The sequence below is a fragment of the Gadus macrocephalus genome, chromosome 13 (genome assembly GCF_031168955.1).
Source record: "Gadus macrocephalus chromosome 13, ASM3116895v1".
Lineage (NCBI taxonomy): Eukaryota > Metazoa > Chordata > Actinopteri > Gadiformes > Gadidae > Gadus > Gadus macrocephalus.
Genome location: NC_082394.1, coordinates 9,886,872 through 9,956,129, shown reverse-complemented (window position 1 = coordinate 9,956,129; position 69,258 = coordinate 9,886,872). Strand labels below are relative to the sequence as shown.

The window sequence follows — 69,258 nt, the reverse complement described above, 5'->3', positions numbered from 1 at the left end:
ATAACTAAGACCTCAAGGCAAAAACACTCCGACTTTTCTTTAGCTTTTTCTACGTCGCGGGTGGATAAAGTGAGTGTTGTCTCCCAGCCGGGGTTCACTTCAGTTTTTCAAGCGCTTTTCCATGAAGCCATCCAATGATTTTCATCTACACTATAGTTTTGGGGGTTGAACTCATCCCTTAATAACACACTTGTAACGTTCGCTATGCCCTTCTGTCCATCAAGCTAAATTAACTCATCATATTCGTGCAACTCAACCTCAGTATTACGGTTCCATCCACAGAAGCTAAATATATATACCACTTCAACGGGCTCCACAGATTTAGCAGTGTCTGCTAGCAATTAGCTTGTAGGTCTTGTGCGACGCCTTTGTTTTGCTTGCTGGCCTCTCAGGGAGATAATGAAGCATAATGGCTGAGTGACGTGATAATTGCCAAGGTGTATAGTGGCGCAGCAAACTGATGCAATTAGCCCTCTTTTGACATCAATGCTCTCATTAAATGATGTCATTGAAAGGTGATGCACCACATACACACAAATGTGCATATGTAACCAGACACGCACGCACACACACACACACACACACACACCCGCCATTTGTTGGTTGTGCGTTTGTACACACACACACAAACGCACACACACGTACATATGTAACCGCCAATGAGTGGCTGTGCTTTATATACACTCACCACACACACACAAACACACACATGCACATACTCAGACACATATTCTTTCGCTTGGATGAAAAGGCATTCATTGTATAGGAGTTCATGTAAAAGTCTCTAATTTGTTTGTTTGAGAATGACTACTACTGGCTATTTAAAGATTAAAAGATCAAATGAACCAGGATCATTTCATTTAATAACATTTAATATCAGATATTTTTGTTTTCATATATTTGCTGTTAAAAAAGATGGAGATCTGCCTTTGCTTTACTATTCATATATATCAATCATAACCATTGCAAAGAGAAACTGGAATATTCAGTCTCTGTTTTCACTTACATACTACTTAGGACAGAGTTAACAAGGTGCCTTTGCAAAGCGTACTCTAGTATTCCTTTATTAAGTGTTAAAGGCCACAGGTTTTTCAGTCACCAATTAAATCTGCTATAAAAATGTGTCAAGCAAATAGCCTGTTACATTTTCATTGATAGGGCGGTATGACCACAAGGCCAGTATAGATTTATCTTGAATTTAATAACAAAACGTCACAAAGGTCTCCTCACCCTTCGCTAAGCAACTACTCACAAGTAGCACTCTTGTGCTCTTACTGGCTACTTCCTACGGACCCAGACACCAAACTTTCTCTCTCTCTCTCTCTCTCTCTATCTCTATCTCTCTCACTGTCTCTCGCTCGCCCTCGCTCACTTTCTCGCTCGCTCTCACTCTCTCTCGCTCTCTTTCTCTCTGTCTCCTTAACTTTCTTTACATCTACACACACACACACACACACACACGCATGCATGCTTGTGCGCAACCACACAGACACGACACACACATACACACTTACAATTTTTGTTTGAACCTTATCCCTCACCATCACTATTATTGGCCCCGCCAAAACTCAGACATCTTCAACAGCACACAGGCAAAAGGTCATAGCCGTAAATAAACATGCAAATTTGTAGGGTTGACTTTTGCAATTAGTGAGTGCGAGGGGAAATATATTGCTCAGAAGCACTTTAATAGGCCACTCCTAGGCAGTGACACTGTCTGTGCAAAGCATCCCAACAACAATGCATAGCTCAAAGACGGATCCAGGAAAAATTCATGAAGCTCGTAGATATTTCACCCAATTCAGAGCCCGACTCCTCAAAGTGTCCAGTGGGCGTCGTAAAAACCCACAGGCAATTAAAATTGGTTATTTCTCACCCCGGCACCGAGATTCTGTAGCAATTAATCTGCCCAATTTGATTATGAACTGCACAAATTAAACAATAAAGAGCTGTCTAATGAGGGATTAATTATGGGTAGCGGGTGTGCAGGGGGGGGAACGGGGGCGGAGGGGGGCCATACGTCAGTGTCTGTTGCAGACAGCGATGGGCCATAAGGAAGACAAAGAGACCCCCGGCCCATGTGGTCGGGGGCTGATAGGGGCCCCTCATCACAGATCAGCAGACCCACGCAGGCCTGTGGGTCCCCATAAACGGCCGGGGCCCATAATTGAAAGTGCCAAAATCAATAGTGCTGACAGGCCTTAATTAAATTAAATATGTCTCTCCCCCAGGATGAGGGGAGGCCGGGGGGAACGGGCTGTGGGAGAGAGTTAGAGAGGCTATGCGCACACACCCCCACACACACACACACACACACACACACACACACCCACACACACACACACACACACACACACACACACACACACACACACACACACACACACACACACACACACACACACACACACACACACCTCCCGCTGCCTGAGGGATCTCAGGGCCTGGTGGAGCTGGGCTGTGGTGACTAGTGGAAGTGCAAGTTCTGTGTTTTCGGTTTGGCTCGGTTCACGCGTGGGACAGTCCGTGTAAAGGATTGCTGTTGTGTATGAATAAGTGTATAGTTTACTTTAATACTTTGCTTTTATTCAAATAGTCTTCCTCCGTCCATACTCTGATTTCTTATGATAAGTAGTCTTAATACATCTTTAGTATACCTTTTAATATCCACTTCACTCTAATTTGTGTGGGTATTTTATTGTAGCTACTGATGTATCGCTTGAGAGGTCATGATATCATTATAAGGCTATGAATTAAAAAAAACGACTTAAACGGAAGAGATGCTTTCAAAGACAAAAAAGTGTGAGGTTGGTCAAATTTGTCTGTGTAACATCATGACAGACGAAACACACCCAACCTGGCAACCATCCCCAGTGGCCTCAAAGTCCCCAGAGTTGTGGCAGTAAGTAAATCACTATTCACAAGCTCCGCCGCGGAACACCCGGTGTGGTCGACTTCACTAAATGTGTCCTTTTACACCACAGGGACATTTGATATGCAAGATCTCCTCTGATGGCACACCACATGACTGCCTGCAGAATCTGATACCTCATAAAACATTGAAGTCAGCAAATTGTTCCTCATTTGGAGGACACTGAACACTTGTTTGGCTTCAGAAAAAAATCTGTGTATACATCTTGTTGTTGGTTCGTACCCCCCACAATCGGGCTCTGGTAGCATCGTGTTCTACCCCTTCCAGAATATGCACGCTAGAGATAAAATTGTAGATTATGTATAAACAGTACAACTGAAATGTGTGTTAGACAAGTCCGACTCTGATACAAATTGCAAAATGCATTGGTGTTCACTCGTCCTTCATGAACAATCTAAAGCTCACATTCACTCGCTGCTCCCATTCATCCAACTTTCTGATATCCATTTTTATGTTCCTAACTCTCCTATGTTTCATATATTTTACAATCAACACAGTTCGGCTCTTATGAAGCGTTTCGGTTATTCACAGTGTTCTGATTACAGATTCACAGAGAGGGCAGCAAGGGGGGGGGGGGGGGGCAGGGGACAGCAACCTCTTCTGCGTGGATGAACCAACCTCTGTGTGTGTGTGTTTGTGTGTGTGTGTGTGTGTGTGTGTGTGTGTGTGTGTGTGTGTGTGTGTGTGTGTGTGTCTGTGTGTGTGTGTGTGTGTGTGTGTGTGTGTGTGTGGTGTGTGTGTGTGTGTGTGTGTGTGTGTGTGTGTGTGTGTGTGTGTGTGTGTGTCTGGCCTTCCCTCTATTAGACATCCAGAGGATCTGCAGTGTCTTAAAGCTGATCCTGCTGCCCACGGAGGGAGACAGAGAGAGAGAGAGAGGGGAGAGAGAGGGGGGAGAGAGGGGGGGAGAGAGGGAGGGACATCACCTGTAGCGAGAACCCACTCCTCATCATTTTAGGCTTTTGCCCACATTTAAAGGATTAAGTGGCTGGAGTCAGTGAGGGGTCACTGGCTGAAGAGGGAGAGTTTCCCCCTGGGTGGGGTGTATCGGAACAGTGGGAAGGGGAGAGGGGGGAGATGGCCATGGGAGCTATGAAGAGAGAGAGAGAGAGAGAGAGAGAGAGAGAGAGAGAGAGAGAGAGAGAGAGAGAGAGAGAGAGAGAGAGAGAGAGAGAGAGAGAGAGAGAGAGAGAGAGAGAGAGAGAGAGAGAGAGAGAGAGAGAGAGAGAGAGAGAGAGAGAGAGAGAGAGAGAGAGAGAGAGAGGCCCAGTCCACTGTGGATAAACCGGGGATGCAGACTGTTGAGTCTTGTGAGATTAGGATGGAGCCAAGGTTGCCCGGCTGCGATCAGCGTTGCAGGGCACATGGATGTGACTCCATGTCTGTAGCACCTCCTTCCACCCCACCACCCAACCCGTTCCCTTCCCTCCCGCTCTGGCCCACTGTTATTACTGGTCTGCTTTTCCCCTGGTCAGATCAGAAGAGGACGGGACCAGCCCAAAATGATGGACTTAACGTCTTTGTTTCGGGGTGCTTATGTACATGGTGTCACTGGAAGGGCAGAGCGAAATGAAATGGAAGCTTTATCTCCGCAGCAAAACAGAGCCCTGGAATGGATTCATATGATTGCACTTGCAGATTGAATAATTACACAAGGTTTTTAAGAGATTACATCGGTTTTCTAATTTGCAACAATTAGATGAAAATGAGGCCATTCTTTTGTGTCCTTGAGCGATTTAATATTTGAAGGAGAAGGGAATATATTTACTGCAATAGAATTGTGCCCTATACTATCAATGTGTATTTTGTGGTTCTTTGTACAATTTTTTAAGGTTTGTCAATAAAGTTTGAAATGGCACTGACGGAGTGGCAGTTACAATTATAATGAAGACCATTTTATATATTATATTTATAATATTTATTGCAATATTACAGCATTAATTATCAGCAGTGTGTCTAAATTATAAATAGCCAAGTATTTAGCATACACAGCGCACAAAGATTGCGCACTGTAGATTCTATATATGGTCTACCAACAAAAAATATGATAAAATAACATTGAATTCTACACCACAAATAATAATAAAAATAAGAAGAGGGATAATAATAGTAATAATGATGATGATGATAATAATGAATAATAATTAATGTTGTATTTTGAGTCTCAGTGTATCAGAAGACAAACAATTTCCCCGTTAGGCCTATTTACAATTTGTCTTAATCGCTCGCCAAAAGCTCTATAGATCACAGCTTAATTAGCCGCTTTATTATTTTAACAATAACGTTTTCAATTTCCACCCGATTATTAATTGAAAATCACTTGTCAAAGATATAGTTCTATGGCTTGTTATACGCTTATTAAGCATTTCTTTTTTCATCTATTTTTTTTTCTAATCAACAAGCACACACGAGACTTTAAAAATGGCTGTGAATGGACGAGTGATGTGAATAAATTAAATGATTTGTCATTTGCTAATCAATCTATTGAGATAACCTATAAGCCTATCATATTAGCCGAGCCAGTGATTTGCAAATAATGTTCGAGATGATTCCTGTTCAATGTCGCGAAAGTAATAAAGTGGTGATAATTCAATTTCACAGCAATACCTCGGGTGGTAATTGAGATGTCTTTGATTGAAAGACGGCATGTTATAAATTTTAAAAGCTGCAATTTTATCTCGCGATAGCAGAGGACGGCGCGCCGGTCGTTAAACGATCACGCGTCGGATTCTGCCGCTCACGCGACGACATTATTTTGAGTTTCAAGTCATTCAGAGGTCAGGCGAGGAACACGATACAATCGACTCATGTGTAGGTTTCTATCTCCCTGTGCTTCCCGAAGTTCGCGGGTTTCTGTGTAGCCTACTGGAGAATTATGCAGGCCTATAAAAATGTGTGTGTGCGTGTGTGTGTCCGAATTTTTTTAACAAACCAAACAACCGCAAATGTTATTATTATTATTATTAATATCATTATTAATATTAGCTTTAATTTAATTATTATTATTAATAATAATAACAACAACAATAATAATAATACGTATTGTTTTCGTATTATTATACGTTTTATAATATAAGGCCTATCATTTGCCTTTTTTTATAACGATGCAAATGTATTGGTCTACGTATATATTATATTATATTATATTATATTATGTTATGTTATGTTATATTATATTATATTATATTATATTATATTATATTTTATTATATTATATTATATTTTCCTTGAGATTAAAGTGCTTTGTTGCATCCATTGAGGCACGGGACAATTAGGTTATTCATATTTCCCAAAACACTCAAATACATGCATTCCCCTAGGCTACACTAAACCCAAAGGTTCCCCTATCACATGACCTACATGCGAATGGAAGACGTTCCTACATTATGAGCGTTTCCTGATATTTGGAAGGCGACCCCACGTAAATATTGATCTTAAAGACGCATTTGGCGAACACTGACCCCCCGCTATGGTGACCACCGAACAGAAAAGCCCTTTCTGTACCGCAAGAGGGTTCTGCCATCACCGTGGGATGCATTTATCCTCTACTGTCAACGGTTTAAAGGTGAGGGAATAATGATACAATTTAACCGTATCTATACGGTGCCATTCGGCAGCGCCAGTATAGATCTGGTTAAAAAATATAATATTTCGAGTAACTCAAAACGTATAGGCTAAGAAAACCATTCACATATCTGTAGATTCATCATCGATTACAGACAAGCAATTAGGAAGCCTAATATTTGTGTTTCGCTGGCTTCGTTTCTATTTTTCATGTTGACTATTCTTGGATTTCTTCCTGTCTTTATTTGTGTATTTATTCAAGTAGCCTAATCTATTGCTGCTCAAATCTGTTCGAGCCTTTACATTAGACATAAAATAATTAAAACTCATTCAATCATTAAATGTAGACATGGAGCCTATTATTATAATAGCATAGGCCTTCAGTTAATTATTGTCCTCATCATCAACAACATCATTATCATTTCAATTGTTTTATTTTTTAATTAATAAACGCTATAGGTTAATAGGCCTTTGACTACTTTCTTTAGAGGTCTACATTTTGACTTTTGCACAGTCTCGACTGACCCTACACCTGCTAAAGGGGTCGACCTGGAGTGTAAATGGGTTTGGAGGCTTAAACGAGGCTTTGTTCCTTACCGCCAGTAAAGTGGCCCGCTCCCACTGATTGCGCTAATTGGAACAGGATATTATCTATAATTATGGAGATCTTGGGGTGGGGTCTCCAGTCGACTTTCTTTCATCTCTCGTGAAGAACATCATAACACCGGCCCATAATGATTCCAAACCCATTGTTAGACATTAGACATAGACATTGCTGTCTATAAAGTTTCATAAACTTCAACAATTTTAAAGGTTAACTTAAGAACAAATTCAAACTATGAATTCGCTTAACCTCCAAAAACTTTGTTGTGATTCGAGAATAGGCCTTCTAGTCTAAAACCCAACCAAGATGTAGTAGGTACTACTCACATAGCTGTCATTGTCCCCAGACGAAAGTCATTTACTTTCACCAAGTGCAAATATTTTGCCTGAAATGCCTTTTGACATCCACCGAGTCTTTTATGTCTTTTAAGTCCAAATTGACAGACCTCGCATGAAAAGGGTTAAGACAATTTTCAGAGGGGGCAACAATGGTCCTTTGTCTGGGTTCCCTGCCTCTTGACTCGAAATCAAAGGTAGTTTATAAAGTTAAACAAAGCCCCGACGAGGCTTACAGTGGTTTTGTATCTCTACTCAACCCTCATTTGTTGCCTGAGGATTTAAATGAAACGGTATGGTAATCGTCTTCTCCACGGCACATCAGTCTTCTGAAAGGCCAGTGTTTGGGATGCTAATTGCCATCTACCATTGTTTTGCAGCACTACCACTACCCCTCTGTTCACAAGGCAAATAAACTCGAGTATACTCGATTCTCGGCAGGACGCATTTATATGGGAAGTTACAGTCACGAGCCTCTTATTCTGACTTCCCGATAACAAAAAAAAAAAAAAAAAGTTTCAATATCGATGATATGTGATGTTGAAGAAGTGATACGGTGGTCGGAGCCGACATGTTAATGTGTTTCACGTGGTCCCTATTTATGTTTACACGGACCGATTCGGACGAGTTTGTGGTGCAGAATGAGCAGGCCCGCAGAGCCCCACGGAGCGCGGCTCCACTTCAAACGGACGTGGGGAGCGCTCGAGACGCCGCGCACTTCAAAGGTGCGGCGCGGTGAGACGCGCACTGCTCATTCCAGGTTATGGGCTTAAATGTTTCCAAACATGCACAATTGTAACAAAAAAAAACGGATACGAAGGGAAATGCTTCATAATGCAAAATGCACGTTCTTATGTCCGCTAGGGAAAACTAAAGTTTGGCATCGATACTTTGACATTTACCTAGTAGGCCTTGTAACGTGAATGCATTCACGACATTAATACATTTTCTAATATGGCTCATAGTGCGTGATTTATGCCAAAGTTTGACCAAGTCTCTGGAAGGGATTTCTAAAAGAATACAAGTCACGATGGGACTCTCTTAAAAAACAGCTAGTGGGAAGAGTTGACCTTTTCTTATGAGTAGCCTTCTTTTACACACTTAGCCTACTTCTATGGTACTCATTTGAATAGTTGGAAATGCCATGCGATCGGCTGAGAAAGCTAATTTTTCAAGCTGAATGGCCTAATGTCCCAGGGCTAAGGCGAGCAGGGAGGAGGCGGGCAGCGTCCTCGATGCGGGTTAAAGTATTCAATAGTCTGCCTAGAGTCGAGCGCTTTGATCCCGCCGCTGCTGGCGCCTAAAAACAACATAACTTGTCTGCCTATTAAGGAGACTGATGAATCGTGACAGATTGTTTATGCCTAACAATTAGCGACGGAGCCGCTTCCCTGAGAACTGACACCGCAAAAAGTGGTTTTACTTTTTTGTAAATGTTGATGAGGCCTAAAGTAGTTAGATTGAAAAATAACATTTAATGACACAAAAAGTAATTCGGTTCATGTCATTTGTGTTTCAACTTAGATAAGGTTTTTGACAAATTATTCGTGTGATATGGAGATACAAGTATTTTCTTACACAATGAGAGGGCCGATCTTCTTTAATGGGCAAAACGTCTGCAAATAATTGCACCGGTTTAAGTAGGCAGGTAAACCGTCCTCCTCGCTTCAATCTCTAGTTGGCTACACACTACGCCCTCCTCCTCATACGTCGACTTTTTACTTCCAGGGTTGTAGTCAAAGGGTAAATATCCCCATGATCCCTCCCCAAGCCCGATAATTACCCCTAAATGACTACGAAGGCTTGTGTGTTTCAATCTGATTAGAGCCCCGCAGCCATCAATAAGCAGCGCTCTACAAGAGGCCCGTCACGTTAGGGACTTAACTGTTGCGCAATACTCCACCAAGCCACCATCCCGGACGTTTCAGCGCGTAAACCAAACGACTTTACGCATACAATTTTAACCGATACATATTAAAATGGCAATTGCACATTCAATCTCCGCCGGTGATAATATATGTCCCCACAGTTATTCAGTATAGTGTTGCAATTCCGATCTGACTGTTTGTTTTTGTGGGATTACAACTCTTTTATAGTCCTACAACTGACCCCCCCAAAAACCCGACGGCCTATGTTTATCTTTGAACAGAGCGACTTTATGGTTGACTTTGCCACTCGCATCGCCTTGGAGTTTGTTTCTGGGGGTGAAACACGGCCAGCCCATCTCGTCCCTGATTGGCCAACGCGTCCCCAGCGCCTGCCTTAAAGCAGTGCACTTCACTTTACCCTCATAAAAACATGAGGATACCATAAGAACACATACACCGAAGCAAACTTTTTGCCATTTATTTCCACTCCCAAGTTTTGCGCACAACCGATATCGGTCGGACCTGTATGGCCCCATCTGCCGCCATGTCCACTCTAACAGTTGGTTTGAAGACCGAAGACGTCCCCTCGCGCTCTCTCCTCGTCAGCCGGAGCGACATGCAGCAGACGAGCCTCAGTCCACCGGAGGAGACGGTGAAGCCCAAAGTGGCCATTCTCCCCTTCAGCGTCGAGGCGCTGATGGCTGACAGAAAACCCAGTCGGGATTTGTCATCCCACGACCACTCGTCCGTCGCCGGGACGTCCCACGCGCTGGGCGTACGGATGGGCTCCCTCTCCAATTTGGATAGTTCGGTTTCTTCTCTTTCCATGGGCTCCTCGTTTTCTGTGGGCGACATCATGAACATGCAGGACGACGTGCAGATTAAACCCGAGAGTCCGGACAGCAAGGACAGGAATTCCTGGTTACAGAATCCTCGTTTTTCTCCCACGCCTCCACGTAAGTTCCCGTTTTATTTCACCTCCCGACTACTACTTATAAGCCTATACATGTTGCGTTGTTTCTCGATGTTCAGTGAAGTCACTGTGCTCTCAATGCAGCCTATTTCCTCCTGCATTTAATGCTATTGCCCTCTTGTATAAAAATATGCCAATGCCTCAAGCTGCGCCTCCCGTCTTACACGCTGCGAATCTGACAAACATCCGCTCTTTTTTTTCACAGGACGGCTGAGTCCTCCTGCCTGTCCCCTGAGGAAGCACAAAACCAACCGAAAGCCCCGGACCCCGTTCACCACGTCCCAACTCCTGGCCCTGGAGAGGAAGTTCCGCCAGAAGCAATACCTCTCCATCGCCGAGCGCGCAGAGTTCTCCAGCTCCCTCAACCTGACAGAGACACAAGTGAAAATATGGTTCCAGAACAGACGGGCGAAAGCCAAGCGGCTCCAGGAGGCGGAATTGGAAAAACTGAAAATGGCAGCCAAGCCTATGCTTCCTCCAGCTTTCGGAATTTCCTTTCCTCTCGGTGCGCACGTCCCGGGGTCTTACGGTGGCTCCCATCCGTTCCATAGGCACTCTCTGCCTGTGTCACCCGTAGGACTGTACGCTGCTCACGTCGGATACAGTATGTACCATCTCGCTTGAGCGGGGACCACGGACCATATCGCGCTGTCCGGCTGACCTCATGGGCACCACCGGGCCCCATCAGCAGAAGCATGGGTGTAAGGGCTGTAGGCGCTTGCACCGTGACTGCTGTAGGGCCTACATGTTCATGATGACCTGATAGTAAAATGTTGAACAACAGGACAGCATCCACAGAGTGTGTGTCAAAGATAGCCCCCCTGTCTTGACAATTCGTGGCGGGCTTGGACTTCGGCCAGATTTAAAGGGCTATACAAACAATGGGCGATGGTGGCGAACAGTGTGTGTCGTTTTGCACCTACAAAATAACAATCCCCAGGTAGGTTGGGCTCTGACTCTGGGTTGGTGACACACCCCAACCCCGTTCACGTTGCGTTCATAGACATGATGATGCACACATATAGTGGGTCACTAACTGTCATCAAATGCTCTTTTTTTGCTAAATTAGAGAACCACAGCATTGTATAACAGCACTGTCTGTTTGTCGGAATGATTCCCTTCGAAAGGGATTTGTGTACTGTAAAATATGTATATTTGAAGAATACCCTCATTTATATTATGACTATATTTGTGACATAAATTAACAATAAATTGTTTATTCTTTTCATGAAGCAGTTGTTCGTCTTGACTGGCACAATTCGTTAATCTAATCAGGTAAATAGAATGTTTAGGCGTAGGCCTACTATTTATTTAAGTAGGCCTACTTCTTGCGTGCAAATAAAATCTAAATTGCTTCCAAAAACTATTAAAAAAAAAAATAATCAACCAACCAAACCAGCAAACAAACCATATGCAGACAATACCACAACAATCTAATACCTCACTTTAAAGGCTGTATACCTGTTTATTATGGGGGTGAATTATAGGCTACATATTTGTTCGGATTTAACAAAATAACAAATAGGCCTAAACCAGATTATACTAGAACTGAGCTTTAATTATGAGAATGTCGTATCGTGGGTATAGGTCTACACACACAAACACACAGTTAGACGCAGGTATACGAAACACCTTAAGGAAGCAAGAGCCTCCTAATTGAAGGCATTAAAGCAATATAAGATTAATATTGTATCATGTGACCTATTTGGCCGGGCGATGAAATACTCACACTGTTATTTGTATCGGCACAGGCTACTTTGCGCTATGTGTGTTTGATGGGGAAGTCTAAAAACCTGTCAAATGTCATTGGACTGAGTTAAAAAGGTTGGGGGACTACTTATTTCTGAGGCTGTCTGTAGGCCTACCCATAGCTTTGAAATCACTAACTCTGATTTTGCTGGCGCCAGCAGAATTTATTAGGGGGCGGTGATGACCAATATCGACAACTTCAAACTGGTTTAGAAGCAGTCTTTTAGAAGTAAAATACCACTTGTACATTTTAAGGGGCGAGTGTCATTATCGTGTAGATTTATCGTAATACTATACCAGGTGTCACCACGGCAAAGTATAGCCATCACAAATCCAGTGGACATTCTTGAATACACATGTACGGAAGAGGTGAACACTTGTAATAAATAGCCTCAAATATCTAAATTGCTGCAAATAGCCTCCTAAACAAAATGAGAGATTATGAGGAAATTATAGGCTACCCTGTGACCCCTTTAAAGGCTTTCCTTTGACGTCTCTTCTATTCAAGCAGGGGTTGAATTGGAGTAAAATAATTGCTATAATGAGCAAAGGCAATCTGCCGTAGACGCACGCCGGCTCCAGTGAGGCTATAGCCCAGGGCAAGGCGGGACTTTTATCATTCCTAAAACGAAGCAGCTAGATCCAAGGCCCCGAACGTACAGTGGGTGGTACCTCTCGCCGAGTTTGGATCAGTGATTGGCGGGTAACACTTGAGATACCGCCCAATGTACGTTCGGACCCTTGGATCATACTATCATTCCTCAAATGTCAACTGGGGACGGAGGCGTGCAGCAGTTTGTCTCCCGTGTCAGTCTCACAGTACGCGGTAACTGTTGTTCCTATACATAGGCTATGCGATGGACAAATGCGTGCAGAATATCGTTGGACATAATTGGGTAGACTATTGTATCCAATTGTATACTATTGTAGGCTATTGTATAGACTTCAGTAGACATTGGCCTATTGTATACCCTGGCTACCATACAATATCTTGCACGCGAATACACAGAATATATAGGCCTAGATATAGTCCAGATATCCAACGTTAGTATATTGCCTATATATTATTCTACAATATCATTGCGTCTTGGATTTTATATTCGACTCAGCCCTGCATTGGGCGGTAGGCCTAGATGGTTGATTGTAAAGCTAAACAAAAGAAGCGCAAACAAAAATAGGTATCAAATTGATCCAAAATAACCAATGAAGACAAATAGGCCACCGAGGATGATCCCTCTGTTTAAATACGACAGCAAGTGGATACAAAAAAGTGAAAGTTAATCCTTCGCTTATTTTTAAGTCTGCTCCTTTGGTTCCTCTATTTTGCCCGGGGCCAAACTGAAAACAAACCCCACTTGTTTATGTCATTTAAAAGATCACACGGGTTCGTTGACTCAAGAGAAACACAATTTTGTTTGTCACCATCTGGCGCCAGAGGAAAAGCACGTGTTATTGGTGTAACCACGGCCAGTCGCTCTGGGGGCAGGTGGTGATGGATTGTATAGTTTTAACAAAAGTTGATCCGATCTTTATGATGTGTTATAGAGAAGGATTTAGGTCTAGGTCTAAACAATTAATCTGGTCGTTTTTCCAGGCCTCAGCGGACTACTAATTCAGTTAATCTGATAGAAATCAGATATTATAGACCATTTCACCTTTTTACCGAATACACAATGCATATGTAGGCTATTATAATGATATAGGCCTACATAGTCCGATTGATAGTAGGCCTATTAAATATCTGCAGATCGAAAAAAAAGGCTAATCATTGAAAAAGACTACTGAATGTTGGTGCTGTGCTAAAAAGTAAAATAGATGAATAGCCTAGATGTCCTCATGCCCTTTGGATGTCCTTTGGATTTCTTAAACCAAATTACAACTCTGTGTCCCTTCTTCACGCCAGCTCCGAAATAACAGCGGTCACATCATTCCAAGGTCTATGAAGTCTTTTTTTTCCCCCCAAATCCAACACTGCCCTCTCCCGGTGAAAGTGTGTTGCATAGTTTTAAGGCCCTTTAACCAAACTAACTTTATCATTTAGGATACGGAACTTTTTAACTTAACGTTTTTTTCTTGAAATATATTTAAGATATCTAACATAATTCAAATAAAATATTAAATAGGCTAAGGATCAAACATTTCTTATTCATCAGGTTATGATTATAACACTAATCAAAATAAAAGTTTTCAACATGATATAATGTCCTTTAGGCCTAAACAGAGCAATACTGGACATCATATTTTATATAGGCCTATGAATGTACCGTATGCAAGTCAAGCTATCTTTTATTTATCCTGTAAAACGAATACAACAAGAACAACATCAATAATAGGCCTAATAGTATTTTTTTACATTGACACTATAGCTGTTACTTCAATATTAAAGCTTGTATTTATATATTTATTATATTTATTATTATTATAAGGCCTTTAATTCTCATGGGGTTATTATTATTATTATTATTATTATTATTATTATTATTATTATTATTATTATTATTATTATTATTAATAATAATAATAATATTAGTATTAGTATTAGTAGTAGTAGTATTAGTTGTAGTAGGCCTACTTATAGCAGAGTATTTGGCAGTAGTAGACTAGTAGAAGTAGGCTATTTGTTTTGAAGGGCACAGAACAATCTGCTAGAAAATAATTGATCAAAGTAGGCCTATGTAGGCCTATAGGATCTATCACAATTGTAGGCCATATCAAAAAAGCTTTTGGCAAGATAAGATAGGCCTACGGGGATTTAACCTTTCAGCGTAACATTTACGCTTGCCTAATTAAATTAGTCCTATAGTTTAATCGACGTATAGGCCTTTAGTCATGAAGTGAAATTAGCGGGCTATTGCCCCTTTGAAGGGCAACATTTGAACCTCCCTGAAATCTATTGTGAATTCCTTACTCCGTCAGATTATACCACAAATATTATAATGAATCCTCATCGCCGTTACGATTGGGGGAAAAACGGTCCTTCAACATTAGAGTCATGAAGTTCCACCAGAGGCCGGATGTATCGCTGTCGACCTGTTAAAGGATGTTTTGATTTTAGAGAGGTCTCTCAACATTGTCAGGGAAACGCGGTTCTGTCAATCATTTTCAGTTAGGCTATACTTCAAACCAAAGCCCAATAATTACGATTTCATAGCTTAATTTGTTGTCAACTGTTCCTGACATCTTTTTTTATTTAAATTTTCAGTTTATTACGGCGATGTACTGCATTATGATGATTTGCATAATTAGAACCCTAATGGACACAAATAAATCAAAACATAGAATGTACTCCTTCTCAATATATTTTCAATCAGGTGAGAAAAAGTCTTTACCAAAGTTTGGTAAAGACTTTGCATCGTTTTTATTAATTGATTATTTAATTACTAAATGTGTAATAATGAAACTATTTAGTTTCAAACTAAATCGCAAATGATTGTTCCCACCTGCTCAGGTCGATGGATGGACGATTGATCCTCGCTGTAGTTTCTCTTTTATGCCAGCAGATGTCATCGGAGGGACAGCAAAGTATTTTCCAAAGTGTTGTAACCCCTTTTCTTTTACCAGCCTCCGTCTTAGTGCTCTGGTGCTGCTACGATTTACAGTCTCAATATAATGTATTTAGATAACATCAGTCAAACCATAACTAACCCGGTCATCAACCTCCCAAATAAATTACTCTAGTTGCAGCAATCTTAGTATCTATTTATTTGCTAACTGAATTACTGTAACATAATCTGTGAAAAGCCAACCAAATTGTTTTGACACGTGTCGCCGACTAAGGCATTACGTACTGTAGACATACACAATGCTGGTTAGGCGTATAGCCTATCATAGGAAGGAGAGGGCCAGTCAATTCAATGATGAACTGAACTGAATCAAATGAACTGAATCAGTGCATTTGACCAACAAAAACAAAAGTCTCAATATTTCATAAATGTGGTTTGTGTGTGTGTGTGTGTGTGTGTGTGTGTGTGTGTGTGTGTGTGTGTGTGTGTGTGTGTGTGTGTGTGTGTGTGTGTGTGTGTGTATGTGTGTGTGCGTGTGCGTGTGTGAGGTCCTTGTCCCAATGTTTCTTCTATTAAGCAGTAAACTAAATCTTGTGTTCAATTAACCAATCCGTGCATGTTATTGCAAATTTTACTATCACTTGATAATCTGAACATTCAGGATCACACCTTCTGAGATTGTATCCCAGTATAGGTTAATAATCTAGTATCTGACTGACTTTAGCTCAAATCTTCACTTTCTTTCCATGCATATTTGTTCGTACTAATCATTTAACTGGAGGCCGGGATCTGTAAACGCGTAGTTGAACAGCGAACACAACTCGGCCAGCACTTGAAACAAGTAACTTTAAAAGTGTCTATTAAGGTTTTTAATCAACATTGTGTAGACTGACAACTGTAGAAATAGTTATTAATATCCCCCTCTGAAACATTGCTCCACTTACAGGATTGGCTTCTTTTTGTTAGAATAACTGTAACCAAACAGGTAACAAGGCGTTACTCTGCCTCTTGTAGATATTGGCTTGCTGTAGGCTCCATGGTGTCTCTCACCAGAAGGTCTGCAAAAGCATCAGGACTCTCGGATCCCAGTCTTACCCCCTACCTAATGGGGCTTGTGTTATTGGTAAGGTGGGAAACCCATGGTATAGCATGTTACATTCCATCAAGGAGAGCCGAACTTTCCACAGGAAATTAGCTGAATGCCAGTCATTCCGTTGAAAAGCTTGAAATAATAAACCTTAAGGAAAGGTTTGTGAGCATGGTGTGTTTCGGCTTACCAAGTTGGGCTGATCAAAGGGTCAGTCCATCAATGAGGAAATATGCAAGAACACCCATTATGGGGTAACTATGATGGGAACTGTCAAGCATTTTAGAGGGTAACAATGTAGTGTAAAAGAAGACTTTACTCTCAGTTTGTGTTTATGTTTGAATTGAACTTTTATATGTTTGTCTCTCGCTCTCTCTCTCTTTATCTGATCTTATACCCAACAGTAAAGCGATTGATTGACTGCTACTTTTTAAAAACGTCCCTCTGGAAAGAAGCAACCCACTTGCTCACTGTAATCTTTGCATTTTTTTTATTTACAAAACAAATACATTTCATATCTTGTACCCATAGTACATTACATTGTATATTGTAAACAATCTATCCTTAACAAGTTACTTGGTATCACGTTGTTACAAATCAAGAAGGGTATGTGACTTTTCAAAAAGTGGAGCCTATGCCCCACTATGGTGCAATGCTGTAGGTGTATGAAAGCACAGATAAAAGCAGGAGGACTCTACCAGTCTATCGGTCCCTTTGTCCCAGCTTCAACACCTCCAAGAGGGTAAAATGTGTGTTGTGACGATAGGCTACATGTTGACAGAATATGTGCAGGCCCAATGCATTCTCCATGAGGGGGCTGCTCAGCGCTCTTCCACCAGGAGCTGCAGCCGGTCCTCCCCGTAGCTTTGTGTGATGTGTCCAGTATCTATGGCCTCACAGTCATCCGAGAAAAACACCAGGTCCTGCAAATGGACAGTGGAGAAATTGTGGATGAAGTCCACTTGCAAAGTAGACCATTGTCCAATATAAGGTAAGGTGATCAATAAGGTTGTCTTACCCGATAACAAATCCTGCTGATGATGGAGTACAGGTTCTCCAGTTTGCGTTTGAGAAGGACGATCCGGGGGCGCTCTTTGCATTGCTGATCTGGGTGGTTTAACACCACATAGAGGATATCCCGGAGCTTTGCTGTGATGCAGGCATTCTGGAGTGATAGGGAAACAACTGATGTATGTATTCTATATACAGAATAACTAACAACTAAAAAAATGGCGCACTTCATTTTAGTAAAAGGATAGCTTCGAGGGGGACTTAAATCCCCCCTGTTGGGTAGCCTACAACAGAGAAGGCACTTTGATAAACAAGTTGATTTAAGTAAAAAGTCGAGGATATATATACATATTTTGTGGTAGTGTTAGGTCTATTCGTTTTCTTTTCGCAATAAGTTCAGTAATAACTTTCAGCTACACGATTACCAGTAATGTTATGAACCATTAATCTGGTCCGAACTGGACCGATTCCATCACGTCACGTCAAGGTGTAACACACAACTCACGTGAATATCAATGAAGATCGTTGGCAAAACTTCCGCACAGGCTTTCTGAAATCAAACACAGGGATTGCGATGAAAGATGGGTTTACGACACGAAGACAGCCAGCTGTGTAGTTCGAGGAGGCCAAAATTAATCGTCTTACCGTGCGATGATAGGTATGGATCTTATTCAGCAAAGACATGGTTTCTTTGCCCAAACCCAGCGCTCTGGAATAGCAGGTTGGTGGCGCACCATCAGACCACCACACACAGCTGAGGAAACACACCAGGGTGGCAAGTCCAAGCTTCATTGTGTTGCTCTGTCCAGACGAAATGTTACTGGGGTCTGGGAGCCCTGAAAGTATGTGGAGCTGGTTGTTCTGTGGCGTTTTTAAGACAGGGGGTGGGGGTAGGCTACACTGACGTCGAGACTGTTGAGCAAAACAGTTTGGCATTTTTGAAGTCACCTTACCATGGACTGAGCATTGCAAAATCTTTTGTTCTTATTTGACAGTTTGAAAGAGCCTGGCTACACATATAATACACATTCTCCTTCTTGATATAATTCAGGGAACTATTCCAAAGATGGGAGGCGATGGCGACCACGTTCCTTACGACTTTGTGGACTATAGTTGTCAGTCACTGGATTTAAACAGAGGAGGAGCATGTTCACGAACAGCAATCGTTTTGTACATAAATGCAAGTGTAGTTAAGAGCTGCCAACTCTCACGCATTGGGCGTGAAAATAGGACGTCCTCTCTGTGCCTCCATGCCCTGTTAATAGGGCCAACTGTTCTTGGAGAATTACCTACCGAATGTGGAATTCCATTCCTTTCTGTTCATTGCAAATGCATAATGCAACGATTTATTTTATTTGTTTGAATTTGGCTTCTGTTATCAGATCAGCAAACTGTTATAGTTTTTACTAATCATTTATGAATTAAAATAGCTGGAAACTGTTTTTTTTATTTCAAAATAACTGCGAGTCACCGCGTTTTGCCAAATTATGAATTGCTCATACCCAACACAAGTAAACTCACTAATCTTTCGTGGACCTTGCAGCCATGCTTGTGTGGTTTAATTAATGAAACAGCTGCCTTATAACGAGACAATACAACTTAATAACAATTTAATATTTATATATAATATAAAATATACATTTTAAGTAAAAACAAAAAGTATTTTCAAAACCTTTTGACAAACAGCATGAATGTCATCAGGGCATGAGGGCATTACGTCATTGAATCGTAAACACCTGACATGTGGTGACATATCTGTCTCAGGGTTGGACGGTAGGAGCCACAGAGCCCTTCTTCAGGTTCAGGAAATTCCTCTTCTTCTTTCTTCTGGGAAAATCCACGGCGTCATATGACTCGGGTGGAGCACGAAACACAAACAGCCTTTCCCCGGTGGAGGGGGTGGGACTGGGGGGGTCGTGGGTGGCGTTGATGGGTGGAGGAGGGGAGCTGCACAGGGCTTCCGACTCTGGGCCTGCTGCTTGTGTAGAAAGTGGAGGCTGCTGTGACGGTGTGTTTTCAGCCACAGACGATTGGTCCAGAGCAGCCACCTCCGGGCGGTTCTCCTCCACCAGCATTGGTGGAAGGTGTTTAGAGGCTCTGGGTTGTGCCGGGGGATTGAACAGTTTTCCCCAGATTTCTTGCCTTTTTACTTGAAGTCTAGGGAAACGTAATAAGAAAGGATTATTGCGTTTGTATAAATATTGAAAAATTTACGTTAATATTTCACTTTGTGGCCACCTTTATCCAAAGTACATTGAGTGAATACATGCTTATCATGGATGGTTAAAAGAGTTTGAAATAAATAGGAGATACTCAGAAGATGTTTGTAATTTGCACCTACCGGCCTCCGACCAGATGGAGATTTGTCCCCTCAGCACACCTCATAGCTTCCCTTAATTTGACCAGAAGACTTCGGTCTGGTTCCCTGGGAGACCTGGAAGGAATTAGGAATGAGTCAATCTGGTAAGTGTATGTGAAAACCTAAAAAGATGCTAGAATGTCAGTGTCGAAACGCTGACTGGATCTTTGAAACACAATGAAAGCCAAAAAAGCTCCAAACAAAACATGTTGCGTGTGAGTGAACAAAAATACACTCATAATAATCATTCAGCGGCTTTAGATAACTACAAAAACCTATTTAAAGAGTTTAGAACAATATATTTAAAGCTTATCTTCGATCTGTGAAGAATAAATGAATAGCTGTTGGTTGATGATTGGCTAGTTTACATTTTATGATAAAGATGATTGATATATTTGGGTAAAATGTCCACATCACAGCTGTTACTGATTTGGAATCCATCTGGCATTCTTTTTTGTTATTTTATCCAACAACTGCATAGAATCCTATTCAGGAAAAAGCATTTCCCTACACATCGATAAAAAAAAAATATATTACAAGAGTAATGTCAATTTAATCACCGGCTGAGTCAAAACAGTCTCAAGACTTCTGTCTCTATTTGAGGTCCATACTCTATGAGACCAAGTAGAACAGAATCAATGAGCCATATGCCCACAGAACTGGCTTATTTTTCCAATTAGGTGAGGTTATTTGTTTTGTTGTTTTTTTGGCTGGACAGTTCTGTTCGGTGGGGCCCAACTCTGTCGTGCATTATTCATCCACAGCGTCATCCAGAGTGCGGGCCAGGCTGTGACGGGAAGTGTTCCACAGGCCCGGCCAAGAAGTCAGGAGCGGAGAGATGAAAACGGGACCAACATGTGTGAAATACTTTGTGGTTGGGGAAGGGACAGTTGTGGGAAGCAAATATCCGATTGAGTTAACAGATTGCTGAGGTGACACTGTCCAGCAAGATCACCTGGGCAGGACATTGTTGTAGTAAACATATGCCTTCAATACCTCTATTTTTAAACATTGTTTTCTTTCTAAAATATCTGATGTGGAAATTCCCAGGTGCTTTTCTCAAGACCCTGGGGATTTTCTCAAAGGAAGACCAGTTGAATGTTTTAGATTTAAAATCTGGGAAGTATATTTCCCAGAAAGAAAACATGGCACAGTTGGTGAAAACAATCGGATTCTTAGGTGTCCTAGGCACCTCTAAGATCAACCATTGTAATAACAAACTGTCAAAGTTATCTTTTGAGGCAATATTGCACACTTTCCTATTTTATATTCAAAAGAAATTCATACTGGTGGGATTGCGGTGAAAGAGGACCCCAATCCCAACTATGTATAGTTCTTATTTGTCGTTCTCTTTTGCTGACCGAAGTTGTCAAACATATGTTCAAAGTTGCAAAATGCCTCTTTGGAGTTAGGCTTGGAATGCCAGGATGTTTCAGAAGAGTGCATTATAACGTACTATGTCCGCAAAACACAGTCACACCACAGTGATAAACCTGTGAGCCGGGGCAGTTGTGCAAGACAACACTACTGATGTGCAAATAAGAGTTTGGGCCACGGCCATCCTCACAATGTGATAATAGTGCATAGCAATAAATATACCTATCCCTGTCAATACCTTGACAGGGAACCAAATGATTCACCTGGTTGCTATTTGACCATCAAATCTAATCTTGGCAGTTGAACAATTGTTCAACTTGGAAGAAGATGCGATATTCTGTTGCTGCATTATTTCAGCTATTAGTGAGTGAAATGTGTTCTGGGAATATCTGCTCTGTTTGACTGCACTGAGTTGGAGTAGTATAGGGAGGGAGGGGGCAGAGAAGGTGGGGCCGTTTTATTTTGGGTTGTTTTGTTTAAAGATCTTGCTCTATTACGCTTTTTTTCGTCTCTCTCTCTCTGAACAACTCAAATCTGACATCGGGTATACTAAGAGGCAGCGTGAAGTCACAAAAATAACTAGTGGAAAATTCAGAAACTGTTTTGCAGGGATTGGCCCAAAACTAGGATTTTACTCCTGTTTTCTCTCAATTACCGTCTCAATTTTATTCCAGGGACGAAATGGCATCGATAACTTTGTTGACGATCGTATAACAAACATGACCACATTTAAATTGAATGGTTTTGGGTTCACTGGCTCTTTGACAAGGACTGTTAACACGGAGGCGTACCCTGGGCGGGCCTGCTCCATGGAGGCCGAGGGCAGGCTGTGTTTGGGGCGGCACAGGGCGTCGACCACAGAGAGCAGCTCAGACTCGGGCAGCGTCGGCAGCAGCAGACGCAGGGCCTCCAGCAGCACCTCCGTGGACACCTGGCTCTGCTTGACCAGCCGAGACGCAAACTCCAGCTCCTGGGGAGTGGAGGTGGGAGGGAAGTCATGAGAGTGTTGGCTCGTCTCTGTGTTCCGTCCCCGATGTCAGCATGTCTAACTACAGGAGGACACCGTACCCCGAGTTGATCCGAATGGAATCAGTCTTAAGTCGCTTTGGGTCTAAAAAGACATCTGCTAAATGACTAAATGTAATATAACTCACTCAAACTAATCTCATGTTGTCGAGAGAGACCCTGTTATTCATGTCATGATATGGTCTTGGGTCACTGTGGACTGTATAAGATACTTTTCTTTCCATAACAAGATAAAAAAAAAAGAATGCTTATGACTGTTACTGTTTTCACCAGAGTAAGGATGATGGGGTGTGGCTGTGAGTGTGTGTGTGGGTTTAAAGGTGGGCAGTCGTCACCTGGTCACATTGTGCGTATAATCTCTTGAGCTCCAGCTGCTCCTTCAAATCCTCCATGACCTGGCCCCTGGCGCTCGCCTCCTGCAGCCTGGATAGCAGGAGACAGGACGGACAGATGATAAGACACTGCAGCCTTCCACCACGCCGAGGACATCGCACCCCAGACGGACACTTCTGAGGCTAACGAGAACCCACCTCTCGGTCAGCGTGGCGAAGACGCTGTCACACTTGCACAGCGCCTCCTGGAGGATGATGGACATCCGGAAGTCTCGCCGGACCTCAAACAGCCTCTTCCTGTCACTTTCATCCTCCTCCTCCTCCTCCACCTCGTCGTCCTCGTCTTCTTCTCCCTGGGAGTCCTCTGGGATTCTGGCGGGCCTGTCTCCGGGCTGGGCGCTTTCCAAGCAGCCCAGCCCGGCCCTCTCCTCCTGGAGAAGCTTCTCCGCCTCCTCCAGACTCTGTGGTGACAGTAGACTAAATCAAGATTCATATCTTCGGATGTAAATCTTCTTTTTCCTCCAACGATCTTGATGATGGTTAGTCACTTTGCAACCATGGATAAATAACGCAACAAATATATTAAATATATTAACAAGTTGGAAAAAACAAGTCCATCTGTAAACACAAACAGGCTTAAAGCACAAAGGTAGGCTTGTAATGCAACAGCAGACGTTTAACTCGGCAGCTCTGATTAGTATTTAGTATTTCAATAGCGCAAGCTATTTGGCTATGTACTGCACTGTCATCTGTCGAAGAAAAGAAAATCTATCCTATGCAGCCTTGTATTTTTTCTACCTTTCCCCCACTTGGCTTTTCGCCTTTCCCTATGAGGGCTTGAGAGTCAGCGGTTGTTGTAATGGGAGACCATTTATAATGAAGGGCTTTATAATAAATAAAAAAAATCACTAAGCTTCTACAGTTCCTGTTACATCAGGCACAATTTAGTTAGGCATTGTATTCCCAAGACTGTTTAAAAAACAACAAAACAAAACATTGAACCGACCAAACTGTGTTTTGCAAGAAACAGCTTCACAGACAATTTTCCCTGGCGCGAAAAACCATTCCTACCACTACGTCTATCCATTTCACTACAACCTCAAATTAGCCACGTTTTGATTTTTCGCCTTGCTTGCCGCCTCGTTCAGTGGTATCGTGTCTGAGGTGAGAGGGCTGTAACACAATCAGTCCGCCGCAAAAAGGAATAAGAAACCATGTCCCACCGAGCAGTGGTGGTGTATACTCTGGGCCATTTCCCCTTGCTCCAGTCCGCGTCTCCCCCTGAGCTGGCGGGTGAGCTGGCTCTGCAGGGTGAGCATGGCCCTGGACGTCTCCAGCACCCTGGTCCTCTTCTCCGCCTTGTGGTAGTGGATGGCGGCCATCTGCCTCGCCAGGTCGCCTGCCTGAGAGCGCAGCTCGCTCCGTCTCTCCCTCTCCGTCTCCTCTCGGACCTGGTGGGATGAAGGAGGGGATCGTCTTCATGGTTTTGTATGAAACAGGGCTGGGTAAAAATATGGATTCATCAATGCATTGCAATTCATTTGTTCTCGATTCCATTTAGATTCAGAATCCTTTTGAAATCGATTATTTCCCTAAAAAGAAGCATACTCAGTCATTGTAATCTAGAAGCGAGTATGCCCAACTTTTATGCTGCAAGTTTAGCTCAGGAACAATGGTGTATTGCCTTTTTGCCAGTTAAAGCACAATGAAATGGTTAATTCATTTTGAAATGGTTAATTCTAAATAATATTTAGGTATTTTTGTCATCTGCACGTATTATTGAATCGATATCGAAGCAATTGGATCAATATCAAATCAAATCAATATCAAATCGAATCAATTCCTAAAGAATCTAATTGAATTGAATTGTGAGGTACCTGGCAATACCCAGCCCTAGTATGAAATATGGCACCTATGTGACATAGATATAATTATTAAGCGATAAATGCTCTGTTCCCCCAGATTTGAGTTAGTCTTCCCTTAGACTTCAGACCCAAATCTATCGTTGGATATTCATCTAAAGTTGGATTTGTGAGACTCACGCGTAACACAATATGTCATGACATTCTCCTTGGCTGCACAAAAGTATCTTTATTTATTACTCAGCAGGGTCACAGTGGAGACGCGTCCGTCTCTCCGACGTACCTTGTCCATGACTCGCGCCTGCATTCCCTTCTCCTTCTGGAACACTTGGACCCTCTCCTCCAGCCTCCTCTGGTGGAGCAGCAGTGCAGCCCCTGGGTCTGCTTTGTGTTGGGCCGCCTTCCCCTTGGTCCGAGGCTTACTCTGCCAAAGACATGATGTCTTTGAAGTGGTCGTGGAAACGGCTCACTGCGCAGCACGTTGGCTTGTTATGTGATACAGCCAATTTGTAGAAGCCATTATTACTTGCGCATAACAATGCTCACCAACAGCCTCATTACAGATGTGCGGTATCATGCAGGCCTACTAAACTGGTGGTTATTGCTTTTTGAACGCGTCATAAGTTAAGAATCTGTCCCTGCTATTATGGCCGATTGCGGTTGGTTTGAAGTGGTTTAGGAATCGCCTGAGGCGGTCGTACATCCACATACATTAAGTCAAGCAAGACATACAATGTAAAGCAATACATGAGGGATACAGTTAAGGACAGAGCTCCATAACATGCATCTTTTCCAATCTAGGGCTGTAGTCAACCAAGGAAGATCCTGGTCCTCTTCTCTGCCTAATGGTAGTGGATGGCGGCCATGTGCATCACCCGGTCCCATCACCCGGAGAGACAGAGCGCAGCCCGCTCTGTCTCTCCCTCTCCTTCTCGGAAACACTATCCCCCCCCTCTCCCTAGGTAATGTCTGCATGTCATCTCTAGATTAATTGAATCGGCCAGAGTGCTCTCTACTCTACCTGGTCAAAATATCACTTGAGTGCTGTTTAGAGGAAGTCAGTGGGTTTCAGATCCACTCATGGTCCGAGTCTGACTGAGAGTTTCACTGTAAAGTGGGTCACTTCTCCTACCACCAGACGTCGGAGATTCGATTTTAGGTTTTGTTCTGAATTTTATATAATGGGTTCCAATGGATGACGCTGCGAAGCGTGCCAAGTCTGATCATATATTGTTCATATTCAAAGCCTATCAGACGTTAAACACGAAAGTTAACGGAGCATGGCAGACAACATGAATATTTGAATGCCAACACACTTTTGGTCGTCCTTGCGCTGCCACAACAACGACTTATTTGACATGTAATAAATTAATTTGTAGCAGAGTAAATATTGAGCTAGTTGACTATCGGCCATTGTTAAGTTGGGCAAGCTCAAAGTTGTGAGAAACAGGGTTTTTTGACCAACTTATATTCTATTACTATCAATGGCGCCTCGAATATTATTAAGTCCAGCAATTGTCCGACCAATGACAAACAAGTGCACCAACTGACCGGAACTTGACTACCCACCTCTGAATGCATGTTCTCTGCCTGCAGTTCCGCCTCCTTCCTCCAGGCGGCCAGGGCGGCGTGGAGCTTGGCTCTGAGGCCGGCGTGGGGCAGCACCAGGCACCGGTCCATCACCGACAGACACTTGTGGAACTCCAGCTTCATCTTCAGCGTGTCGTCCTCCGACAGCGTCAGCTGGCACGAGCACAGACACCTGGGAGGGGAAGAACGAAAAGAGACTCAGTAACAGAAAAGATGATAAAAAAAGGATGAAGAAAAATATGGGCAATAAAATAGATGGAAAGCAGAGGTTTGAAAAGCTATCAAAATGTTTAACTATACATAAACCATCATCAGTATGATCGTTGTTTCATGACGAGGGGTGGGGTGAGGGACCTGAAGAAGGCGCGGCTGCGGGCGCGGCTCTCCTTCTGCTCTCGGAGCTCCCGCTCCATGGCCTCCTGCAGGGCCTCCCGGGTGCAGCGCAGGGTGCGCACCGCCGCCTGGCCCTCCTGGTGCAGCTTCTCCTGGGCCTGGTGGAGGGCGCTGGCCTCCTGCCCCGCGCCCAGCTCCGGGTCCCTCTGGAGCAGGGAGGCGCTCTGGGCCCCCGGGGGCAAGATGTTGAGCAGGGCCTGGACCACGGACGGCTGGATGGCCTTCACCTCCGCCATGGAGCTCTGGATCACACGCATGGTCACCTGTTGGAGCGGCAGGTGGTCAGAAGATCGCAATAGTGTATTTGCCTCTATTTGATTCGCATCGGCTATGTTTTTGTATGGTCAGACACATTCATATAAAAGACAATGGCAGTGACTGACAGACCTGAAGAACCCAAACCCGACGTTAAACCACACAAAAGATCAGAACGCCCACAGAAACGGACGAATGGATCGCAACCTTCACAGAATCGAAACGTGATTCTGCACAATCGTGAGGTCCCTGCGGGTTCCCGTCCCTCGTGTGTTTGTGTGTGCGGTGCACAGCTTAGCGCCACCTTGCGTATTTCGGCGGCGGCCTCCTCATCCAGGCTGTTGATGAGGTCGGCCAGCTCCAGGCTCTGGGCGGTCAGCAGGTTCTGCCAGCAGAGCATGTGCTGGGCCACCTCAGCCCTCCCCACCAGACCGTCCTTGGACATGTCTGACAGCTCACGCCGCCTCTGGTTGTGGATCTGCCACTGGGGACGAGAAATGGGTTGGATTAAGCCCACGTAGTTGGCTGTGAGTAAGTGCCGAGTGCTCCTCTTAATGTTTTCAGAGCCAACATAACGGATTCTACATGCACAGGGCGTAGAGTCTCAAGGCGGTCTCCTCACCATATCGGAGATGAGCTCCCTCCTTTTCTTGATCAGCACAGAGTGCATGGCTCTCCTCTCTTGGTTCAGCTTGTCTTCCAGCCTCTGTCTGACCATGAGCAGCTCCTGCTGGGCCTTGTCCTGGAGCTGGGCCAGCTGCTCTGCAGGCAGAGTGCTCCCTCTGATGGAAAGCACAACCGGTCGGTCAGGCAGGCTCTTCCATGGCCTCGTTCTGCTCTGAACTGACTGAAAGGCGCTTTGAATGGTTGAAAAGTGGGAAGCCTGGTACCTCCTGATTTGGTTGAACCAGCCGCCCAGGTTGCTGGAGGTGCTGGAGAAGGTGTCCGAGATGAGGCTCTTGAGGCTGTGGAGGCTGTGGACCAGGAACCTCCTCTGAGCGTGACGCTCTGCCAGCATGTAGCGCTGGTTGGCCACCACCACGTCCAGCACTTCCTCCAGTCGGTCCTGGGTTGTGGAAATTCAGATAACGACAAATAAGTTAGATATTTGTACTTTCCTTCATATTTTTCCATATGGTGGAAGACTTGCTTTCAGTACTGCTGTGAAATGTTGCTCCGGGTCTTTTGTTTCATTTACTGCAAATAGTTCTGGTATTTAAAGGGTGGTACATTAGAAATATACAGCAAATAATCGAAACATTTTACAAAAGAAATTAGCTTGTACGTCTATTTAATAGATCTGATAGGAATGCTCCATAGGAATAGGAATGCTCCAGGCTAGGCTGTAGTCGTATTCTTAGTAGCCCTTAGCAGATGACACAGCACCGATTCCATTACCTGGCAGGCAAAGTAGTCGTGCTGCAGGCTCTTGGCCGTGCCCTTCTCCAGCTCGCCCATCCGCGTGGCCTCCTCCAGCTCCTCACAGAAGATCTTGTGGAGCTCCACCCGCCGCCACTCGGTGAGCCGTCGCTGCACCCTGGCCGACGCCTCCTCGTGTCGGACCAGCAGGGCTCGCTGGAGCCCCCCCTGGGTCAGCTTGTGCAGCTTCTCCAGCAGGACACTGCAGCGGAGGACCTCCTGGAGGTCACGACGCAGGGGAGGGGAATGGTGAGCAGGCTCGATTCCGCAGACTAACCCATTAGGGATCCTTGAGTAAAGATGTGGCTTGCTCCAATATGGCCCGCAAACAAACAAAGCCATAAGTTTCCACAAGCCCGCGTTGCAGGGTGTTAAGAAAACACCCCCTCCTACAGTTTCCCTTGCGACTCGTTGAAACATTGCTCTAAACTCATAATTCAGACTAATCACAGTAACTCAAATGCAACAACCATCTGCATTCTTGAGTTCTAGCTACACGCCTCTCAAGTCTAATTGAGAATGCACAGTGGCTTGTGAACACAGAATCAAAAGCTGTGGATTTGTTCGTTTGTGGGCACTAATAAGTGAAAAACATCTAGCCAGGGCAGTTCATATGCGCTTGTGTTGACCAAAACAAAGATACAACCATGGGAGCTGCTTCACAATCGTTTGGAATGTAATGAATTTCAATGGCTCAACAACTAACAAAAATCATGGCTGATTGACATCTTGACATAGACAATGTCAATAACAATCCTGGGGTCTTAGTAAACCAGCCAAATCCTTGAATGGCATGTATCTGAATGTTGTTTCCAAAGTAAGCTTGGATAAAGCATCTGCTAAATAACAAAATAGAAAATTGTTATTGCATGTTCAAATGGTAAAAGCCTGGCCATGTCTTTGCTGAAGTGATTCACCGAGCCAGCTGAATTTATTAGTTGTTCCCCTTGGTTGTACTAATGATCAAACCCAGATGGTGGATGAAAGGTAACTTTTCTTACTGGACTAGGAATTACCATGTCATGTTTGGCTGAACGGCCACTCACCTAGAGCTTTTCCTGCATGCAAATTCTAACTGATCATGTTCAATAAAAGGTGTAAAGTATCTCAAAATACATAGATAAAAAAGCATAAAGCATGAACCTTATCCCACCACTTCTTTTCAAACTTTTCAAACGACTTCTATCTTAAGTCAACCACTGCCGTTGCCTCCCTTTAATCCAGGTTAAACCCTTGCCTGATCCCTGTAACCCCCCCCCCCCCCGGGTGGGTACCTGTGGGTCTGCATGCTGACACAGCAGCTCAGCGCTGGCCTTCTCGGCCGCCTCCCTGCGGTGCTCAGCCTCCATCTCCTCGCGGGTCTCCTGGTTGCACTGGCCGGCCAGGGTGGCCATGCGGGCCAGCTGCTCCTCCTTCAGCCGGCCCTCCATGCCCAGCAGCTGGCCGTGGAGCACGTTGAGCAGCCTCTGCTGGGTGTGGCTGCTGGCCTCGCCCAGAGAGCCCAGGCCTCCCAGCAGGGACACCGTCAGGTCCTTGTACACCTGGACCCGGGTGGACTCCAGGTGGGTGGTGGCGCGCAGCAGGCTCGACATCTCCAGGCTACGAGGGGCAAAAAGAAAAGGTGCGTGGTGGTTGGATGTCTGTGGTTCGTTTGTGTTTCTGAGGTGAATATGGAGTGCATTTTGTTTGATTCCCCTTATGTACTCCGGGGATCTGTGGTGTCTATGTAAGCTATTTGAATGTATCGCAATTGCAAACATCCATTGTTATTTACATGGTCGGTCATGAGTTATTTTAGGAATTACAAAATACAATGATTTGGCATGAATCACATTACAATTATAATTACATTAATGGATGCTGGAATATATAAGCGGAAACTTATTTATGTAATAGTATTTAGATACCTCTCCAGAGCTTGATACATATTCTGAGGGTCTTCCAGACCCATGATGTCCACCATCTTGTCTTCAAATGCGGCTTCATCCTTCAGGGTTTCACTCATGCTCCAGTCTGCATACTCTGGGTCTGACTCATCCCTGTTTTTCTAAAGCAAACCAATTTCCTTTATTAACTACAATGATAGGCTATTCAATTCATTACATTGTGATAGTGGTAAATGTCTATCATCACAAATAAACCACAAAAACAACAACGACAGCAACAACAACAGAACCGATTAGACTGAAGTATTTGGTAATTGTTAATTAATTGTTATATTAGTAAATAGAAGATATACGAATGGGATTGAATTGTACCCTTTTATGTATTAAACTGAATCTGGTCCGGGCACAGACGAGGTTCATGGCTAGGAAGCCCAGGGACATCATCACCAGAGCCACCAGGAACCCACAGACAAATCCAGCTAAAGGAAGTCCATGACTGGGCTGAATCTAGAAACAAAGCAACCAGCCCAATCAATTCCGTGATAACACTACACGTTACAAAATAATAATGCTTTATTTAATGTCACCTGTTTTTCATTTAAAAACTGATAATTTTTTTAGCGCCACGAACAGCATGTGCAAATACCAGCAGTAGCTAGATTTCCATACAGCTGTAATATTCATTGGTTAACCAGAGATGAAGGAAACAGTGAAGGAGATCCAACTACTCAGTACTACTCACCCTGTCTGTATTGTTGACTCTTAAGGTTAAGTTAGTCCTTAGTGGTCCAAACATTTGAACATCATTCTGTAGGAGTCCAAAAGAGAAATAAATAACGTGACACTTGAAATACCTTAACATATCAAATCTAATAATAATAGAAACATTTAATGATCATAATTAAGCCATCAAAATATCTACACCTGATTTAAACAAACATACTATATATAACTAACATATTTATAAGATATTGTAAGAGTAGATGGACTGGGATGTGTGTGTGTGTGTGTGTGTGTGTGTGTGTGTGTGTGTGTGTGTGTGTGTGTGTGTGTGTGTGTGTGTGTGTGTGTGTGTGTGTGTGTGTGTGTGTGTGTGTGCCTACCTGAGAGGCATTAGAGAAGCTGAGAAAAGCAGGCAGGTACAGCACTTCACTCTTCGGATTTCTAATCTTTGCAGTATAGTTAAGAAAATGCTGGGATCCAGCTGAAAGAAAAATCATTTGTATTTAAGAAGTAGCGCATTGTATTTTAGCCTATTTCATTAAGCACTCGAGACCATCCTGATCTCACAAGTTTACGTCTGTTTCACTTTGCCAATCCGTCTTGCCTCAATCCCATTGAAAGCCTTTTCTCAAAATGAAAAACTGAACAATCAGGGCCAGGGGGAGCGAGTTTCAAAGTCAGGAGGCAGACAACAAAACTATCCAACCAAGACTGAAAAATGATGTTAAAAGACCAACAACAAAAGGCTTTTTCTCACAGAAGAATATAATTGGTATTTACTTCCAAGTTTTTCTAGAAAGATTTAAAAAAAAAACTCTCACAAGAATCACAAGACCCACCAGGCAGTGAGTCCAAGGCAAAGGTCTGGAAGTCTGTTTCCACCACTTTTCCTTCAGACTTCAGGGGTATGATCCCAGAGATGGAGTCCCGGATGGCCACCTGGGACAGGTCCCCGGCTCCTACTTGGTCCAGGTTGTGGATCAGCAGGTAGATCGCCAGCTGGGGGGGGTCTGTACCGAGTATAACCTGCTCATGAAAAAATAGAAGAAAAGCTAAATAACATGTCAGCTATTCAATTATAAATCTGTATGTCAGTTGAAAAAGGCTAGGTCCATTTTCATTGAATAAAGGCATTGCTTACCTGAGCACATTTTCTAAATTTGACTCCAAATGCTGATGGGTTTATTACACTCTCAACCTGGGGAGGGAATACGGGCATATTACTTTAGAAAACAGAATCGTAAGAAGTATCTGATAGCCTACATCATTTTGAATAATAGGGTTAATAATAAGGCAGCATCCAACACTCAATATACCAATAATCTATTGGTCAGTACAGTATCATGACCATGCTTGTAAAGATAGGGCAAGCAAGGTACATTTGAGTGTTGGAATCCCAACTGAAAGGTACTGGGCTTGATCCCCAAGGCCTGCCGCCTACTATAAGCATCCTTGAGCAACGTGGTTGCTTTGGATAAACTACTGAATAGTAGATAACATTGCAGTAAAGGACTAAATTAAGTGAATACTGTACCTGAGGCAAGGTAGGGCCAAGGCTGTGTCTGGTGAGGGTACTTCTCTGTCCTCTGTGTATTATGGTGTTTGATATATAACTTAATGAACTGTAAATCGAGTGTCCCCATGGCCCAGAAGAAGCCATTGAGGGAATGGGTTCTTCTTCTCCAGAAAGTTCCATGTCCTCGTATATGAGTCCCCTTGAAGTATCTCCTGTGAAGTTATAAATCATGTTGGCTTAGAAGTTAGTTTCCAAAGCTTTTGGTCTTTCTTGTTGAACAACAGATTTCATGATCATGATTGGGTATTGGCATGCTCATGCACTAGTACTCAGTAAGACTTTGTAATTACAGTGTAACCACACACCACCCCACTACAGACATAAATAACATGCGTATAAATTAAAGGGGGGACCAACGAACCATCACATTTTTGCAAATTCACCGCAATCGATGAATCCTCATTGGTATCACGTTGGACTCCTCTGACCAGAGCCTGAACCATAAAAAAAACAATGGCATACAAATAGGCAGAGATTGTTAGGTTTTGAGGAAATCATAAACTGTATTAGGTCTAAATGTGACTGAGTATAATACTCATTACTTAGGCCTACCTCTTGTTCTTCAGAGAAAGGGGACAAGAAACACCCAGAGCTTGAGAGACCCTGACCACCCTCACAGTGTTGTTGTCTAGCCGTGTCTTCCAACGTAGCGGATGGTAAAATAAATCCATACCCGGTTTCATTTGTTGAGAAACAACATGAGATGGGTCGAAAGGAAAGCGACAGTTGCAGATTGAGAATAAATATGAAGTATATTGTTACCACCGTCGCATTGAAGTGTAACTGACGCATTCGTGTCAATGTGCAACTCTCACAACTGAGAGTCGCTAGCTACTAGTTGGCTACATTGTTTCATTAACCTGGAAAACATTGCAAAAATATTCCCAAAGAAGCACACGTTTTCACAGTAACCCGACCCAAAACGTCATTTTATTTCCAAAACGCCATAGATTATGTGGCAGACTTCGAAAGCGTTGTTGTGGACAAACTAACGCAACAAATAGTAAAGCAGCAAAACTATTCAACTTCAAAATAAGTTTCCAAAATAATGGGACAGGGGGATAGTCAAAAGGGACATATCCGGCAACCCACATGCGCACACAGACCCCGCTGTAGTAAACGTCTAGCTTCTTTAAAGACAAGTAGGCCTACACCCTTTTGTCTCTCTCAATACCCAATACTCAAAACTTAAATGGCGTTTAAAGCATCCAATTCAAACAACTGCATTACGCCACCAAGACATTATAAAAATCGAAATACATACTCTATATGCGCATGTGTGCTTCTATCTGTGTCCCCTTCTCTTAAAAACTCTTGAAATTTGCCATATAGCGGATTATAGCCGATTGTAGCCGATTAAAGCCGAGTTCCGTGTTGTCCTTATTAGCCCTGTCGTTCCGTTTTCTCTGGACCGTTATGATTGATGCATATATTGTTAATAGCTACCCATGTTATGTAAGTAGGCTATATCTGGACATTAAAATTATAATTTTACCAGCATTGTCACCTCAGGTTATTTATGCAATGGAAATGGTACATCATCATCTTCTGGAAGGTGTGTGGTGTGCTATCAGCGTTGTTTTCTAGGTTTTTTCTTTAAATGCAGGATATAACTGCTAATGAGGAGGGCAGGCTTCAGATGGACCAAACACGTTTAAATAGTTGTGTGGACACAATTGTGCTGCCAATGTAATGTTGCAGGTCATGCATAAATGTATTATCTTGTGTGTCTGCGATTTAATGTGTGCATTTACTCATCATCCAGCCAGGCCGTACATACATTTTCAAGTATCTGTTGCAACAAATTTCCAATTGAATTAGTTGGTATAGGAAAAGCATTTTATTTTGAAGGGACAACAGGAAACGTGTTTAACGTGATTTCAGCGGACTTATCACTGCAAAAAGTTAGGGAAAAAGGCTCCTCCTTGGATTTAACGGGAATGGCATCATCAAATCTGCGTCCGCGGCTTGGTATCGCTGTTCCATTTACTTTGTTGTTGTCCCTCGAAGTAAATTCTCACGCCTCTGCTTTTACCCTTTCCTTTGCGTATTATGCAGTTTGACTGCTGAAGCATGTATAAGCGGACTTTCCAAACATCATCCGAGCAACGACTTTCATGAAGAATTTACGAATCGTTTGCGTTTACTTCAGCCTGTCTCTTGATGTGATTCTCAATAATGACAAACCAGAATGCGGTGGCAGAATGCGCCATTGATGTGTTGGTCACTTTCCCCGAATCGCTGCAGATATTTACAGGACTGCTCACAGCATTGACTGTCTCTGGGGGTCTGTTGGGCATTGTTACCGCTGCTCTGTTGTATGTGTTCTGTCTGAAGCCCATGCTTTTAACAAGACAGGTTAGACACACACACACACACACACACACACACACACACACACACACACACACACACACACACACACACACACACACACACACACACACACACACACACACACACACACACACACACACACACACACACACACACACACACACAGACCACAACAGGAACGTAAACCTTTTTTCTCTTTCAAATAGGGCAACAATGCTAGAAGGTTACTTGAGCCAGTCGAAGAAAACGTGGACAACCATCAAAGTGACCACATCAGCAACAACCGAAAAGATGTGACAAGTTCCTCGGCTGCAAAAGTTGTAGGATGATGCTCCACCATCACTATTGAAATTGATTATTTATCACAGAGCATGTCATCAAAACATTCAATTCATATGGTCATGTTTGATGTGAATGAGATCACCATCTAAACATTTACTCTTCTCACCCACATTGTCCAGGAAAAAAAGATGCTACCCATCAACAGTGATGTTGCCGCGTTTGCATCGAGAGCAAAAGTGGTTTACCCCATCAACCAGAAATACAGGGTAAGACCACCCAAACAAACACACACGCTCACTCATCATAGGCCTACACTTAAGGACAGATCTATTTTCTTGAAAATGCCCACTATCACTTACAGTATTCACCATGGCAATGATCTGATTAAAACGTTTTGTAACAGTCAGTCTAAACACCAAATTGCTTCATAAAACGCCATTGAAAATCTTGGGATTTGACATCAAAAGCTACATACGACTACTTAAAATGACTAGATGCACAATACAATCTTTATAATGTAACTTAATGTTTTTGCTTGACACTGTTAGCCGTTAGCAGACGGAGCGTCCAATCCCTCAGTACACGAGCGCTCAAAGCTTCCCGCTGGCTCCAACGAGGACTCCTCCACCGGAGAGTCCCTGAGCCAGGAGCAGGACAATGATGACAGCAGCCAGTTCATCTCCTCCTCTCTGGTGCCCAGGAGCCTCCAGAACCAGAGCTTCTCCAGGGCCCCCCACTACCCACACACACTCACTCAAACTGGGTATAAGTCTCGATGCTACTCTCGATCTCTGGTGCTTGACTAATAATGTTTAGCCCTCTCTTTGCTATGCATGTCCTGGCTTGGCATGATTTACTTAGTTGAGTCAGAATGGATGAGCAGGAGTTGAAATGTATTACAATTTGTATATGTTTGTTGATTATAGACATTATTTGGTTGATTTTCTCTTTTTGTTTTGTTGAGTTGAGTTGTTTTTTTGTTTTGTTCTAGATTACTTGTAAGACAAGTGTTATAGGCTCTAGTGGTTGTCTAACTTGTGTGCATTTTCATTCATTTATGATCGAGAGATTAATCGATAATGAATTCAATGTGGTGTGGCCAATGAGAGCAGTTTTGCTGGTGCTGTCTCCCCAGGTTTGAGGGACGTATCGGTCTCTACTGTCTTGCCCTGCAGGACGTGCAGCAACAGTGTTGTGGCCTCCAGGAGGAGAAGTGTCAGGTGGGTGAGCACAATGTTCCACTACAGACCTGATATATAGCACTGTTTCTTTCAGTTTAATCTCTTAACTTGTTTCTACTTGTAGATCTTTCTCCGAATGGTGAAAATGATATTCAGTCAGCGGTTTCCAAAGAATAAAAATGAGGAAGACTTCTTCAAGAACCTCATTGTAATGCAGGAAAAGGTAGACACAAATTCTTAAATTACTTTTTATTCATACTTGTATGTACTTTTGTGTATGTACTGATGCATTAATGCAACAGTATTGCTGAATTGTCAACACTGTGCTTATAATAGTGTATATAACTGTAGGAAGGTGTTCTTAGTTCAACTGTTTTTTTTTTCTTTTTTTATGTCAGGAAGTGGAAACACTGAGGAAACGGTTAACCGCCAAGACGGCCTCTGAAAAGACTGCTGAGACAGATTCTCCCTGTACCCTGGAGGAGATAGAGAGGACCCATAAAGACCTTCTGGAGCACGGGCTTCAAATGGTAACTCATAGGAAGAATGGCAACAAGCAGCTTTCTAGACTGCTTACTGCCCTCTTGTGGTCTACCCGGAGGTCATGCTACAAGGAGTAAGGGGGAATTAGCACTATCACCTGTGACAGGGTTTCTCAGATCATGGGTCAGGCCAAGCATCGGGCCATGGACCAGCGGCTACTGGGCCACAGTAAACCGAATTACATTAGATTATAAACCTGGGCGTCACGTTAGTTGAAAAGTGAACCAAATACTCATTAATCCATCAGAACACAGAATTTGCAGTCGAAGAATCCCCCTGAAAAATTATTGAACCAACCACTGATTGGAAACAAACACACTTAATTTTGACATTAATGTTAATGGGCCATTTAAAGTTCTGTATATGTATGGCTTAGTGGGTCCAAGAAGCTGAGGATCAAGCTATTCTGGGTTAAAAAGTTTAAGAAGGGCTGACCTATGACATCCACTTCTTCTCATCAACAGACTGAAGTATTTGGCCAGCAGGTGGAGCACTTGTGCCAGCATCTTTTGGGTAAGGACAGCGTTCTGCCGACAGAGGAAGCCCAGGCCATCATCAACTCTCTCATCCACACTCTGGTACTGCTAGAGAACCACTGGATGGCTGCTCAGGAAGCAGGCCTTAAGGTGAGAGGAGAACGCATCCATCATTTCGGTATTTATTCTTCAAAATTTTGCCCAGCTCTTTTTGCAAGTGAGATAAGTCATTCACAATAACCACCATACTTCTATAAATTGTTTTAAGAATGTAGATCTTATTCAAAAAAATAACATCGTTCAGGAGGATACAATAGCTTGTTGTTCCAAACACTGTATGCTTATATGTTGGGCAAATAACTTTTTAATTATGGAACACACAACAGCCTCTGTTATTATTAATCAAAAGTAATTATTTACAGAGAAACATATTCTCCATACATGCATTTTATAACTGCTTATGTTTTATTGATCCTTCTCTATAGAGCATCCAGCAGAGGCTGCTGTGGTGGGAGGAGTTGATGTATCTTTTTCAGGCCAAACCCGCCTTACTCAGACAGGAAGTGTCTCTGAGGCAAGCCCTGGTTGCCACGGCACTGGAGCAGCTCTCCGGAGAAGACACCTTGACCTTTGACCTGATGGAGAAGATGCTGTCGGAAATGCAGTGCAGTCTGAAGGAGTGCCTTGAGCTGTGCACCGAGGGTAGGAGTAGTGCTGTAGTACAGGCTGACAGTGTTTGTACATTCAGGTGTTAATGTCGATTTTATGTATATACAAAGACATTGTCATCAATTGGGTTTCCAAGACAACACACAAATTATTCTCATCCCTAAACCGATGGAACTTACCCATGTGTCCTACTTTTTATATTTCAAGATCCTATCTGAAAATAGATTTTTTTTTCCAGGAACCTTCTTGTCTTCTTAATTAAGGTCAGGCTCCTGCACCATTTCACTGAATATGGTACCTGTTATTTCAAGCAGGTTGCGAGAAGTTTTTTATTTAAACATTCAGACAGCCATAATTTTGACATTGTGTGACCAATGCTATGACCGCTATGACATGTACATTATTGGGAAAATAAACTATTTATTACATTTATTTTTCTTACAATTCCATTCTTTTAAACTATGAATTCCATTCATAGTTAAAAATGTCAATAAACATAGATTCATCAAATTCCTATAACTAGCACACGTTTATACCCACTAGACAGGAAGCTCCGGCTTGACCTAGATTGTTCACACTACAGAAGACCAAGTATTGGATACATAATGTATAAAATGATGTGCAGCATATTGGTATCCACAGTCAGCCAACCTGTCGGTGTGTTCCAGACTGTGTGAAGAAAGCCAAGGAGCTGGCGAGTGAGAAGTGGAGGAGGACCGAGAGCAAGAGTCAGAAGCTGCAGAGCAGCCAGGCCCGGGAGAGAAGCCAAGCGCTGGATTCAGCACAAGCCCACGGTGACCTACATCACTTCATCAAGGTCAGAACCATGACTTCATACTAACCACTAACCAATAGGGATGTCGTATTGCCCTTGCTGCTGGCTATTCTTGCTCACATGCTATACCATGCAGCATGGACTATAGACGAACCAAGCAGGCAGGTACATTTTCCTAGATCCCCTCTTGGACAACTTGACAAATTGGCTTTGAAACAGGTTATCATTTAAAATCGAACATATCTTGTGGTCTTTTTTTCTGCCTCACAAAACAGCATTCAACCCCTTTCAACTGCTCTGCTTTGCTTTAACCAATCAAAACAAGCTCAGGGCACCAAACACTGAGCTGTACAACAATGAATTAAACAGACATGGTGGCTACGGAAGGCTGTATCTCTCTATCCAGTTCCTTTTAGGATCATGCAAATGTATATCCCCAGGATGTACTGTTGCATTAACACCTTTGTCATCTGCTTTAGTGACCCAGGTTTCAGCGTTTGTTCATGTGTGAATCTTGATGACCCTGTCAGGTGTATAAGGAGCTGCAGGCCAAACACAGGCAGCAGAGCATCAGCCTGGAGTTGAAACAGGATGACAGAGTGGTCGAAGCCCTCTGCGATCTATGGAGGGTGAGTGTTAGTGTGTCTGTGTATTCTGTGTCCACATCCACACTATCATTCTAAGCATTTAATAAGAATATAATAGATTTATATTGAATTTTCCAGCCATTCCATTTTTTACTTCTCTAGAAACTTCACTCTTCGTGGTCGAGGAGAGTGGGCGAGGAGGCCAAGAAGGTCTTCCTCGGCAATCTTGCTCCCAGGCCACAGCTCTCTGTTGAGCACTGCAGCAAGCTGTGGTTGGATCTAGAGGATAAGCTGGCCACACAGTGGCAGCAGGCGGAGGTTGGGACCAAGATGCAACTGGAGGACATGAGGGCTCAGATGGATCAGGATAGACAGGTAGTCACATCGGGGATGGGCACAGCTGTACATCTTAAGCTGCTTTAAATGTGTTTCGTGAATTGCTTGCAGTGGACATTTCAATCAGATCTGAGCCCATGAAGCGCGACAACCTTTCAAGGTTCAGTTTAGAGCCAGGAAATAAGCCACTATCATAGTTGATGGTCTTTCAAAGAATACTGACTTAGTGCAATTCACACTTTTATAGTTTAATCAATGATGTTGATTTTTAGACTGTATAAAACTCTTAATAATCATATTGAAGGGAAATGTGGTTTCAGTCTCATACTTAAACATCCATACACTACTATGCAAGAAGGCTTTGAATGCAATTTTGAAATCATCAAATCAATCAAATTGTATTTCATCACACTTAAGTGTGAGTGAGCATGTTTTCAAGAAGCCAATGCAACATGATCCGGCCTCTCAAGCCCAATTCTGTGATGTGCTTGTGCTGCTCCAGCTCTGGTGTGAAGAGACTGCTGTGGTGCTGGCTTGCCTCAGGCATCTGACAGAGCAGCAGATGAAGATGCTCCAAACCACAGTTGTCAGGCAGAGCTACATGCTGGACAGGTGAGGTCAAAACAGGATCAAACCTCACTTTGAATTAACTAGAGTCGATGGAAACAACCGCCCATGCATTATCTAAGATGATACACGATGCCCTTATTGCTAAAAGAGACGTATTATCTCTGGGATGCTAACTGTTTTGTTGAGTTTTATTGAGTGGCTCTTATTGAATGTTTATAGATCAAATATATTACATTAGTGTTTTTAGCATTATAAAAGTAGCATACACTGTTTTCCAGACCGGTGGGGATGCTGCTGGAAAAGAAACAGGAGCGCCTCCTGGTGGCAGTGCAGACACACTTTGTGTCCAGGCACTTCTGTCTGCATGTGCTAAGGGAAATGAGGCTGTCCAAGCTGAAAGCGCTGGCTCAAACAGACTTCAGAGACCTGCTGAGAGAAGACCACAACCAAAGCCAGGAAAACGACAATTCAGCCGCGAAAGATCAACGCAAGGTTTGCACAGCTTGTTGTTTCTGTTATAACTGGGGACGATAACGATAAGCTCATTAATCATCTGAAGCATGTCTCTACAGTGATATCTTCCTCTTGTACGGTGCAGACAGAGGCAGTTTGCTATGAAAATGCAAACAAAACCCGTCTCGCTTTTCTCTGTCGAAAACAACAAACACCGCAGTCCGGCCCCTCATCCTGTTCAATAATGGAACGCAATTAGTCCCCCTTCCCAGGGGAGCCGTGAGCCAATGTTTGCTCCATGCCAACGCAGGACAGCGGGGCCAGCCTGGCAGAGAGACACCTGGGGGCCGAGAGCCAGCTGGTGGACCACAGCTTCCAGCAGGAGTTCCTCTCGGAGCTGGAGACGGGCACCGAGCTCCTGCAGAGGCACGCCCAGCTGCTGGTGGGCAACGCCCTCAGCCACAGGGTCTGGGGGCGGATGGAGGCCACGGCCCCGCTGGAATGGCCCACCCGCCCACAGCACACCGACGGACTGAAGGTATGCTGACTCGTGTTTTCATCCTGTCTAGTGGTCATAGTTTTGAGATGATCTGATTGTAAAAAAAGCTAAATGTGCTTCCACGTGATGCAGAAGAGTGGTTCACAATGCAGAAGAGTGGTTTGCGATGCAGAAGAGTGGTTCGCGATGCAGAAGAGTGGTTCTTTCAATGCGCCTCAATTTATCTGTTCCACATAATTACTGTGGGGATGCAAATGCACTTAAGGCTAAATGTATAAAACATGCATCTGTACTTTGCACTTTGGTACAATCATGTTTTTTTAAGGTGGCTTAATGAATTAAATAAAGTAGAAACTAGAGTGGGAGGGCTGTATAGTACTGTAGTGTTGGGGTGTCTAACTCCTAGCCAGAGGGTTTGAAGCCAAATATCCGCAGTGAATCTGTACGCAACCCTGAGCAAGACGCTGATCATTAAAGGTGACATATTATACAACAAGGTGTGAGTTTGATTAGCCGTTGCAAGCCGTTTTGCAAATCTGCCACTTCTGACATCACAAGTGAGCGTGTCACCTAGATGAATGCTGGACAGATCAGTCCACCAGCCTGCCCAGTGGACTGTAGCAAACGTTGCTACAGTCTCTATCCGTCATATATCTAGGTGGACACGCCCACCTATGATGTCAGAAGAGGCAGATTTTCAAAATGGCTTGTAACAGCTAATCACACTCGCACCTGGTGGTATAATATGTCACCTTTAACAAGATGCATCCAAATAAATTCACAGTATGTAGCTTTGGATAATACAAATCTGCTAAATGATAATATTTTTCTTTCTTTTGCCTTTTTCTTCCAACACAAACTCTTTCCCGGCCCGGTGTTCCCGTCTGCTGCAGCATCACCTGGCTGAGGTTGCCTCTGAGAGCGTGTACCTAACCAAGGACTCCCTCAGTGCCCTGGTTCAGGGTTACTACTCTCACATGGAGGACGTCACCACCAGACTGCAGGAGGAACAGTCAAGCACACGGCAGTCAGTCAGAGGTGAGGTGGAAGGAGTAACACACACCCACTCACTATGCTGTCCATAATATCTTCCAGTTAGTATTGTTTAGTGTAGGTCTCCATACACAGAATTTTACAGTGTCAGTGTCGTGTCAAAAACAAAAACAAAAGAGAGATAGTGTTATTCAAGTTCAAGTTCTTTATTTAGTCGGATGTTTGAAGAAGGTTTAGTTGAAAGGACGTGGGAGTGCAGCCATGGCCCAAGATTAATTTTTAGAATAATGTCTATTAAACATGCCAGAGTTGAAGCCAGCCCAGCTATGGTTTTGATATATAACAGGAATTGTTTTACCTGCCAAATGTTTAAATCTATCTCTGCTATTGGCTAGTACCAGGTGTTCATTTTGAAACCTGGCTGCAGCGCAATGGTGACAAGCACCTAAGTCATAGAGGATTTTTCCATGTGTGACGGATGGGTCATTCTAAATCTCTGCAGAAGAGAATGCGAGGCGAGAGAGCAGCCATCTCTTCCACCAGGGCTTGCTGAGAGAGCTGGCCAACTGGGAGAAGAACCTGACGTCTAAAGAGTTTCAAAAGAGGTACATCTAACCCCTCGATGATCCATTTTCATACCACTGTCACGCCTCACCTGACCTTTTTCTGTATTTGTTTTTGGGCTTAAAGGGTTGAACAACACAAAAGGAAGTTGCTGGAGCACTACGACCTCGGACAGGAGGTGCTGTTTGATACTCTGAGGCAGCAAAGAGTTTCCGAGGACCAGGCCATGGAAAAGGTCAAAGCACAGTTGCTGGTAAGTGCTGCACTTCCATGTTCCTTGCCACTCGTAGTCATACTGTTTCTTCAGTCTTATTTGGAGAATCATTTCAGATATCTTGATTTCAATCGTTATCTGAACGAAACGGTTGTTGTAAGTAATGCACTGTTGGATCCATTAGGAAGCAGAGGAAAACTTTATTACGGAGGTGGCTGCCCTGGCCCGGGTGTCTCTCCAAAACACCCGTCTGGACCCCACTATCCAGGAGGAGAACTCTGGTCAGGACTCTTTCTATGATTAAGTAGCAAATATTGATCTAGGGTTACAACAAGAATGATAAATCCATAGGAATCAAGACAATTGTATTTGTATAGCCCTTGATCACAGTGACGGGTCCAAACGCTTCACAGTCTTGTAATATTAGATTAGATACAACTTCATTAATCCCCCTCAGGCAAAATCATATACCACACCTTGAGACTAAGACCTCTAAAGGGCAGGAGAACAGGGATCCCTCATTCCTGGAAAGGTTTGGAATTCAATAAGTGCTGGATGGACGGACATATAGTGGTAGCTTTGCCTTGTTATAAGACCTTTTATAATTATAAATGAATTTATTAGAACGTAGTAGATTAGTAAAGGATCGAAGAAAATTAAACATCCATAATGTATAATGTTTTTCTACACCTCTAATTAGATCAATATGTTATTGTTGTTGATAATGGAACATTTCCACAGGTGTTGTGAGTCACGACATCATGAATCTGCTGGCCCTGAATCCAGATCTGGATCCTGCTAAGAATCCCTCTCTGACTCCAACAGTTGTAGCGACCGCTCCAAAAGCACCTCAGAAGAAGAACAGGGAGCGGGAATCTCAACTCATTTGACATCAACATGTTTTTTTTTACAAAACTGTTTGTACAGCAATGGGATATGTATTTTTTGCTCATTTAATTTTGAAACTATATTGTAAAATGGTATTTGTATTTTACATATATCCACTGCATCTATAATGTTGACAATTATTCAGAGATTTGTATATAAATGTAGAAAATACAGAGCCTTTTAAAAAAATTTGCAGAATTTGTTGTTTTTAATCTAAGGGAGCAATCTTTTTTGTACCACTTGCAATCCAAAGGCAAGTGTTCCGTGTTACTTTTGGGAATACCCTGCCGCCAAGTAAATAATGCATAAATGAAGAATGCATTTTCCAGCCGTGTATACACCACCTGTTGGATCAAATTATCATGCGATTGGACTCAATCACGGTTCACAATACACTTCCTCCATGTCATTATCAACGTTTCACTCTATCGATTCCCATGGATCCTGAGTACAGGAGGCTGATGGATGAGTTCCTAGGTGAATAGGAGATGTCTAGTCTGATTGTAGCAAAGCACTACTACTCAGGGTTGAAAGCCTCTCCCTCTCCCCTAATGGCGTTTTAAGTACAGCCCTTTATGGATGATAATGTAGGGTAATACTCAACAGCCTAGAAGGACTGACTGGCATGCTCTGTGTCCACTCTTACAGGACTCAGAAGTTCACTTCTGAATTGATGAGTAACTGCCAGTAGGCCTACGCTGCTTTTTGGAGCCTCGATTATCAGCAGAAAACCGATTAGTTTCCATTATTAATCTAAAATTCGTGAAAACACTTGAAAGGTTAACAATTGGGTTCTCAGGCAATCTGAGAAAAATATGCTTAGCGTTGGACTTTAGCCCTACCCACTCATAGTAACGGACGGGCGGCTCTCTTGCCAAGCACATGTCTCGTCTGATTTATCAATGCACGTTGTGACTTCTGAGCTGTCAGGACTTTGCTGGTGTCGGCAGTGATCTACAGGGGAAGCCGTTTGGATCTGAGGCTCCGGGTCCCTCAGGGGACTGCAGGGACTTGTGGGAAGATGACCTGATTTCTAAATTTCTCCTCTCTGCCTGAGGTGCAGGCTATAGTCGCCGTTTCAAATAAAGTAGACCACCAAGGAAGCCGATATGATCGAGGCTGGATTTACCGGGCGGATTGTGATCTGGTTCGACTCTAGTTTTGGGCACTCATTTGTCTACCTAACGGGCGCCAGTTCGGCAGATGACCTCCCTTCTCTCAGTTGATATGGGTGAGTTGAGGTAACCGTCGATATCTAGGCTACGTCCTCTTCTCCTCACTATAGGTTTAAAGCTATAGCTATGTCGTTTTAAATAAAACCGTGACGAAAGAGATCTTTCTTTTGGAAAACCAAACACGTATCCTATTTATTTGTTATTCAATGTTTTAATTGTCCTTTGCTGATTAAGCGATTGTTTACTTGTATACACTGTTATTGGCTTGTTGACAAATCCAAATAGATGACTATTGCACAATAAGCTTCAATTTGGACTGCTGTGTGTTGGTGATGTGCACAGCGTGTGATCGTCACCGCATCAGATGGTCAGTTATTTTAAGGTGCTAAAACAAGGTCGCTGCTTCAGTTCAGAGTCAGACTCTAGCAGATTTAATCTGAGCGGCTCAAAACCACTGGTTATTTTGGGTGTCTACCTGAAAACAATTGCTTCTCAATCGCCCAAATAAAGTTGGATTTCTTAAAAAAAAATATATATTGTAAGCCCATAGAAAAAAAAAAAATTGTATTTTTTTAATCGTTAGTGGTTTGTTAAATCGTTAATATAGGCCTGATAAATTATCGAATTATTCAGAACAAGACAATATGTGTTACTATCATCACTGATCCCATCCCACCATTTTCTTTTTCAGTTTAACATCCCGGCCACAGAAATCCCCTCGAGGTGATGGCGAACCTACAGCAGGAGTACCCGTTGGTGCTGCTGGGGATACTGGAGGAGCTGGCCAACATGCGCCACTGGCTCTCTTTCCAGGACCTCTGTCGCATGGTCAGCACCCGGTTCGATCTGGAGCACCTCGTGGAGCTCCGGAGCCTGCTGTTTGCGGCGGCCAGTCAAGACCCGTGCTTCCCTGCTACCCTCTTCAGGGACCGCGTTGCGGTCCGAAATCTGGGGCTCTCCCCGATAGGCGTGGCTGCGGATATCGTCACAATCTTCAATCTCATTCAGATGACAAGTGGTGCTTATGATGGCAACCAATCGACGAGGAGCGAGGCGGCTATCCCCATCGACCAATCCCTGGGACCCTCTGAGCTGCTGAGCTTTACTGGAAGGGAAAGAGCACGTTCCCACTCTGACATTGGAAGCAAGCCCATAGATCAGCACTTACTCTTCCCCAAATCGAATTATTCAGCCTACAAGCGCGGAAGCCTCCCGCCGGATCCCATCTCACTCGTGTCCTCTCCTCCGGCCAGAGCGAGGGCTGTGTCTTTCAGCCTGCCGCACAACTCCCCTTTATTTGCGGGGGATCAGTTCACAAGCCAGGACATGCAGAACATGTACCTGCCCCTGGAGACCGACAGCGAGTCCAGCGGAGAGTCTGTTCCTCCAGAGGTGTTCGAAGAGGAGCAGGAGTCCGCTGTCGACCAGAAGAGAAACATCTTCAAGAAGGATTTCCACAACCAGCCCCCGCTAATACCCCAGGTGACTATTAGCAGTGAGTCTCTTAGTCCTGGTCAAGTGCCGAAATCCTTTGATAACCTTAGCTTTGAGATGCTGAACAACCCTTACCCGTCACCCACAGCTGTTCAGCATTTAACGGAGCAACAGGTGAAGCACGAGAGCTTGGATGACCTGCAGGACTCCACCTACTTTGGGCCGAGGTCAAAGGCCGAGTGGTCCCCACGTCACCTCCAACCCCCCAGGACCCAGAAGTCCATGTGGACCAACAAGAGCCATAGTTTGGAGGACCGGGTCGGCGTGGGCAGCATGGGGTTGGGCTTGGAAGCGTCAGGGGCTCCCTTCCCGCGGCGGTCTTCCCCGGCTATCAGCCTCCTCGGGGCCTCTTTGGCAGGGGAGTTTAGGAACAGCCTCATGGTGGACAGAGGCGATGGGGCCAAGGCTCAGGGGACCCAGACCGACGCCCCGGACCACAGAAGGCTCCGCAGCATGGTCCACGCCGACCGCCTCTCCTTCATGACCTCGCTGGACGACCCCGAGTTCGGGGAGGACGACATCAGCGCCATATTCCGTTTCCTGGACGACATGAGCATGTGCGGCTCGACGGGCGTCCTGCACCCCAGCGAGGGTATGGCGGCCGCGAACCCGGACACCCACGAGGGGAGGAGGGGACGCCTGGGTCAACTGCAGAGACTCTTCCACTCCCTGGAGAGCACCGACGACGGCGGCCTCAAGGCCAGCGTCTGCAAGCTGCTCCTGCGCATGAGCCAGATCGAGCGGCAGCTCGAGGGCCTGGCCGAGGTCAAGTCGGAGATCTCCCAGGTCCTCTCTGCCCTGCAGCGGCTGGACGAGAAGATCCAGCAGCCCGTGGTCGGGGGCGGACGGGGCGTCGGGGGCGGCCGGTGGCTAGAGCCTCTCAGCGCCGGTGTGTCCTCGTTCAGCAGCCACCCGGTGACTCCTGGCTCTGAGACGTCAGAGCCCCAGCCTCTGTCCGTGTCCGGGCTTCTCTACCCGAGGACCAGCAGCAGCAGCCTGGACTGGAGCAGGTGGAACGCCGGGGGGCCGATGGAGAGCGGCACGGATCAGGCTGAGGTTTCCAAGGGCTCCAAGGAGGGGAAGAAGGAGGCGTCCTCTCGACGGGCCTCCAGGGCCCATGCCGAGGAGAAGGCGGTTTCAGATGCAAAGCGTCCCAGTGTGTCCCACTCTGCACGGGAATGGGCGGTCGCATTCTCTAAAGGCAAAGACCACAAGTCCTCTTCGTATGAAAAAGGTGGACAGGTAAATCAACTTTTTACTTTAAAACTTTGTTTATCTTAAATGCCATTGCACATAATTTGTGTGTGGGTGTTTGTGTGGTTGGGAGAGTATTGTGTGTGTGTGTATCTGTCAATGCATGTTTGTGCATGATATTCCATTATACATTTAAAAAATGATTATTTCTACACCCGAACTGTTTTTAGCTTATAATACTGTTGGTAAAAAAAACCTTAATGCTGTTTGTGATGGTGACCCAATGCTTCTTGGTAATAATAAGGTAGTAACAGTTATAAAAGTAATTGATGGTAATATACTCATAATGCCTGCCCCTGGCATACTCTTTTATTCCATATTTCACCGGCATCTTAAAGCTGTAGTATTCTTCACTATTTCCACTATTCAGGTGGATCAGACCAACAACAGCACAACCAACCTGCTTTCTCAGAAGCCCCCAACCCTGGTGGAGCAAGTGTTTAACTCGGGCTTGTTCAAACAGAAGGACAGCAGTCTGATGGGTGGGATGAGCTCTGGGAAGGTCATGGAGTCTAGATTGGCTGAGGGGAGGGGAAGACCAATCTGGGCGCTCCATGACAGAGAGTCCCCCGTCTCCCCTTTAAATATGCAGGTATGATCCGTCCTTTGTTGACCTATAAAAAGACAAAAATACTTCCGTGGGGCTTTCAGAAAAGAAACTATGTTTTGCTGGTTGTTAATGTATTATGAGTACATTGTTCTGATGTTGAAATATTGGCAATTTACAAAGCTGAAGAAAGGCTTTTAGGACAGTTTTTTAAAAGAAAGGAATGTACAGTTGAGAAACATCGATCGATAACAATAAGTAAGTAAGTAATACATTATTTATATAGCACTAATTAAAACAAGCAGTTACAAAGGGCTTCACTTCACACACACACACACACACACACACACACACACACACACACACACACACACACACACACACACACACACACACATATATACACACACACACACACACACACACACACACACACACACACACACACACACACACACACACACATATACACACACAAGAAATCTAAGTAAATAATAAAAATATATCTTACAATATAATCATTGCACATTGAGAGACAAACCAAACTAAAACCAGAACATAACCAAAAGATGAGACTTGTAGGCGGTGGGCTGAGGTTGCGTATCGGCTTTAGTTGTAGAACATAATGATCGCCAATAAGGGAGAACAAAATTCTGTTTGTTGCAACCCAAAAATTCTTGCACATCTTCCCAAAACCATAGTCCAAAGTTCATTAAACTGGCAAACACTGCGGCCTACTATATCGAACCAGCATGCTAAGATGCTGACGGAGGGATGTCATTAACCTATCAGATTTATTTGCATTGAGCACAGCTGTTAAACGGAGGAATCAAAGGATGGATATAACGGAAAACGGTAGAACATGGTAACAGCAGCATCAGCACCACTCCATGTGTGAGGGTAAGTATTAATATTATTTGAAAATGCTAGCTATGCAAGTTATTCATCATGGAGCTGTGTCAAATGAGTTGTCACAGAGGTCATTGTGCACCGCAGAAGTTATCCCACTACCATTATTCCTATTTTTTCCTTTATCCTCTGTTATTAATATCACAGATCATCAACTGTTTAAAATAAGTACTTGTGTGTCAGACATAAGGGGTACTAATGCTTGAATTTTTTTCAGAAATAAGTCGTACGGATCATCTTGACTGTCCCACCACCTTTGGGGATTGTAGCAGGTATGTAAAAAAGTTGGGATTTGACTTCTGTGTCTGTCAATTGAGTAGATCATTTGAGATGAAATACAGCCAACCAGTTTTTTTTTTTATTGATGTGGTTTTAATGTTTCTGGGCACTTCAATGTACATGGACTTAAGAAGTAATGGGAATGAGTGAGGGGCTTTATTATGTTGTGCTTCTCTTCAACAGTGTCCACTGCAGCTAGATGGCCACATGCCTTTCTCCTGTGACTGAATCAGGTGGGTTTGGGATGTGATTCATCAAATAAATCATCTTGTCAGTCCTTCAAATTGGTCTTTCACTGGACAAGGGTGCAAGTGTACTTCATAATAAACGTTGGTTCTTCTAAAATGTAGTGTGTGAAATATCAATGTGACTTGCTCCTTATTTCCATTCTTTTTTTCCACTACAGGTTTAAGAATCAAAGTTGAAGTTCAAAATCCACAATCACCCTCCTAGTCATTGCATGTTTGATATGAGCTTTCTTTTACAGCATCTTCTTGAATTAAAACCACCTTTTCTCTTTTCCAGACTTGTTTTATCTTTGTGAGGTTAGTGAAATGGCTGCAACAGTCCCTGTGACAGCCTGTGTGAGCTGGTATAGCAACAAGCACCAAGTTAAATCTTTGCACTACACATGTTCACAAAAGATGGGTGCAAGAGTAGTCTAGTGGTTGGATAATTTTTTTATGACGTTATGCTCCTCATTTTGACAAAATTTTGAATTTCACAAGAAATAATAGACCTCAAATTTGTGAAATGAGATGTGTTAAAAATGTGAAAATCTCACAAAGAAACTTTTAAGTACACCAGTAAATTAATGCCTGAAGACACAAGTTCTTTCATTAAAAAGCAAGGATGGTATTGAGTAATATTTCTAAAATATTTAAATGTATGTTCAATCAATTATGAGCTAGAGAGACTGTTAACTTGGGTTAAACCTCTAGCTGTTTTTGTGGAAGAAATTTCAGTGAATATGATTTTAAAATCCCCTGAATCTAGATGTCACGACAAGCAAGTACAATGTAGCTAATGTGAAAACGATAAATGTTGAATCCGAAATGTTGCATTTTAATTTTAAATCGTTTTTTATTTTAGCTTCGTTGACAGTAATATGTGGTTGTACGTTTGAACTTTTTCAATAATTCAAACCACATGATTGACATGATTTAATAACTGGGATTGAGGCATTTAAAGCACCCCATTGGATGATAACTACAAATATGTCATGCATGTCAGACCCAAAGCAGCCTGCTCTCTTTGCCAGAAATCGTAACTTGAACAAATTTAAAGATAAACAAAATATGTGCAAGAAGTACGGGTGGCAATCAATTTTTTCATTTGTTAAAAACAAGAAGTTGTCAAAATATTTTGACAGGGATCGTCTAAACACAAAAAATCCTCCGTTGGCCCACCGCCTATTGGATCAACAGACAGACTTCTGCATAAGAGAAGTCTACTCTTTCTTATCTATACGAGGGTTTCTATATATCTCTTTAAACATTCCAGCAAATGTGACAGATTGGGGAAGATGGTTCCAGAGGGTCTGTGCTAAAACAGCAAAGGTGCAATCAACTTTAGTTTTGCAATTGGAGGCAGAGAGTAAATTCTGAGTAGATCCTAAGATCTTGAAACATTTCTTGCCTAGCATTTGGTACAATTAATGACTTGGAGTCTCTCTCTTGGCACCTTGTTTGAAGTATTTGTCTTCTCTGCAGGGCCAGGAGTCTCTGAACCCCACCAACATGGACTTCTGGATGGAGGACACCTACACTCCTGGCTATGATGCGTTACTCAGGCGCAAGGAGGCCCACCTTCGCAGGGCCAGGGCCTGTAAACTAGGGGCACTGATTATCATCTCTATAATCATAATTCTGGTTATTGTTATTCCTGTTTGCACCATGGGCATATAAAGGTCTTGAAAAAGTATATAAATATAAATATATATTGTTGACAATTTTTATATTTTTTTGTTGAATAGTTTGCTTGCCTTACATGTGTTCTCATTAATCAGAAGAAAAACGTGGCAATCTTCAGGGGAAATAACGGAAAACTGTGATGCAAGATGCTAATAACGGAGTTGGTAGTCAATATCTTCAAGATGTTTCATTACACTGCTTTGCATGCATCAGGCATGACTTTGGAACAAATAGCAGGAATGGATTGCAGCCTAGTTTTACAATCATTTATCCTTCATTTTACAATTGCATTGCATAAATTCATTTCTCCCACAATTAAGACTTTAATATTTAATTTGATGGAATTTGATTCAAGTTATTACATTTTATTTCATTTCATTTAAAAATAAGCTACACATAAGAACAGGGTAATGGGGTGCTAAGGTTTTAAGTTATTTACTAAATTGCTTAAAAATCTCAGAGTTTAGACTCAAACTAGATTAACTGAGAAAATGCAAGTTTTTTATTTAGTCTGCATCCTCTTAACATTACAAATGCATTGTCTATCAGCACCAACTTTCAGCACTGCCTGCCTCTTTGAAACACTTTTATGAAACTACAGGGCCATTTCAATACTGTTTATAAGTTGTTTATCACCTAAGATACATTTTACAGTAGCAATTTACAAACTACGAGATTATGCCAAATAATGCATCTTTTTCAGAAAATATACTGTAGTTGATGAATATTCCTGAACCTCGATCAAGTAATGTGATACACTGTTAAAGCAAGCATAAATTAATAAATTATTTTACAGAGGCGTTCTTGTCAGGTCTAAAGTCACTTAATTGTGTTGAGGTTCAGATGGTGCAGCTTGTTGGATGTGTTTATGTTTTTCTGTTAGGCATTGTAAGTAGGAGAAAGCCTCCTCCAGGAAGCACTCTTCAATGGCTTGTGCGTAATTAAATTAATTAGACAATTAAGCACTCAAGCACACTCATAAACACAGAATCATATTTCTTATCTTTGCATTGGCTTAATCTATAATACTGAGTTCAATTTATGTTTATGATGAGGTGAGTGTTTTCCTCATTAGTGCATTGTCACATTATGTGTAGGAATCCTGCTTATGAATTATGAGCTGAATTATGTGAGTAAGTATAATAAGCTAAACTAATCAGGTATGGATCTCAAGCACTAAAGAGGAAGCAATATTAAAAACACTGCTGTTGTGTAAAATAGCTGTACTTTCAAAGGAGCACACAGGATGTGCAGGAGATGGGAATTTCACAATGCATCTGCTAAGTATACGCATTTGCTGTCTGCAAACTAATCCTCATGAGGCTCCTTATGGATCCATTACAGCAGATGCTGCTCTGGGGAAACTCCTCACCTGGTCAGCGAAATTTGTGATTGGCATACTTCTAGAACCTCCATAAAAATGCTTTGTGACCTCCAAAAGGTTTGTGTCTCTTATCAATCCGCGCCTATTATTCAGGTTTTTGGGTTGTGCTTGGTTGGTTGGTGAACCATTCAGCCCTTCAAAATGATGTTTTGCCACTTCTCAACAGATGCTTTGATAACAACAATAATACTAAAATTGATATAGAGCTTTTCAAAAGCACTTACATAGCGAGTCTGTGTGTGTGTGTGTGTGTGTGTGTGTGTGTGTGTGTGTGTGTGTGTGTGTGTGTGTGTGTGTGTGTGTGTGTGTGTGTGTGTGTGTGTGTGTGTGTGTGTGTGTGTGTGTGTGTGTGTGTGTATCTGTGATGGCCCGTGTCATTAAGAAGCAGGTAGGGTTGGGGGCCTAATCGGAAGCTCACCACTCAACCTACCCTGCCATATAATGCTAAACAAACTATCACACAATACTAATGAATCATTTAGATACAAATAATGACCTGAATTAAGTGCTGTATTCAAACAATTATTGCTATTTTTTTTTGGGAAACTCGAACGCTGAACTTGCACTCACTTGAGTATACATTAGCCTACAAGGCAATATCATTTTGACTGTAACTGCTCTGTTTTCCTAAATTAATGACATCCTGTCTTTTTTCAGTGTTTTGTTCATGTCAAACATTGCTTCCTGATATAATTAGCTGTCCAGTCAGACCAATATACGGCAGCCAGCCAGCTTTATAATGAAGTAATGTGAACAGTAAAATGATTTCTGACAGGATAAAATGTACGAATGGTGTTGAATAATTGATAACGACAGAGAGCTCCTATTGACGGACAAGCATCTCTAATGGATCCTGTGGCACTGTCAAGAAGAAGACAAACATGCACGTTTACACTATCGCTCCCAAACACATACTGAACATTCCCTACATTATCAGACAGCTTATTGTGAGTGTGTGTGTGTGTGTGTGTGTGTGTGTGTGTGTGTGTGTGTGTGTGTGTGTGTGTGTGTGTGTGTGTGTGTGTGTGTGTGTGTGTGTGTGTGTGTGTGTGTGTTGAGAGAAAACACCTCTGTGGTGGTTTCCGGGTTCTCTTCATTAAATCCTGCAAATCTTAGTTGCTGGGAACCCAGATATGCCAGCCTTGGATGATTAATGATGTTATGCATCATGTGCTTTGTCCTTTTTGTCCTATAATAAGGACACCGTAAAACTCTGTCTTTTAGGGCTTCGAGAGTCAACACATATTTATAAGTATATCTATGTCCTGACACAATTGATGACAGAGCATTCCACATATTATTGATTAACATTATCCCATGTTGTTTTGGTGGATTTATTCTGCTTAATCATTCACAGCTAATCTAAAAAAAGGTTAATTGAAACAACTGTATTTAATATGCATATGTTGCATAACACAAGATATAGATTTATGAAGAATAAAAATCAATAGTTGTGAACTTGTGACATATTAGTAACAAGATAGACGGTAAAAGGTTGAGACTAATCACAGTAAGGATGGTCGAATAGTTACAACCCCCGCCCGGCGGGGTCGCCAGAGTGCACAGCCGGGTACACTCCTCGACTCTCGTCGAGGAAGTAAACAGGCGCTGTTTTTAAACTGAGAGGCAGTCGGGAAAATCTGGGGGAGTTTTGACAGGTGTGGCTGCTCCGTCGGTTCCTGTTGCTAACGTGTTGGAATGCTGAATTTAATGTTACTTTAAGATTTGATGTCTTTAAAGCTACGTGCATCAAGACCTTAAGATATCTCACAGGTAACAACTATGTATACATCTTTTAAAATATTTTGTAACGTAATGTTAATCTTCAGTAGCTAACGTAACGATAGCCAGCCGTGATTCAAGACAGGGATTGGCAGTGTCTTTTGGATTATCTGGATCCAAGACAGAATAATGACATCAATCTTTAGAAATACCATCGTAACGGTCATCGGTCATTGTAACATAAATAATTTTAAAACATTTACTTTAAAGACGATGGTAATTATTTGTTACATAAGCATGTTACATATCGCTTTCGTTCGAGTGTTAAAGTCGTCTGGAACAATTGAAATCACTATCTTATGATCGTATGAACTTCAGAGCCAGACACGATGGAGACCTCAGTGGTGAACCTGTACGACAAGTTCCTGAGTCATGTGGACAGTCTCAGCGAAGGCGTCGAACCACGTAAGTCTACACAGCTTTTACTTTGGAATGTTTCACCGCAGGGATCAGAAAACCCAATCATTAACCACTATGAAGGTTGGCGTTGTCTTCACTGTTTGGCTCTGAAATAATGGCCAAAAGTACTTGATAGTAATGTTCCAGTTGCTGCACCTACATGTTGACAATTGGTTTGAACTGATAACATTGTGTGAAATTGCTACCCTAGAGAAAAGTGCAAGATGGAATGTACCGGGAAAATATCTGTGTGTGTGACTGTAATGTACGCATGCTGAAGACAAAATGGTCTGTGGGGTAGGGCCACAATTTCCATCTGCAAGAAGGTGGCATAATGGAGAGCATTTCCATTAGAATGCCTTTTTGTTCCTCTTCTCTTCCCTCCTCTGCTCACAATACTCTTCTTCCCTTTTATCGGGGAAAGGTCTTTTTTTATTGCTATGCTAATGCAAATTTGTCATTGGTTTTATAAAGGTCCATAAACAAACTAGTATCTATTGAATGTATTGGGTGACCATACAGAGTTGGAAAAAAAACAACAAACTTTTATACTGCTACTTCTGTCCATGTTATTTAGAGTTTATCCAGATGGCGACCAGCTTTGAGGCGTGCCGTAAAAAGTGGCTCCAAGCGGACGAGGCGCTGGGCTCCTGTAAGGAGGTGCTGGCCAAAGCCGAGACGGACAGGGGGTCGTTGGAGGTCAAGCTGAAGCACGCTCGCAACCAGGTGGATGTGGAGATCCGGAGGCGGCAGAAAGCAGAGGCAGAGTACGAAAAGCTGGTGGGTTCTTTCTCTTTCTGGTGGCCTCTCTTCCGAGAACTTCTCTGCGATTAGTCGTATATTTAAATAGTTAGTTTGTATTGTTAAGTAGTTTAATGTCAATATGTTAATCTGGCTATTTAATGCTTAGGATCGTTTTTATCAAACTGTTATCAAAAACCCTAACCACCAGACTTCCCTGACTTATAGAACGTGTTTATTCCCTTGCCTCAACTAAGTCTGATCGTGTTATATCTCTTGATGAAGGTTGCTTCTAACAGGTAGGACAATAACTCACAACATTTGCCCTGCACACTTTCGTGCCTTCTGCTCGTCTTCAGGAGCGTCAGCTGCAGCTGATTCGGGACCTGTTGATCTCGGAGACCCACAGCAGCAGTGTCCACTTGAGTGAGGAGCAGAGGAATGCCCTTGCCTTCCTCAGCGCCCACTCCCAGGCGGCCCAGTCCGCCAAGGGCAACGTCAACACCAGCCACAGGTCAGAGCCTCCGGCCTGGGTCTGGACAGCACGTTCAGCCTGGCTTGTTTTGATGCACCCACACACAGCCACACAAGATATGGGGAAGGGGCTACTACATTGTTGTAATACTTATAGTGGCGACAGACAGAGAAAGGTACATTTACAGATTGTAATTCACTTTTTGATTTATATATTTATACGTTTTGTGAATTACAATAAAGTGATTTGAAGGTAATCTATCGTGCTTCTATATCAATAAGAATGTGTCTAGAATGCACTCTTACCCATACAACTCTGAAACGGTAGCGTATCTCTAACCCCACGATAATGGATAACATCTCAAAGAGAAAATGATTAAAATAATCAGTCACAGAAGAAGCCCCAAGGTTGTTAATAGTCCAATAGATTCTAACTCCCTTGCGGCCCTCCTTCCCTCACGTTACAGGTTAACCACCATTGATGAATCAGCCTCCATGCTGTCAGACATTAGCTATGACCAAACGGATGACTCTCTGGTACGAAAATAACGTTTGTAATAATTACCATGGTTCATTTGTACGTGTAATATAAATATAAATCCTTTGTAACTGAACTCAGACATCTATCAAGGCAACAGCCTTTTTTGTAGCTTTATACAGTTTTTGAAACCTTTAAAAGTTAGTAAACCTTTTCTGTTAGAAAACCCAAGTCCATGTGCTTGTGTCCTTGCATAACTGCAAGTTGTTGTTCAACTTTGATTTGCGGATCAGAATTTCACAAGCCTTTATTATCTTCGTTCAACCCCTCAGGACTGGGACTCCTCTGTCGTCAGGACTGTGAAGCTGAGGAAACGCCAGAAAAGGGTGAGTGCAGCTTTAATCCATCAATGACTTTCTGTGAGGACGTCCTTGTTGTCTGGGGTTTAGCTCTTTCTTCTGGGTGTGGTTTGGAATAGTCCCATCATCTGGGGAAGTGGCCTTCATAATTCTCCTATTTGATTTCATATCCCCAGCGGTCCTCCAGACAACTCCTAGATCCTGTGAAGAGACCTCGCTCGTCAGGGCGCAGAGACCCAGACAGGGTAAATACTGACCTCTGCTGGTGGACCTGCTCTACTACACCTGCATCAAAGGATTCCATAACCTCTATAACATGTTTGGGAGAACGTCCTAGTTTAAATCCAACCGAGAGTAAACTCTCCTTGCTAATGGGTCCTATGTAATGTGGTTCCTGTACATTGAATGTGTTTATTCATCAGGTGAACGAGTCAGTGGTAACCAAGACGACCATCACTGTCTCTGCTAATGGTGGCCCCGTGGAGGCCGTCTCCACCATTGAGACGGTGCCCTACTACACCCGTAACCGACAGAAGAGTGGTGAGGACGTCTGCATGGGTCTCCATTCAATGACGTAGTTAAATAGAGCAGAATCCTCTGTTCAACTTTTGAGATTTGTTGAGTACAGTTTAGGTGTCTGACCGTGATGCGTCTATAGCTGCTGCTCCAGTATGGACGGATACCACTACCGACCAATCCGAGACCACCAGCGATGCACCCAGTACGCCGTTCACCGAGGCCCCACCCACTCCAAGAACCCCCAGGAACAACACCGCTTCCGGGAAGAAACATAACTTTGTTCCCAAAACGGTAATGCCCTCTCAGACATGTCCTGTGTTTATAATGCAAGCATACCGGTACCATAAGAGGTACCGCAGCAAACATGATCTGATCCAGCAGTCCTACTATTTATATACTATATAATATACTTCTATACTATACATTACTACACTATACTACTTATAGCAAACCTGATCTCTGATCCAGCAGCCCTACCATTTCTATACTATATTACATACTACGATACTATACAGTGCTATACTATACTACTTATGGCAGAACTTCTGGTGGGAGACGGCACAGAGCCTGGGTCGGAGACCAGAAACTGCAGGGGGCGGAGTTACGCCTTTCCTGTTTTTTTCAAAACAGGAAACAAGGCTGCCAGTGATTAGTCAAAACCAAAAATAACAAAAAATAACCGAAGGGAGGTGAACTCTCTGATCACCCCTGATTTGAGCTTGTCTACCATAAGGCTTTGGAAATGTATCTAAAGTCAGATTTGTGAGACTACAGCTAGCCTCACGTGTTTGAGTACAGTCCATGATGTCCCCTTCTGTACTTCACAGGTCATCAGGTCAGAGTACTGCCAGCCTTGTGGGAGAAGGACCAAGTTTGGGAAGGTCTATCTCCGGTGCCAAGAGTGCAGGGTGGTCACCCATCCAGAGTGTCGGGAGCAGTGCCTCCTGCCATGCAACCCCATCGCCTTTGGCACCCCCCTGAGGACCACAGAGGTACTGTGCCTTGTGTCCTCCCTTGTATTGCGTGAATGAAATCACATATTCACAATGTCTTAGAATTCTGGTGGGTCTTTTTACACCCAAACTCAACAAGGCAGTTAGAGGAACTATATGTTAGTCTTTATTCCTTGTCATTGGTTTCACGTGTGTGTGTGTGTGTGTGTGTGTGTGTGTGTGTGTGTGTGTGTGTGTGTGTGTGTGTGTGTGTGTGTGTGTGTGTGTGTGTGTGTGTGTGTGTGTGTGTGTGTGTGTGTGTAGGTGACACTGGCTGACTTTGCCCCCAGCACCTCCCCCATGGTGCCCGTCCTGGTGGTCTACTGCATCAAAGAGATCGAACGCAGGGGACTCAATGAGGTGACTCTTTATTTTAGTCTGTTAACGACATAAAAAGCACAAAGCTGTTTATAAAAAGATTAAACAATGTTACCCGTTATCACTAATGCATCCTGAAAAGTAACAAAAATAATTTGATGGCTTTTATTATTACATATAAGAGCAGGTTTTTTTTCAGCTGTAATCAATGTGTTTGCTCCTCGTTTTGAAGGTCTGTTTTCTGGTCCTTATTTAGTGTAACGGCATCAGAATCATTCAACCATTGAGCGTTCTGGCTCCCCCTCTGTGTGCAGGTGGGCCTGTACCGTCTCTCCGGCTCCGACCGCCAGGTGAAGGAGCTGAAGGAGAAGCTGCTGAGAGGCAAGACCCTACCGGCCCTCAGTAAGGTGGAGGACATCAACGTGATCACAGGCGTCCTCAAGGACTTCCTCAGGAACCTCACGCAGCCGCTGCTCACCTTCCACCTCAACAAGGCCTTCATGGAGGCTGCAGGTGAGTCACTAGGGCGCGGTGGTCTGGTGGTCTGACCGCTTGGCAGTCCAGTGTTCTGGGTTCTACCCACAAGGTACCCGAAGGCATCCTCAAAGTTGCGGTGGATAAGGGCTTCTGCTCGATGACTAATTAGTAGTAAACAGTCATTCAAATGCAAATAATGTGACTTTTTTTAGTTTGTTGCTTTTTTCTTGGATCAGGGATTTCAAAAATAGTAAATAAAATACATATACCACAGCATATTTTGCATAGAAGAACAAAAGTACACTGTTGAGTCATACTATGGCACATTGGCACATTGGCTCATATGGCACATTTATTAATTAAAAAATGTAAACGTTTCTGCATCCAGAAATCCAGGATGAGGACAACAGCCTTGCTATGGTGTACCAGGCCGTCAGTGAGCTTCCCAGCCCCAACCGAGACACCCTGGCCTGCCTGATGATCCACCTGCAGAAGTAAGGGCCACTGCTCAGTGCCGTGTGAAGATGCTAAGATGCTTTTGTACTTTTCTCTGTCAATATTCCCATGGTTCATTGCTTCACCCGATCTCAAACTTGAAACTAAACCATTTTGATCTTCTCTATCAAATTTAATCGATCTTTCTAAATCAAATGCATCTAATCCAGTAAAAGTATGAAAAACTGGGCCTCAACATCCAGGCACTCCGTTGGATCCTCCTATCCCTTTCCTGCTTGCTAGGGCCACCTGTGGGGGCAGTATCGCTCTATATGCACCTAAAGGCAGCTGCAGTGTTAACAGTATATGAGATTCTATCAGCTTATCCCTCTAGTCTTGGTCTCTCATATCATTTCTTTCTCTCAGAGTGTCCCAGTGCCCGGAGAACAAGATGGACGTGAACAATCTGTCTCGGGTGTTTGGCCCCACCCTGGTGGGCCATGCCCTGGCGGAGCCCGACCCCATGACCATCCTGCAGGACACCAGCCGGCAGCCCCGGGTACGGACTGATATGCTCCACCACACGACACTCTAGATACCAGCCCTTGTAGATGTAGGTCAACAGGAGAGGCTAGTGGTTAAGGTGTTTGGCTCAAACTCAAGTGTCTGCAGGCGTACTGTGCAAGATGCCTGAAGCTTACCGACTCATTAATCGAATGACACATAAATGACAAATAAATAAAGGGATGCACTTTATAATAAGGGTACGATACTGTCATTAACCATTGATAAACACTAGTAGGCATTATAATTGACTAATAAGCAACAGGTAATTAACATTTAGCTAATGGTCTAGTAACTACTTATGGGCTTTTTCTACTTCTGATTTTCATGTTTACTAAGTTAATGGTTTTCATGTCATCTAAGGTATTATTGTTAGCATTATTGAATAGGGTTAGGGTTGGGATTAACCCTATCCCTATTAAATAATGTATAAATTAATATGTTTAAACATGAATGCCGTTAGTCAGGGGTGCACATAACTGGTATGCAAGTACGCATGCGCGCCCATAGTCAGGGATGCGTAACGTCCATTGTGTCACTACAACGCTTTAGCGTCACGAACGGGAGATCGAAAAAAACAAAAAAACAAAAAATACATTGAGCAGCTACTTTGACGTTCGCTACCTGCAAAGAAAAGGCCAACGCAGCTGGAGCAGAAGAAAATATATATATATATATTATTTATTTATTTTTGGCACCAAGATGTGCCATGGCTCGAAACGGATGATAAGCGCCATGAAATGTGTGCTCAAGTGCGCTGTGCACTGCGCACACACTGGAGAACTATGCAAAATTAGCTGATCGCAACATTCCTTTTGTGAGATTTTCAAATGCTCTGTGGTGAAGCTGCTGCAGTTTGATAAAACCTTTAATAAAAAAAAAAAAAAGGTGGGGCAAGAAACACTGCTGGGCTTAAGAAGTCCTTTGTGAAACTGGGTAAGTTTCATAAGATCAGATGTTAGGTGTGTGTGGGGTGCGTACCAAACACCAACTCCTGGTACTCACCTGAGTAACTCACTAAAAAAAGTGATGTGCACCCCTGCCAATAGTAAATAATTACTAGACCATTAGTTAACTGTTAGTTCATTGTTAGTTAATGCTTATTACTGCATTAACTAATGATAATGAATGGCAAAATAACGTTATCTTTTTGTAAGGTGGTAACCAAAAAAGTCAACGTATATCAGCGTCTACTCATTGAGTTAATTCGAAACCGTATGCGTTGTGGATAGTGATTTTGACCTGATCCCTGAGCCATTGTTTCTATTACCTTTTACAGGTGGTGGAGCGCTTGCTGAAAATCCCAACCTCCTACTGGACCCAGTATGTTCCTCAAGAGAACATGTCCATGGACAACGGCTCACAAATGGATATGTCCATCAACAGTGGTAATGTCTTATACTATTAAGCCACTTGAAAACATAACTCTGGGGAATTGGGTGGTATTTTGAATTATATTTTTTATGAAGGAAATTACAAACGTAGTGTAACGTCTTGTCAATATATATTCCAAAACAATCTTTTTTTTTTTTTCTTTCTTTTTTTTTAAAGAGGCTACATAATCATTGATTGATGCATGATGGGTAATTTTGTCTATTTATCTGAACAATCAGTGAGCATCTTGGGGCCTGTCAACACACCGGAGCATCACATGATGAGCAAAACGCCCTCTTCTGGCTCGCTGTCCAAGCGCATGATGCACACCCTCTCCAGCACCACGATGTAAGTCATCCATTCACTCGTTCATTTGATATTAGGGCTGGGCGATAGGACAATGTGTATTGTGGGACGTTTAAAAAATCTCAATCAATAGATCTAGGCTGTGATATAGACATAGGAAGGAGGATGCATCCTAAATGCCAAATATAGGTCATACTACTGTGTTGTAGGACTGTCACTATTTAGTAGGAAACAATCATACTAGGTACGATTTTGGTTGATTTGGCAACTTTTCAAGTAATCATCGGATAGTTCCTTGGTCGTGTAGGTTATCCCATGAGGCAGTGAGTCACAAGGACCATGCGTGAGGAATAATTACATAAATTAGTCAACATTACGTTTATTTAACTGCCATCGTATTTCTATGTTATTTTATCCAATCATTTTCAAGCAAGTCGTTACCTAGAAAGAAAGCTTCCTGAATGGCTATCTAGGATATAGGAAGCCAGCTCACAAAGCGACACAGCCATGGATAACTGTCCAAAAAAATGATTTGATGGCAATATTTTAGACTTTTTCTTTTACTATTATTTTACTGGTTTGTAAATATTCACCTGCATACCAAATAATACCCTTTGACATCGACGTAAGAAGTCTATTGGTGTACAAGACCATGACCCTTTGTGACCACGGCCAGGGGATTAGATAGCTGGTGGCTAGCTTCGCTCCCTTTAGCTTAGGCAGTGCTAAAAATACCGCTGCATCCTAGGAAACTAAATGACAAATACTAAACAAAATGGTTTTGTTTTAGAAATAGTACATCACCATAATACATTTTATAACAATGTAATTTTTTTTTTTACACCAAATCAAAACCTGTTAGTTAACATATTACATACAACATACATCCAACTTTCTAATTTTCACACAACAGATAATGTTTTCTTGTTGACTTAGATTTGGGACCAAGACTAAACCTGCCACTGCTACCTCCAACCGGCAGGTCAACTTCTTTTCTTCCCCACAACTCAAGTGAAAGGGTGAAAAAATTGATTTAATATTCAGTCCTTTTATTCTATTTCTCATGCATTTAATCGCAATATAGGCCTACTATTCTCTATTTGCATACTCGTCTGGGAGAAAAAAAACAGTTTATTTTGACCATGTTATTACGGTTTTATGTTTTTAACAAGCTTCTTTATATATGACGTTTTCTATGAAAATAATGCTTTGTGTGCCTTGCAGTGTTTTTAAAAGCTTTGATTGCCAACGCTTTATTGATCCAGATGGTTGTATTTACTCCTCTGTAATGAGAGAATAAGCTTTCAATCAAGTCGTACAAATGTAGGTTCCGATGTGTCTTAAATAACGCAACTGTACCGGATGCGCATCTTGTTCCATGTGGTTGTCACCACAGAACCAAAGACGTGTTGGTATTTAAAAAAGAAATGCAGCAGGATTAAATTAAGAATGAAATAAGTATTTCTTGTTCCCCAGTCTGCATGTCGCTTGTGATGGAAATCAGTTGCCATATCATTTTCTTCAAAACAGACTTTTTTTTTTTTTTTTTAAGCTTATGTTTGCCTTAATATTTATGTGACGTGCATCCTAAATCCTCTGCACATCCTCTGCGCATACAGATTATGAAACTAGATTTTTTAAAATGTTTTTGTCATGCAAACTAACACAAAATGGGAACGATTGCCTTTTGGCACTAGAATAATGTGTGTAAATATATATTTTCCTTCGAAATATGCCACAAGAGGATGCTATTGCACCATCTTTTATATATACATGTATATCCTCTCTGTAAAGGACGCCTCCTTTCTTTTTCATTTTTTTTTTTATATGAAATTAAGTCTGCTACTGTGATACCCCTGATGACCTGTCTACTGTGTGTTAAGTCCCACCAAAGGGCCATGCCACTCTATAAAAAAATGGAAGTGTTATTCAAAAGACCTGGACGTTTTTATTTCCAAATTTCGCTCCCTGAGGTTTGATTGCTTGAGATGTTGAAGGTGTTGTAAAGCGACTGGGCCGTTGTAAAATCAGTACTAAAAATGCAAAAGATTGCACGGTAAACCTTATTTTCACAGTTTCTAAATGGCGGTTTTCCACACTTGAGCCTCCTCGCTATGGAGTCTGTCGCCCCTGAGGCCTGTCGGAATTTGTAGAGGGAGCGATTCATTTCACAAATTCACTGAATTTAGGAGGATTACCAAAGCAAATGCACTACCTTTTATGATGCCACACAACCCAATTTAACTATTAATATCATCACTGTTATGTTCTATTCAAACAGAGGGTTAGAATTGCCCATAACTGTATGACTGAAGGAGTGTTATATTTATCCTGGTGTGTTCTATGTCTCTGGTGGGAGGACCCTCTTTGCTCAGCCGTTGCCGTTTCCTCCGTCATGTGGACTCAATTAAGATGCATTCCTGCTTGAACTCAAAGGGAGATCAGACAACGGGCCACATGGAGCTCAAAGCACGACATAACAAAGACCTGCTCTTTTGTCTCAGCGGGTTTCTACACTTTCCAGACGGTCACATGTAGGTCACATTATTTATTTTACATTATTTACATTTCTATTTGGTATACTGTTGTTCTTGTTCTATTTATATATTTATTTATTTTCTCGAATGCACCAATTGGGAAAGCTTAGTAAAAATGTCGTTGTACTTGACTCGTGCAATGACAATAAAAGGCTTTCTATTCTATTCTATTCTAGCAAGAACCATGCTTCACTTGTGAAGCAGGGATTACAAATGTAGTCACAAAAGTAGGTCTACAACATATTGAATCAATAAGTGTTACCCCATTAACTGTTGTATATGGCGTATCAGTCTTCACATGGCCCTAAGCGTCATTCGTGTGGACCAACATTAGTCTTCATTTTCCCTGAGTGTATTGAGTGTTTTGGTTATTGTTATTCCCTATATGAAAGGGTGGCCAGATAATCCAAAACGTCTGTACCGCTGGATGCTAATGCAATTTGGCGCTTTGCTCGAACACTTATTACAGCCATCTCCTTCATCTATTGGGATTCAACGTTGTTATGAATTGGAGCATTGATCATTTATAGGCCTTGTGTTTCAAACGTTTAGGCTTTTGCTGCTGTGAAAAGTGGGGAACTCTAGGCCTCCTACAGCCAGAAAAGAGTAAGTAGTCCCATTCACAACAATCACACCAAAGCAAGGCAATGCGCTTCCCAGATGTGACCCTGGCTGTCAAGAGTTCTTTTCCCCCCCAAACAGTAGGCCTATATTCTCTTTCATATTCCCCGTCACAGCTGTGTGTAGACCTACTTGCACGGCAGCGGGAAAACGGCCAATCAAAAGACTGACTTTCAAATCAACATGAATAGTTTATTAGCCTGAGAGAGCGTCCCCTAGCGTGTGGATTTTGCCCCTCACCGGGGGGATTATGTGTTTATTTATACTTTACTACTGACGGAGCGCCGTACGTTCAGCAGCCCCAGACATCAAACAGCTGTGTAGAACTGTAGTTCTACAGCCGATAATGTGTCTGTGTGCCATGATGGAGCACCCCCGTGCCTTGGGAATACCAGGGCCAAATGAGTAACTCGTCCAATTAGGAGCTGTTAAATAAATTACTGTGTAAACTCGTAGACACACGATAACGTGATTTAAATCTGGCTTTTTTAGGCCGTGGATTTCATGCAACTATATGTGAAAAATGATATGAATGATGTGTTTGGAGGCTGGATAGGCTTCTACTGGTTAATAATTACACTCGGTCCTACTGAACTAGGGCAGAGAGAACGGATGTTTTTGTTCCCATTCAAGGTTACCATTAGTAAAGGGTTCAAAATTTACATGAATAAACTTCAGGCATTCTCTTGTGGTAGAGGTGCTAAGAAGTTGACCTTGACTCCCAAATCGGCACAAAAAGCCAAACATAGAATATTATGTCCACCCTGTGAAAAATGGAGGTAGGCCTACCTTGTTTGGAGATTGACACATGCTATTGATGGCTGTTGATGTTTTAAAATGATCTCAAAACAAAGCCTATGAACCTTTTAAAAAATAACAAAGACCAATTGATTATGTTGCATAATCCAGGCACCTCCTCATAAACCATTCGACGTATCGGTTTGGAAACAAGTCAGGTGTGAAACCATCTAAAATGATTTCGTTTTTCCCCCCCTGACACATTGCCAGTGAATAATGTGATGAAGAACGATCAATATGTCCTTTCATCTATGGAATTAAATACTTAAGACTGGATATCAAACAAAGTGGATCTTCAGTGCCTACCAATAAGCTATCGCGAAATGAAAGTTCCCTTCAATCACCCACACACCCACATAAATCCAGCGTGTTACCTACGACAGATAGGGCTGATTGGCCTTCAGTGTTCCCTCTCTTCCTCCACATGCTATCCCTTCTCAAGCTCTCTCTTCCACCTCCCCCCCCCCCCCCCCCCCCCACACTCTCTTTCCACCCCTCCTTTGAATCGAACCCCCCCACCCCCCCGTCTTACCCTGCTAGCACGCGTGGTCGATACCTTGTTACCGCGGAGAAATCAATTATCTGGACCAAAGCAACAGGGGGAAAAGGCAATAATGAAAGAATGCCCCTCCCTCCTGGACGCTCGCCACGGCCATTAAATATGAATTTAGCATCAGCCGGGGAGATTTATGGAGCAAGTCCAGGGCATGACTTCATGTTTTCTCCCCTCCTTCTCTCCCTTCAACTCTCGCTTTGGCTGTTTGACACAATGGAATCCCAGGTTATCAGTTTCAGTTCTTTCCACGTTTCACACATAGCAAGATAAGACTATTTAACAATGGTTCGGATCTGAAGTGTTGGTCTGAGTTTCCTTTTGATTCCCATGCAGCAGGGTGGGCTAATTAAAACAATGAAATACATTCAAAAGCCAGGGCCAGGCGAACTGGGTCTGTCTTATGCATATCAGAGTAGATTACACACACACACACGCACACGCGCACACAATGCAAAATAGATAAACATAACATAACAGCCCACACTTGATTGTGCCCATATCATAACCCTTGATGGGGCACTGGGGCATGTAGACTGTCCATCCGTCTATCTGGCTATCCTCCGAGCAGAGAACATGAATGAAGGCTGCATCACATGTCACCAAGGCAACCAGAGAGGGATAGAGTGCACTGGCAGAGCATGTGTGGCATAGGATTTTCAATTAGACATTAGGGGCGTTTTTCCCTCCTGCATGCCAGTTAGGCCTGGCCAGGGGAGGCGGGCTCTGTGGCGTTCTCTGCCTACCCATTCGCTCCCGTAATGAGTGGCTTCTGATGCAGCATCTGACAGTGGGCTGCCAGGAGGGGGGAAACAGCAGGAGGAGGGGGCGGTGGGACAAACATCCTCTACCGATGAGGAAGGAAAGTGCATGTGAAGGAATCTGAGCAGAGTGGATACGTGTGATTTCTGTGTGCTCTTAAGGCAGCAATCAATTTCATTTTAATGGGGCACCGCGGCGGTAGCAGACACGCAGCAGTCTGTTGTGTTTGATGCCAAATTGTGCAGAATAAACAGATTTGCAGTGCAGCTGCCGTCCAACACGCATTCATTCTCTTTCTGCTCTTTTACCCTTCTGCATGTTCGTTCGTTCTTTCTTTCTTTCTTTCTTTCTTTCTTTCTTTCTTTCTTTCTTTCTTTCTTTCTTTCTTTCTTTCTTTCTTTCTTTCTTTCTTTCTTTCTTTCTTTCTTTCTTTCTTTCTTTCTTTCTTTCTTTCTTTCTTTCTTTCTTCCAGTCCAAAACCTCTGGCCTTGCCATCGAAAACATTTAGATCAATTCAAATGGATAAATGCTGCCGAAATGACAGTCAAAGTGTCTTGGTTTATTTCCTAGCTTATCTCCAGCTGTTACACAGGGAGCAGCGGGAGCATGAGGGGAGAGAGGCGGGCGCTGATGGGTGTTGGTGGAGAATCCACATGAGGTAGGGGGGGCCACATCTGGCCCTCACAAGCCTCTAATCAGATCAAGGGGAGAGGATACTTTCGGTCACTTAGGGCAGCGTAGAGCCCAGATCTGAATGATGCTGTTGAATGATGCTCTATGGAGAGTAGAAATGGGGCAGTACATTGAAACCCCAAGTCAAGCGAAAAAAAACGAAGGACAGGGCTCTTCATTTTGAATGCCTCAAAAACGTTGAGGGAAATTTTAGGTGACAGGTTGCCTTGCCTGAGGAAACATTGGTGTCTTGCTTGGTAGATCCCACGCACGTACACACACGCACACATAAACATACGTGGTTCATGTGCACGTAACAACACAATAGCTTATTTTCATGGTTTGTGTGGGGCCTCTGGGTAGTAGTATTCCAGTGCCTCTAAATTCATGTAATTCAATGTGAATGTGTGTGCAAAGGTGCATGATATAGAATTGTGTGTGTGTGTGTGTGTGTGTGTGTGTGTGTGTGTGTGTGTGTGTGTGTGTGTGTGTGTGTGTGTGTGTGTGTGTGTGTGTGTGTGCAGGAACCATGTACAGGTACGTGTGTGGGCGCCTCAGTCTGTAACGCTGTGATTGTTTTTTTTCTACACCGTTGGCCACAGCTATAAATATATAAGCAACATATACACCCATATCTTCCAAACCATATACTGCATATAGCACCTGAAGTACACTAGAGGTATGTCTGCGGAGCCATCTATTTCACCGCTTCACCACTCAATTATTCAATTTCCTGGGTCTATCTGACCAAAATGGATCCTTCTGTGCAGAGCTATCGGATATTCTACACCTAAATGCTGTGTGTGATCACTGCCTATTTATCTTCAATCGTCCATTTATTGTCACTCATCACTTGTTATTTATTTTTTTATGTTTTGGCCACATCAGACATATCAGTTTTCCTATAGATATGACAATGCCAGATGTTGCAACATAATTTAAAACAGATTTATCAGGGAACTTTCTTGATCAGTAGAGGTTCAGACAGTTTAGCAGCCAACTATAAACTCAATTTGAAAACCAAAAACGTTGGAGAATGTATGTATTAATGTTTATCTAATACAAATTTGTCATTACCATGTTTATTTATTAGGAAAAATGAAGTCTTTGTTGTGACTTTATTAACGGCCACCAGGATGCACTGTTGCACCCTGTAATTCATCACGAGGTCACGTGACGTGACAGCCGATCACTTTAAAATTCCAACACCCGCGTGGTTACCTAAACCATTGTGCTGCACAGCCGAACTTTTTCTTTTAGTGAGTATGAGTGTTACACATTGTCAGAAGCTATATTATCGCTTCACTTTGGACAATGGACTACTGTATCTCAAGTGAAAGCCATTAAGAAGCAA

At 43.0% G+C, this 69,258-nt stretch overlaps 6 protein-coding genes across 9 annotated transcripts; 4 read left to right on the top strand and 2 right to left on the bottom strand.

Annotated features, from left to right (window-relative positions):
- Positions 1-9,708: 9,708 nt before the first annotated feature.
- Positions 9,709-11,505, top strand: msx1a (muscle segment homeobox 1a). Its single transcript, XM_060069717.1, has 2 exons — positions 9,709-10,256; positions 10,479-11,505. The coding sequence occupies exons 1-2, from the start codon at positions 9,827-9,829 to the stop codon at positions 10,895-10,897; spliced, it is 849 nt and encodes a 282-aa protein (XP_059925700.1). The 5' UTR covers positions 9,709-9,826; the 3' UTR covers positions 10,898-11,505.
- Positions 11,506-17,085: 5,580 nt separating this feature from the next.
- Positions 17,086-19,095, bottom strand: LOC132470290 (cytokine-like protein 1). The gene is made up of 4 exons (XM_060068702.1): positions 18,269-19,095; positions 18,129-18,173; positions 17,631-17,777; positions 17,086-17,535 (listed from the first exon to the last, which is right to left on the bottom strand). Exons 1-4 carry the CDS (start codon positions 18,557-18,559, stop codon positions 17,434-17,436), a joined length of 585 nt encoding a protein of 194 aa, XP_059924685.1. The 5' UTR covers positions 18,560-19,095; the 3' UTR covers positions 17,086-17,433.
- Positions 19,096-19,216: 121 nt separating this feature from the next.
- Positions 19,217-33,721, bottom strand: LOC132470289 (limbin-like). The gene is made up of 23 exons (XM_060068701.1): positions 32,974-33,721; positions 32,783-32,855; positions 32,380-32,573; positions 31,987-32,043; positions 31,685-31,871; positions 31,226-31,326; positions 30,865-30,930; positions 30,495-30,629; positions 30,144-30,283; positions 29,511-29,835; positions 28,216-28,455; positions 27,708-27,883; positions 27,440-27,599; positions 27,122-27,301; positions 26,524-26,825; positions 26,149-26,341; positions 24,863-25,003; positions 23,941-24,168; positions 22,916-23,178; positions 22,721-22,808; positions 22,151-22,329; positions 19,965-20,057; positions 19,217-19,780 (listed from the first exon to the last, which is right to left on the bottom strand). Exons 1-23 carry the CDS (start codon positions 33,211-33,213, stop codon positions 19,384-19,386), a joined length of 4,158 nt encoding a protein of 1,385 aa, XP_059924684.1. The 5' UTR covers positions 33,214-33,721; the 3' UTR covers positions 19,217-19,383.
- Positions 33,722-34,290: 569 nt separating this feature from the next.
- LOC132470287 (evC complex member EVC-like) lies at positions 34,291-44,148 on the top strand. Of its 2 annotated transcripts, none has more exons than XM_060068699.1 (20): positions 34,291-34,779; positions 34,965-35,075; positions 35,220-35,306; positions 35,589-35,803; positions 36,176-36,260; positions 36,346-36,444; positions 36,620-36,751; positions 37,229-37,390; positions 37,726-37,942; positions 38,578-38,726; positions 39,215-39,313; positions 39,434-39,646; positions 40,110-40,219; positions 40,456-40,669; positions 40,941-41,168; positions 42,023-42,167; positions 42,625-42,727; positions 42,813-42,939; positions 43,085-43,181; positions 43,642-44,148. In XM_060068699.1, exons 1-20 carry the CDS (start codon positions 34,600-34,602, stop codon positions 43,788-43,790), a joined length of 2,922 nt encoding a protein of 973 aa, XP_059924682.1. In that variant the 5' UTR covers positions 34,291-34,599; the 3' UTR covers positions 43,791-44,148. The 2 variants fall into 2 exon arrangements, with proteins under 2 accessions (XP_059924682.1, XP_059924681.1); XM_060068698.1 differs by having other exon boundaries at positions 34,292-34,779; positions 34,965-35,078.
- Positions 44,149-44,285: 137 nt separating this feature from the next.
- On the top strand, positions 44,286-52,824 carry LOC132470288 (major intrinsically disordered Notch2-binding receptor 1-like). Of its 3 annotated transcripts, XR_009528619.1 has the most exons (7): positions 44,286-45,019; positions 45,655-47,699; positions 48,082-48,303; positions 49,072-49,158; positions 49,392-49,439; positions 49,630-49,679; positions 49,853-49,989. XR_009528619.1 is itself a non-coding variant. In XM_060068700.1 (4 exons), exons 2-4 carry the CDS (start codon positions 45,690-45,692, stop codon positions 51,351-51,353), a joined length of 2,427 nt encoding a protein of 808 aa, XP_059924683.1. In that variant the 5' UTR covers positions 44,286-45,019; positions 45,655-45,689; the 3' UTR covers positions 51,354-52,824. The 3 variants fall into 3 exon arrangements, 1 of the variants encoding a protein (XP_059924683.1); XR_009528618.1 differs by having other exon boundaries at positions 49,072-49,439; XM_060068700.1 differs by lacking the exons at positions 49,072-49,158; positions 49,392-49,439; positions 49,630-49,679; positions 49,853-49,989 and adding an exon at positions 51,159-52,824.
- A 1,531-nt stretch (positions 52,825-54,355) lies between these two features.
- On the top strand, positions 54,356-63,896 carry LOC132470753 (rac GTPase-activating protein 1-like). The gene is made up of 17 exons (XM_060069607.1): positions 54,356-54,516; positions 54,844-54,930; positions 55,502-55,704; positions 56,025-56,179; positions 56,607-56,676; positions 56,950-57,003; positions 57,153-57,221; positions 57,399-57,516; positions 57,635-57,786; positions 58,323-58,487; positions 58,752-58,847; positions 59,120-59,318; positions 59,671-59,776; positions 60,144-60,276; positions 61,561-61,669; positions 61,895-62,003; positions 62,898-63,896. Exons 2-17 carry the CDS (start codon positions 54,855-54,857, stop codon positions 62,974-62,976), a joined length of 1,893 nt encoding a protein of 630 aa, XP_059925590.1. The 5' UTR covers positions 54,356-54,516; positions 54,844-54,854; the 3' UTR covers positions 62,977-63,896.
- The last annotated feature ends 5,362 nt before the right edge of the window (positions 63,897-69,258 follow it).

Coding starts and splice junctions, on each gene's coding strand:
- LOC132470288 (XM_060068700.1), top strand. CDS start 45,690: ATGGCGAACCTACAGCAGGAGTACCCGTTGGTGCTGCTGGGGATACTG. Junction 47,700..48,081: donor CGTATGAAAAAGGTGGACAG/GTAAATCAACTT, acceptor TCCACTATTCAG/GTGGATCAGACCAACAACAG. Junction 48,304..51,158: donor TCTCCCCTTTAAATATGCAG/GTATGATCCGTC, acceptor TCTTCTCTGCAG/GGCCAGGAGTCTCTGAACCC.
- LOC132470289 (XM_060068701.1), bottom strand. CDS start 33,213: ATGCGTCAGTTACACTTCAATGCGACGGTGGTAACAATATACTTCATA. Junction 26,342..26,523: donor CGCAGCCGCGCCTTCTTCAG/GTCCCTCACCCC, acceptor TTCCCCTCCCAG/GTGTCTGTGCTCGTGCCAGC. Junction 23,179..23,940: donor GTATACACCACCACTGCTCG/GTGGGACATGGT, acceptor CTGTCACCACAG/AGTCTGGAGGAGGCGGAGAA.
- msx1a (XM_060069717.1), top strand. CDS start 9,827: ATGGCCCCATCTGCCGCCATGTCCACTCTAACAGTTGGTTTGAAGACC. Junction 10,257..10,478: donor TTTTTCTCCCACGCCTCCAC/GTAAGTTCCCGT, acceptor TTTTTTTCACAG/GACGGCTGAGTCCTCCTGCC.
- LOC132470287 (XM_060068698.1), top strand. CDS start 34,600: ATGACAAACCAGAATGCGGTGGCAGAATGCGCCATTGATGTGTTGGTC. Junction 37,391..37,725: donor CTCAGGAAGCAGGCCTTAAG/GTGAGAGGAGAA, acceptor CCTTCTCTATAG/AGCATCCAGCAGAGGCTGCT. Junction 38,727..39,214: donor ACCTACATCACTTCATCAAG/GTCAGAACCATG, acceptor TGACCCTGTCAG/GTGTATAAGGAGCTGCAGGC.
- LOC132470753 (XM_060069607.1), top strand. CDS start 54,855: ATGGAGACCTCAGTGGTGAACCTGTACGACAAGTTCCTGAGTCATGTG. Junction 58,488..58,751: donor CCCCCCTGAGGACCACAGAG/GTACTGTGCCTT, acceptor GTGTGTGTGTAG/GTGACACTGGCTGACTTTGC. Junction 61,670..61,894: donor GGATATGTCCATCAACAGTG/GTAATGTCTTAT, acceptor CTGAACAATCAG/TGAGCATCTTGGGGCCTGTC.
- LOC132470290 (XM_060068702.1), bottom strand. CDS start 18,559: ATGCCAAACTGTTTTGCTCAACAGTCTCGACGTCAGTGTAGCCTACCC. Junction 18,174..18,268: donor TCCATACCTATCATCGCACG/GTAAGACGATTA, acceptor GTTTGATTTCAG/AAAGCCTGTGCGGAAGTTTT. Junction 17,778..18,128: donor CGATCTTCATTGATATTCAC/GTGAGTTGTGTG, acceptor CTATCACTCCAG/AATGCCTGCATCACAGCAAA.